The sequence below is a fragment of the Nothobranchius furzeri genome, chromosome 13, assembly GCF_043380555.1.
Source record: "Nothobranchius furzeri strain GRZ-AD chromosome 13, NfurGRZ-RIMD1, whole genome shotgun sequence".
NCBI classification, from domain to species: Eukaryota; Metazoa; Chordata; class Actinopteri; order Cyprinodontiformes; family Nothobranchiidae; genus Nothobranchius; species Nothobranchius furzeri.
In genome coordinates, this window is record NC_091753.1 from 22265476 (window position 1) to 22327209 (window position 61734).

The 61734-nt window shown below is 42.3% G+C and overlaps 4 protein-coding genes and 2 pseudogenes across 5 annotated transcripts; 3 read left to right on the top strand and 3 right to left on the bottom strand.

Moving 5' to 3' along the window:
* The first annotated feature begins 8015 nt into the window (after window positions 1–8015).
* Window positions 8016–9215, top strand: LOC129160873 (influenza virus NS1A-binding protein homolog A-like). The gene is made up of 4 exons (XM_070543401.1): window positions 8016–8417; window positions 8575–8707; window positions 8774–8943; window positions 9031–9215. Exons 2-4 carry the CDS (start codon window positions 8597–8599, stop codon window positions 9179–9181), a joined length of 432 nt encoding a protein of 143 aa, XP_070399502.1. The 5' UTR covers window positions 8016–8417; window positions 8575–8596; the 3' UTR covers window positions 9182–9215.
* Window positions 9215–10290, top strand: LOC139062476 (influenza virus NS1A-binding protein homolog A-like). Its single transcript, XM_070543402.1, has 3 exons — window positions 9215–9385; window positions 9480–9605; window positions 10100–10290. The coding sequence occupies exons 1-3, from the start codon at window positions 9284–9286 to the stop codon at window positions 10106–10108; spliced, it is 237 nt and encodes a 78-aa protein (XP_070399503.1). The 5' UTR covers window positions 9215–9283; the 3' UTR covers window positions 10109–10290.
* A 3383-nt stretch (window positions 10291–13673) lies between these two features.
* On the top strand, window positions 13674–15887 carry LOC129156331 (influenza virus NS1A-binding protein homolog A-like; annotated as a pseudogene).
* A 1692-nt stretch (window positions 15888–17579) lies between these two features.
* Window positions 17580–53317, bottom strand: LOC139062475 (transcriptional protein SWT1-like). 2 transcript variants are annotated; one of them, XM_070543399.1, is made up of 14 exons: window positions 53008–53317; window positions 42178–42307; window positions 40952–41053; window positions 40341–40532; window positions 39789–39882; window positions 39206–39420; window positions 38635–38783; window positions 37928–38066; window positions 35017–35156; window positions 34729–34883; window positions 34255–34404; window positions 30604–30670; window positions 30453–30520; window positions 17580–19605 (listed from the first exon to the last, which is right to left on the bottom strand). In XM_070543399.1, the coding sequence occupies exons 2-14, from the start codon at window positions 42218–42220 to the stop codon at window positions 19485–19487; spliced, it is 1635 nt and encodes a 544-aa protein (XP_070399500.1). In that variant the 5' UTR covers window positions 42221–42307; window positions 53008–53317; the 3' UTR covers window positions 17580–19484. The 2 variants fall into 2 exon arrangements, with proteins under 2 accessions (XP_070399500.1, XP_070399499.1); XM_070543398.1 differs by lacking the exon at window positions 53008–53317 and adding an exon at window positions 50679–51491.
* LOC139062409 (uncharacterized) lies at window positions 53078–55164 on the bottom strand (annotated as a pseudogene).
* Window positions 55165–55368: 204 nt separating this feature from the next.
* On the bottom strand, window positions 55369–57626 carry LOC139061551 (influenza virus NS1A-binding protein homolog A-like). Its single transcript, XM_070543400.1, has 7 exons — window positions 57332–57626; window positions 57140–57272; window positions 56904–57073; window positions 56741–56816; window positions 56462–56635; window positions 56242–56367; window positions 55369–55746 (listed from the first exon to the last, which is right to left on the bottom strand). Exons 2-7 carry the CDS (start codon window positions 57248–57250, stop codon window positions 55738–55740), a joined length of 666 nt encoding a protein of 221 aa, XP_070399501.1. The 5' UTR covers window positions 57251–57272; window positions 57332–57626; the 3' UTR covers window positions 55369–55737.
* Window positions 57627–61734: the final 4108 nt, after the last annotated feature.

Here is a 61734-nt window from a genome sequence, read left to right on the forward strand (position 1 = left end):
CGTCACTCAAAGTGTGGTGCTGTGCCGCGACTCGCCATTTTGCCCCCAACTTGTTGTTTACTTCCGGTGTTCTGGCGCGTACAAGACGTCTCGCTACTCAAAAGACCAAGATTCTTTGCGAACAGAGCATGCGCAGAACACACTCTTTAATGGGGATATCCCGGTATGCGTTTACACGACCAAGCATTCGGGTTAGAAAAGGGTTACCCCAGGTGTAGTAACCGGGTTTTTAAAAACCCGGTTATGAGCATAGCCAGGTTTTTGGCGGTGTTTACATGGACCTGCGGAACCGGGTTATTGTGAATATTCGGGTTTTAAAAGGGTTACTGGCTGCATGTAAACGCACTAAGTGTTTCCCTTACAGAGGCGTAGCCATGGCGGCCCGCCACGGCTGAAATCCCACCGCCAGGGGCGTCGGACTGGGGGGGATAGGGTACCGTTTACCCAGGGCCCACTGCAGGGAGGGGCCCTGAGACAGCTTTGAATAAAAATGTTTTATTGTTGTTGTTTTTTCCCCCAACTTACTTAATGTCTTAATAAATTTCCCTTTACCTGGATAAAGAGGATAAGAAACAGAATTTCACCTTAAAAATAATAACTGAATAATCTCTGAGGCATCTATCACCCCTTAAAAATGTGCAAAGTGGTTTAGTCCACACCTGCGACCAGGGGTTGCACTACACGGCTGCATGTACAGCTAATGAGACATTGCAGATGCCGACAGCCAGAGCTGGAGGCAAGAGAGTCAGTCATGTCTTTTCCCAAGAAAGGGAAATCTGGCTTCCAGAAAAGAAAAGAAAAGAAGGAGGAAAAGTTAATAGAACAGAAGCAAGTATTGACTAGGTTTTTCAAGAAGGAAGGTGAGCAGCTGCCAGCAGCAGCAGAACACAGTTTTAGCTGATATTAGCTAGCTCTCAGAAGCTGCATTCATGTTAGGTGTTCAGAGTTAAACGCCTTTAGTTTCACCATCAAGATCAAATATTAATTAATTAGTGTCATCAGTGAAAACACTAATTAATATATATATATATATATATATATATATATATATATATATATATTAATCAGAATTATTATCGCGGGCGGCCGCCGCCAATTAATTCGCGGACCTCGCAGTAAAAACAGGTTCACTCTGTGTGGATATTTCAGCTCCTTCCCAGTCATGGACTAGGACAAACTTGGTATCGATGGATTCGTGGTAATCTCAGGAATGTGAAGCCGCCACTTTTTTTCGTATAGCATGATGACACTGGTGTTAGAGGATTGTTATTGACTTGGTTAGATATTTTAAGCCTATTTTAAATTTCTTTATATTTGATCTTGAAAACGGACAATCTTATAATTTGGCTGATAATGCAGGGATTATACAATTTAGAGTACATTACATTCACAGAGAGAACCTGGTTTATTTCATGTCATATGTATTTAATATATATATATATATATATATATATATATATATATATATATACATACACATATCTATCTATCTATCTATCTATCTATCTATCTATCTATCTATCTATCTATCTATCTATCTATCATCTATCTATCTATCTATCTATTTATATATATATATATATATATATATATATATATATATATATATATATATCAGTATTAGCAACGCTTAACATCATGAACCACATGGCCCTTTAGACGCAGTAGCAGCAGCAGCAGGGCCCTCATTGTCTCCAGAAAGCACTGAGGAGATGAGACAAGGTGAGCTCACTATACAATTTAGTTATTCAATTTACAAGCAATCATTAGCAGCAGATTTATCTGAAAGGACATGTTAGGTATATTTTGGTGACCTAATTCATGATCTATTGAAAGCTGGATTGGACTTTAAAGATCTCATAAGTGATTTTGCTAACATGAAGACCCGTCAGTGGGCATTTACTGGAAAATAAATTCCAGGATTTTTGTTTGAACACATTGTTGGCAAATAAAAATAATTATATGTGAAGTCTGGGCATTTCACTTTTATTATGCTGGCATTTGTATTTGCTCAATATAGAGGTTAAACTAAGATTATATTTATTATCTTGTCTTATAGCATGACAAAAAATGTGTAAGAGAGATATTAAACAATTGAGCATGGGGGCCCACCTAGAAGACTTGTATCTAGGGCCCAGAATTTGGTGCTACGCCCCTGCCCACCGCCATGCCTACAAGATCCCAAGTTTTATAGGTTTTTTTTTCTTTCTTTATCTTTTTTTTTCGCGCCATTTCCCGAAGAAGCAGCGGGAACTACTGTGTTGTTGCTTGTGATCAAAGCCGGCAGGCAGCAAGGAGGAGGAGCCAGGGCAGGGTGGTTACATCTAGTGATGAGCGTACGGATAAAGCATTTTTGACGAATACGAACATGAAACGAGTGTAAAACTCATAAATATCTGTAATTGTGCTGAAGGAAAATCCTCATTGGGTAACTGACTGTCTTCACGCTCTGTGATTGGCCAGTCACATTGAGCGCCCGCCCCTCCCTACGCACGAAACTCTGCAGCCGGGATGGGAGCTCAGTCTGCTCAGCCCAGGCATCCACGCTCACACACAGACAGTAACAGATCTCTCTGTGCTTGCTTCACTGTAGCCCACGTTTCTTCGGTACTCCCTACGTTTTCTTCAGCTCGCCTCTTTTTCAGTTCAATATTTAAAGTTACTTTTTTTGTAACGTACGTGGTGCATTTGACAAGACAGAGCTGAAAACGGCTCATGCTGCGTCGGTCACTGCCTCCGCTCCGGTCGGGTTTTTTAAAATTATTTTAACTCTCTCTCCCTCCCTCTCTCTCTCCCTCTCTATCGCTCTCTCTCTCACACACCTTAGTCAACATTGTTTTGTTTAACTGTGTGTGGGGAAAAATGCCAACAATGTTAGGAAAAAATCAGTTTAATCAAATAAAAAAAAGTTGTGTCTGGTTCTCGTATTTCATATTTCCCAGTTCCTACTGCACGAGTTCAGATGCATTAATTCATGCACTTAAATATTAATGTTCTGATTTTACTGAAAAGCGTGTTCTGTAAGAATTCCTTTACTATTGTGATCAAAAATATTTAATCCCAGTTCTGAGGTTGCTCTGTAAATAGTTTTCAAATAAACAATAGTCTATAAATAAATAACTTCTGATCAATCCATATCAATTTCAGATTTCAAATAATGTATTGATGTAAACCACACCCACTAATTTCCAAATAATAAATAAGAGGTGCATTCATTTGTGTTTCTCCTTTGATCTGCATTAGTGATATTTTCAGCACCAGAACAATGAAGCAAAGAAACAGATTCCCGAGTTTGTTAGTAATTTTATTTATTAGGTGCATCTGACCTGTTCTATTTTTCTCTGAAATGAGATCAAATCAGTCCTTCTATGGGTTGTCTCCTCTCTGCACTATAAAAGTTTACTTTATTATAATGTTCACCGTAATGCATCTTGATGTTCTTAACAAATGAATAAAATCAAAGATATTGGTCAATAATGCCAAATATGTAAATTTGTGTTTCAGTCATTTTTATACTGGCTTAAAAACACTTCATTAGGTCTACTAAGCAGGGGTGTAGAATGTTTTTAATGGGGCCAGCCCAGTAATGATCTTGGACCAAAATACAGGGGGCAGAAAGTCAAATAAAGGGGGGCAAAAGGAGATGTTTTTCCCAGATGCCAAGAAAAATTAAATGCCAAATCCCCCATGCAAAGTGTGTCACTGAGAGTTTAAAACAGAAATTATTCTTGTGCAAATATTGATGTATTCACCTTTAATACTAGTTATTAAAATGCAGTAGTTGCTGGATTGGTGCAGTTCAAAGTGGAATGCATCAAATAAAACAATATTAACATAAAGGTGAGACGTGTCATAATTTTACACACCCCTTCATCACCACCACCACCACCACAGCTGGAAAAATTCCTAGGGGAAACACTGCAGTTACACTGGTAACTGTAATTTAAGGATTTGTTGTGCGGCTGTCATGATCTGCCCCTGCCCTTGATTAGTCCCTATTGGTTTCGCCTGCCCCTTGTTAACATGGCCATGTGTTCCTGATTTTCCCCAGTGTATTTTTTACCTCCCGTCTCGTATGTCCTGTGTCAGATCATTGTGGTTTGTTTGTCATCGTTGTCTCGTGCTGTTCGTTCCCGATCTACCATTAAATCCTTTTTTCTTTATCCATGCCTGCCTTTTTGCCTCCTGGCCAGCTCCACCACAGTAGTTGGTCCCCCTCCAACTACTCCGCAACGTGACAGCGGCGAGCCATGACCAAGCTGTCCTGCGATGTCTGCCGTGCCAGCCTGGTGATGGATGCTGCATCTGCCTGTGATGACCAGAGCTACCATTTTCTGACTCTGAAGAACAACATGGGTCTTGTGGTCCCATCTAAAGGTGCTGTGAGGGTCATCAGAGCAGCAGAGTGGGCAATTCGCCAGGCAACAGTGGGCAGACGATCACAGCCCATCAAACCACTGGAGGTCATCTACATTGTGCGCAAGAGGATGTGTTTTTGCTTGGGGAGGACATCAGTGAGACACAGCACAGAATTGAGTCTCACTCCCATACACTGTTGACATTTATTGTCTCCCTGTTCTTTAAGCTGAGGATGCACCACATTACAAGATTAGCAACTCTTAGCTTTCAGTGTGACAGCGTGAGACAGAAGCTCACAAAAGCTGTCCTTTTCAAAGGTCAGTAGGAAATCACAATGTGCTTTAGCATCTGTCAGTGGATCTGTTATTCTTATAATCAAAAACATGTATAATCTAATAAACAAGTTTTTCATAACTGTCGGTCTGTCATTCATTTACTCTTTAATTTTTGAAGTGTTTATCTAGCCCTTTAACTCACAATTATCCCAGTTTTCTCTTCTCAAACTTTCATTTTAAATAGGTTGCAGGCTGAAAGTGTAAATAAATATCAATTATTATAATAACTTGCCAAAGCCAGTATATATTAGTTTCACATTACTTGCAAATATTAAAGTCAACGTAAATAAAATATATTCTGTACATCTTCATTTGTATTTTTGTAAATATTTTCTCAGTCGTTGAGGTTCTAGAGTTGTTTTGCTTTTAGATTTTTTTGGACTGCGTGTTTTAACTTGAAATTTAGTTTGCTGCGGCTTTGCATTTTTATTTATTTTTTTGTTTTGTTTTGGTTTTACTATTTTCTGTAAATTAATTCAGGTATTTGAGTTTTTATTTATAAGTTGATGTGGTAAGTTATAAGGTATCTTAAAACTTATATTTATAAGACCTCAGTTTACAAACTACAGCTAGTTAATCAGAAGCACATCTTGTTGACATTAAAACAGTAAGTCTATGGGAAATTGGCAGGATAGGGGATAACGGCTGGAAAGTGGAATGAAATAAGGGGAGTTTCCTGCTAAAACTTAGGTATTTCATAGCCACGTCTCTACGGTTTCTAAAAAACAAACCGTATAAAAATCGGTTGAAATTTGAGAAAGTTATGAGTTGTTTAAATAGCGCATGCGCCACTAAACACCAGTGTTAGAGGGGGGCAGCTGTCCGAAGTAAAATGGCCGCCGCGTAGGACGTCAGGGTCCATTGACGAACAGCGCCGGTGAGGAAGATGAATGTACCCATAATTTTACTCCTCATTGTGCCAGCTTGTGGAATAATCGAGTAATTGTTTCAAACAGAAAGTCTTTGTTTAACCAGCAGTGGTTTGATCAAGGAATTATCTTTGTACACGATATTATGGATAAAGATGGTGAAATATACAGCTACAGAATTTTAAATACAAATTTAATAACATTCAATGTTCTCTCCAGGAATATGAGAAAGTATGTAAGACTATTCCAGTGACTTTGATACAAATGATAAAAAACACAATCCTCTTCTCTAATGTTCAAACAAAACTTCCTAATTTATTAATAGGAGAATTGAACATCACAGAAAGAAAATATGAAAATAAAATTTTAAATGGAGCCTTTAAAAAAATATCATGATTATGATATAAAGATTAAACTAAAAATATTAGGAAATCCAATAATTGAAGGAAAACAATGCTAAAATGACCTATGATGCCAAAAGTAAAAGAAACGCAATTTAAAATTCTTAACAACTACTATCCATCAGCAGAGACACTGAGGAAGAGATTTGGTTTTGAAGTTGACCCTTGTGAATTCTGTAAGGGAAGCCCTGAAGAAATAGAACACTTATTTTTCAGCTGTCCTGTCAGTAAGAAGTTTTAGGAAGAAGTCCATTGTTGTTTAAGAAATAAAATAAGAGAACTTGATCGTTTTACAAATGAAGATATTCTTAATTACAATTCTAAATTAAATGGGAATAATTCATTGTTAATATTATTATTATGGGTAAATACCACATCCACAAAAGCAAATGGGGAAAAAACAACTGCCAAACATGAACTGTTTCAAAAATGAATTCCGTATGTTCTTATTCACTTTGATTCGTACAAAAAATTCCAATGTAACTGCAAAAGCCATTTGTCATTGTTGAGCGTTGCAGCATCAATCACATTGAACTCGAGGAAAGAAAGATGGGACCAAAAGTGTTTTCTCTGCGGTGATTTCACCTCACTGACGCAGCATCGAAATGCGCTCTCCGCTTTGTGGTCAGGAGATCCCTTTGATCTGCTCAAAAGTAACTGATGAGGTGAAAAAGTAAGAATCCAGGCAGCAGTTTTTCTGGAGAGTTTAGAGGAGATGCAGGAAGATGAGAGACAGACAGGACAGGAAAATAGTTAAATAAAAACAAGAAAACAAAACAAAGTGTTGAAAAGTAAAATGTAGGTAGATTTATCTCCACGACACGTTTTTACCTGTATAAAACAATAAGTTATACACATGCAATATTTATACATCTGATACAGTACAGATCACCTTCAAAACTCTGTCACACACCCAGGGCCGTTTCAAGGCATTTTGGGGGCCAAGGCAAAATGACCCCACCCACCCCCACCCCCCCATAACTGAGCTCCCCAGAAGCCTCTGTGTAGTCCATACCCTTTCCAGTATTGTTAGTTATACAGTTTTTGTTAAAACCCTTCAGACATCACTGACATGTTCTAATATTATCAGATGAAAAACTAACTTATCAGACATGCTGTCTCATCTGCTTCTTTTCTAAATTTGTAAAAAGTAACAAAACCATTTGAAAGCCACTATTTGTGGATTCTCTGAAAGTTTCCATGGAGTGTGTGACAAATTATTTTTTCACTGATCCTATCGTCTAATCTCACAGCTGAAACAAGCATCCTTAATAATTTGTGCACAGGAAGCTTACCGATGCTGTAGTAAAACAAAAGGTATAATAACTTCTTATTAATAAAACCTTGTTGCAGCACTAAAGCAGAAAAATTAGATTTTGCAGTATATATGCTAAATATTTACATATGAATTGTTTTGGAGCCCTTTTAATGGCAGAATCTAATATTAATTTTAGTTCTTACAAAAAATGGGTCCCAACGTGGTTTGTGTGGCGTTGCCATAGTGTGACGTCATAGGCACAGATCCCCTGTCCTCTTTTTTGGAAATGGAAATATGGTCACCCTATATTAAACAAACTGTCCACCCGGGCTTTTGCGCTGCACAGAGACGCTTCGCTGCCTATGACTTTGAACGTCAGTTGAGAGTCAGTCTCACGCAGACTGACCAATGAAGAGAGGGCCTCAAGTTAAGACCCTCTCCTCATTGGTAAGTCCACACGAGGTGGGTCAAAGGTTACCCTGAGCGGGTTACGTGATGTCAGGCATTCAAGTATTGAGTATATTTACTGCATATTACAGTAAAATATTCTGTATGTGACCATATTATGGTGATCCTTGGGTCGTAATGATGGGGCTTTTGAATATTGTTGCCCAGGGTACAACAAAGTGTTAATCTGGCCCTGGTTGCATTAGGAACCAAACTTATGAATCGGGTTGTGGGATGGAGCCTGCTGTTGACTTTTGTATGCAGCGTGACAGCAGCTCTGCTGCGTGTTTGGAAAATAGCTTTTTGAAGAACCATTAGGAATGGGGGGGGGGGGGGGGGGGGGTAACTGCCATCCCGTGTTTGAGGTTGCCTCATTTACCACATGGAACTGACTCATGCTTATTCTGCTCTGTGGCCAAGCAAAGCAAACCTCAGTTCCCTGTTTTTTTGTCCCTTTTTCCTCCCCTCTAGGTAATGATGTACGACCAACACAGAATAAGTTCCACTCTATAGCCAACGGGATCTCGAGGACTTGATTACAGTCGCTTTTAGCCTGATAGTTTGTCCGTGCGGCTGCTCCCACCATCCCTTCTACGCTCGTCTGTAGTCGGCTGGCCTCTCTTCTGATAACTTCCCGTCCCTCTCTGTGGGTGAAGAAGACCTTGTCTGCTTTTCCAGTTTCCCACTTTTGGTTCCTGTTTTACTCTAAGCAGTGGTGCTTCCCTGGATTTGGATTATTCTCCATTAGGTAAGCCTATGACTAATGCATAGGACTTATGCACATTATAAGCAGCTAATTGTAATCCTCTCATTGTAGTAGATGGCTTCATTCGTTGAAGACCGGTGTTTTAATAGTTTGGTTTTATTGAACATTATTTTCTATGTGATTCTGTGGTTTTTGTCAGGAATTAAAGTAAGTTTACCAAAATGATTCCAAACGGATATTTGATCTTTGAGGATGAAAGCTTCCTGGATTCCACCGTGGCCAAAATGAACGCTCTGAGAAAGAGTGGCCAGTTCTGTGATGTTAGGCTGCAGGTAAGTCGAACCAACAAACAAACAAGTTGATTGTGACAACTTTTGACTTTGGCGCCCTCTGTCCAGGTGTGTGGTCATGAGCTGATGGCTCACCGTGCTGTCCTGGCCTGCTGCAGCCCCTACCTGTTTGAGATCTTCAACAGCGATATCGAGACTCCTGGAATCTCTCATATCACCTTTGAGGACTTGAACGCAGAGGCTGCGGAAGTTTTGCTCAACTATGCCTACACTGCCCAGTTAGCATCCAGTTTATCCATTGACTTGATCTAATTTCTGTGTGATGGTGAGATTAAAAAAATCAACTCTTTGTTGTTTTAAAACAGACTGAAAGCTGAAAAGGAGCTAGTCAAGGACGTTTACTCTGCGGCCATAAGGTTCAAGATGGAACAAGTTAAACAGGCATGTATTTCTTCATCTGCTCTTCCTCAAAAAGATCTTCTACTCCGAGTCCTCATTAGTCCTAGTTGCCCATGAAATGACTCAATTTTAACATCTTCAACTCAGATTTGTGGCGACTACCTGCTGTCGATATTGGATTCCCAGAATGCAATTTCCTTTCGGAACTTTGCCAGCTCCATGGGAGACCCCAGACGTTTGGCCAAGGTGGACGCCTACATCCAGGACCATCTGCTGGATGTGTCTGAACAGGAGGACTTCCTTAAACTTCCCAGATTAAAGGTAACATCAGCTTGTTGCTGTTCTACTTTTTGTTGGGAGTTAGCCACTGAGAGCGACTAGATCATTAGTGAAACTGGCATGTTTCTGTTTACAGTTAGAGGTGATGCTTGAAGACCACCTGACCCTTCCCAGCAACGGCAAGCTCTACTCGAAAGTGCGGAACTGGGTGCAGCGTAGCCTTTGGGAGAATGGAGACCAACTGGAGCAACTGATGGAAGAGGTCAGTATCAAAGCCCCTTCTCTCCTCTCAGACCGAATCTTCAGTCATACTCTGCCCTTCCCTTTCCTCTGATTCCTCCTGTTTGTGACCTGAAGGAGTGGGTAAAAGGACTGAAGTAGAACTGGCATGCTAACGTCATGCTTCTTTGTCAGGATTGTTCTTTTGTTTTCCTCTGATTTGAGGTTTTTGCAGTAAGAAACTCTGCATCCCTGACCAATACTTCAAATTAGAGGTGAGCCAAAAGAGCTGCTCATTGCTCTTGTTTTTCTTTTGAGTTTGTTTCTAGTGCTTTTTATTTTTTGAGTATGTGGTGGGTTCACACACAAACCCGTGTTAACGTTACAGGGCTTGTCTCATCTGAAACAAAACTCAAAAGGTTCTGAAAGGTCTGGTCCTTGATTTTTGTTTTCTCACTGCCCCTTTACTATCTGAACAGGTGCACGTTTGTTGCCCCAGCACTAACAGGCGCTCCTCCCCGTTGATTTTTCCTGTAGGTTTATTAGCAGCAGCAGGAGACCCGACCGAGGAGCCAGGGCTGAGCCACCAGGGTAAATGAGTCAGAGAAAAGAGGGAGGAGAGGACTACTGCCTCTCAGCCGCTCCTCTTTGCAGCCAAGCAACACTGTGCCCCATCTATCTCTCCTCACACAGATAAATCCATCCCCCAGTTTACTAGATCTCATTACTCACAAGCATTTAGAGTTTAGTAAACTAAGGCCCCCCCCCCCCCCCAGGGTCTCCCATGACAAATTGGTCTTAGGTGAAGGGTGAGACAAAGAACGGTTCGAAGGATCTTTCATGGCGGTTAAAACGAGGAGTCGGAGTACCCGGCCCGGAGGGTTACCGGGGTCCCACCCTGGAGCCAGGCCTGGGGTTGGGGCCCGTGAGCGAGCGCCTGGTGGCCGGGCTTTCGCCCATAGGGCCCGGCCGGGCCCAGCCCGAACCGGATACATGGGCTCGTCCAACTGTGGACCCACCACCTGCAGGAGGAACATGAAGGGTCCGGTGCAATGCGAATTGGGTGGCAGACCAAGGCGGGAGCCTTGGCGGTCCAATCCCCGGACAAGAAAACTAGTTTTTGGGACATGGAACGTCACCTCGCTGGGGGAGAAGGAGCCGGAGCTTGTGGCAGAGGTTGAGCGGTACCGGCTAGATATAGTCGGACTCACCTCGACACATTGCATTGGCTCTGGAACCCGAGACCTGGAGAGGGGTTGGACACTCTACTTTGCTGGAGTTGCTCCGGGTGAGAGGCGGAGGGCTGGGGTTGGCTTTTTGTTAGCCCCGAGACTCTCTGCCTGTGTGTTGGGGTTTACTCCGGGGGACAAGAGGGTAGCTTCCTTGCGCCTTCGGGTCGGGGAACGGGTCCTGACTGTTGTTTGTGCTTATGGGCCAAATATCAGTTCAGAGTACCCACCCTTTTTGGAGTCCCTGGGACGAGTGCTAGATAGTGCTCCATCAGGGGACTCCATTGTCCTGCTGGGGGACTTCAATGCTCACGTGGGCAATGACAGCTTGACCTGGAGGGGTGTGATTGGGAGGAACGGCCCACCTAATCAGAACTCGAGCGGTGTTTTGTTATTGGACTTCTGTGCAAGCCGCAGTTTGGCCATAACGAACACCATGTTCGAACATAAGGATGCCCACCGGTACACTTGGTACCAGGGCAGCCTAGGTCACAGGTCGATGATAGATTTTGTAGTCGTATCATCTGACCTGCGGCCGTATGTTTTGGACACCCGAGTGAAGAGAGGGGCGGAGCTGTCAACTGATCACCACCTGGTGGTGAGTTGGATCAGATGGCAAGGGAACATGCCGCGTAGACCTGGCAGACCCAAACGCATAGTGAGGGTCTGCTGGGAACGCCTGGCAGAAGAACCTGTCAAGACGGTCTTCAACTCCCACCTCCGGCAGAGCTTTGACCACGTCCCGAGAGCAGTGGGGAACATTGAGTCCGAGTGGGCCTTGTTCCACTCTGCGATTGTCGAGGCGGCTGTTGCTAGCTGTGGTCGTAAGGTGGCCGGTGCCAGTCGTGGTGGCAACCCCCGTACCCGCTGGTGGACACCAGAGGTTCGGGGAGCCGTCAGGCTGAAGAAGGAGGCCTACAGGGCGTGGATGGTCTGTGGGTCTCCGGAGGCAGCAGACAGGTACCGGATAGCCAAGCGGGGTGCAGCAGTGGCAGTTGCCGAGGCAAAATCTCGGGCGTGGGAGGAGTTTGGTGAGGCCATGGAGAAAGACTATCGATCGGCTCCAAAGAGGTTCTGGCAAACTGTCCGGCGCCTCAGGAGAGGAAGGCAGCAACTCGCTCACACTGTTTACAGTGGGGATGGGGAGCTGCTGACGTCAACTGAGGCTATAGTCGGACGGTGGAAGGAATACTTTGAGGAGCTCCTCAATCCCACCAATGCGCATTCCGAGGAGGAACCAGAGCTGGGAGGCCTGGGGATGGACTGTCCGATCTCGGGGGCTGAAGTTGCTGAGGTAGTCAAACAACTACACAGCGGCGGAGCCCCGGGGGCGGATGAGGTTCGTCCTGGGTATCTCAAGGCTATGGATGTTGTAGGGCTGTCATGGTTGACACGTCTCTACAACATTGCGTGGTCATCGGGGGCAGTTCCTAGGGAGTGGCAGACCGGGGTGGTGGTCCCCATCTTTAAGAAGGGTGACCTGAGGGTGTGTTCCAACTATAGGGGTATCACACTCCTCAGCCTCCCTGGAAAGGTCTACGCCAAGGTACTGGAGAGGAGGGTCCGATCGATAGTTGAATCTCAGATAGAGGAGGAGCAATGTGGTTTTCGTCCTGGCCGTGGAACTGTGGACCAGCTCTATACCCTTGCAAGGGTGATGGAGGGGGCATGGGAGTTTGCCCAACCAATCCACATGTGCTTTGTGGATTTGGAGAAGGCTTATGACCGTGTCCCCAGGGGCACCCTGTGGGGGACGCTCCAGGAGTATGGGGTGGGTGGCTTTCTGTTAAGGGCCATTCAGTCCCTTTACCAGAGGAGCGTGAGTTTGGTCCGCATAGCCGGTAGTAAGTCGGACCTGTTCCCAGTGAGGGTTGGACTCCGCCAGGGCTGCCCTTTGTCACCGGTTCTGTTCATCACTTTTATGGACAGAATTTCTAGACGCAGCCGTGGTGTGGAGTGCGTCGAGTTTGGTGGCAGGAGAATCTCGTCTCTGCTTTTTGCAGATGATGTGGTCCTCCTAGCTTCATCCAGCTCTGACCTTCAGCTCTTGCTGGGTAGGTTCGCGGCCGAATGTGAAGCGGCTGGGATGAGGATCAGCACCTCCAAATCTGAGACCATGGTTCTCGACCGGAAAAGGGTGGCTTGCCACCTCCGGGTCGGGGGAGAGGTCCTACCTCAAGTGGAGGAGTTTAAGTATCTCGGGGTCTTGTTCACGAGTGAGGGTAGGAGGGATCGGGAGATCGACAGGCGGATTGGTTCGGCGTCTGCAGTGATGCGGACGCTGAGCCGATCTGTCGTGGGGAAGAGGGAGCTGAGCCAGAAAGCCAGGCTCTCGATTTACCGGTCGATCTACGTCCCAATCCTCACCTATGGTCATGAGCTTTGGGTAATGACCGAAAGAACGAGATCGCAGATACAAGCGGCCGAAATGAGTTTCCTCCGTAGGGTGGCCGGGCTCAGCCTTAGAGATAGGGTGAGGAGCTCGGACATTCGGGAGGGACTCGGAGTAGAACCGCTGCTCCTCCGGATCGAAAGGAGCCAGTTGAGGTGGTTTGGGCATCTGGCCAGGATGCCTCCTGGACGCCTCCCCGGGGAGGTGTTTCGGGCATGTCCTGCCGGCAGAAGGCCCCCGGGTCGACCCAGGACACGTTGGAGAGGTTACATCTCCAATCTGGTCCGGGAACGCCTTGGGGTCCTGCCGGAGGAGCTGGTGGACAAGGCCGGGGAGAGGACGGCCTGGAGCTCCCTAGTTGGGATGCTGCCCCCGCGACCCGGACCCGGATAAGCGGAGGAAGACGACGACGACGAAGCCCCCCCCCCCCCCCCCCCCACCCTCACTCACATTATGATTATGTCCATTAGCACATTCATGAACCACCCACATGAACCACCCACATAAGCTACTGGGCAGTTTTCTCATGTACAGATTCACACTGTTTTGTCAAACCTGTGCTGAAGACGACGCTGCGTGACTTCATGTAGAATTCAGTTTGGACTCGACTGAATGAGCGTGGTTTCATTAAATCTTTTTTTTTTCTCTTGTTGGGATTTTGTGTAAGTTAAAAAGTGTGACTTCTTATTTTCTGAATTGCGGTTGTGGCAGCCGTAACAGCGACCAAACCTCCAGCTCAAGGACCAGTTTCCAAGCAGCAGGAGTGGCGAGAAGCTCCTCTGATGAAGATCTTTCCAGATGCAGCCTTTCAACTTTCCTCAATTTCCCTCTTTTTATAGATGCACCTTTAAGAAGAGCTTGTGACAAACCCAGCAGCTCCCTTCTTGAGCTCAGATTTTTAACCCACTCTGTGCAGCAGCAGCAGCCTCCTGCGTGTCTTTAGAGCGACGTTCCCCATCCCGCTGAAGATCCAGGTCTTTGTCCCTTCCCCCATTCCTCCTCACCAATCTGCCGGCCCCTCCTCTTCCTCCCTTTTTGTTGGGGTTCTCAGTGTGTTGCTATGGAGACAGCCACATGGGTGTGTTGTTCGTGTCTGTTTTTTAGGTGCAAACTCTACTACTCACCTGACCACAAGCTGGTGGATGGAGGGGCACAATGAAGTGTTTGGTGGCGAGGAGGACCACCTTCAGTTTGTGCAGGTACTCAGCAGCTTGTGCCTGGCTTCACTGTAATTAGGAAGCCTCTAGGTCTGATTGCTTTATTTAACAACTTAACCGGGCACTTTAGCGTAAATGTGCTTCAACACCTTGTCGGTGTTGAGGTTTAAAGTTAGGCTCAGCTAAGGCAGGCAATGGCGAGCTAGTTTTTGGGCTTTAGCTTGAGTTATGGGTTAAGAAACAGCAGCAGTTGTGCACATCATTCAGCATAGTGTGGTGTTGGATTGTAGTAGTCACACCAGCTGGAACAACTGGCTCAAAGGCTGGCCACCGATGAGTCTGTGGTGCAAGCTCGGCTTCTGTAGCTGCGTTGTGCTTTTGCAGAAGAAACCGGCACGCGAGAGCGCCCAGAGACAGCAGAGCTGCAGCTCTTCAGGAAGCCTCTCACCCTCCAACCAAGCAGCAAATGTCCTGAAACCTACTGCCAGGAGAGAGTGGAAGTACATCGCCTCTGAGAAGACCACAAGTACGTTCAGATCAGCAGAGCTCGTACGTTTTTGTTTTATAGAAACAAAAGTTGACTCAGAAATGTGTCCTCTTGTATCTAGACAACAACTATCTGCGTCTGGCTGTGCTGGACGGCGTGCTGTGTGTGATCTTCCTGCATGGTCGCAACAGTCCTCAGACTTCTCCCACTGCTACACCCTGCCTGATGAAGAGTCTCAGCTTTGAGGCCCAGCCTGAAGAGGGGGTGGAGGAACACCCTCTCTCCCCCATGCACTATGCTCGCTGTGGCCTGGGCACCGCAGCTATGAACGGGAAACTCATTGCAGCAGGTTTGCCTAAATCTAGTTGAACAAGGATGATTTTGCTAAATGGAAGCTGGATGAACTTTGAACACAATCTATGTGTTTAGGAGGCTACAACAGAGAGGAGTGTTTGAGGACTGTGGAGTGCTTCGACCCCAAGGAGGACTGCTGGACTTTCATCGCTCCCATGCGGACTCCAAGGGCTCGGTTCCAGATGGCCGTGCTCATGTTATTTTATCTCTGGCGTATTTACTCTGCAATAAAGCGAGTGTTTGCTCTGAGAGTGTCCACACCTGTTCAGACATGTCTGACTTCTCTCAGGTGAACATTTGTCAGCCGCCAGTGGGTCCTGGTTTTATGAATGTTTATTTTGTGAACCGCTTGTTCCCCCCCCCCCCCCCCCCCCCCAGGGTCAGCTGTACGTGATTGGAGGGTCCAACGGACATTCTGATGAGCTGAGCTGTGGGGAGACATACGATCCACATACTGATGAGTGGGTTCAAATTCCAGAGCTGAGGACAAACCGCTGCAATGCAGGTCAGTCCCGTCCGTAAAATCAGTCATTTAATATAAACTAGTTCTGAGTTCGTGTTGGTCTGTGTGAAGGTGTCTGCTCCTTGAACAACAAGCTTTATGTTGTGGGAGGATCGGACCCCTGCGGGCAGAAGGGCCTGAAGAACTGTGATGTTTTTGACCCCGTGGCCAAAACCTGGTCCACCTGTGCCTCCCTTAACATCAGTGAGTCCACGCTGGCAGTAGAAACCCCTCAGGATGTTGAGCTGTTTACAGAAGGCTGTATTAACATGTTTCAGTGTGTGTGTGTGTGTGTGTGGGGGGGGGGGGGGGGGGTAGTAAAGGTGAGGAGTCTTCAGTGAAGGCCGTCTCAATCTTGGCAGGTGGGTGTGGGGCGGGGAGGGAGGGTTGTTGCCCAGGGCAACATGACACCTTTGCATATTGCATAAATTTGTTTTGTATATATTTTGTTTCTTCCTCATTTTTGTCATGCCAACATTTAACACATGTAGTGCTTTTACAGTTTGTCATGGGGTGGGGGGGTGGGGTGTAACCATGAGGTAATTTTGTTCGATTGGCCGCTGTAGAAAGCGGCAGTATGAAGTGCTTTCACTTCAGGATTTCAGTTTTTTGAAGATAAAATTTTTGTCACATATTTAAAGTTTAGTGGTTTCGAGCCTTACTTTCAGTACAAGTCTATAAACACCTCTCACAGCTTTTTGTGTCTTTGAAATGAGCTGGATTGCTTTTAGACTCTTAAATAATTGCCTTTTTTATATTTTTATACACTGATTTACCTGTAAAAACTAGTAGCAGAAAGCTTAAGTCAGTGACTCTAACCAGTGCCAGTTTTAGCTTTTTTGTGCACACGTGATTCGCACAGCCATGCTTCTGCTAACCAAAATTTTCTTAATGAAATTTAATTAGCTGATAAAAGTAGAGGTACAATTTATTGAAAATACTTTTTTCCCCCTCTATTGTGTTTTAAATTGTCAGGCATTGACAGATTTTTCTGGAAGGTGTGATGGAGAAAATTCACATTTGTAACATTTAATTAATAAATCATTGAAATCAAACTTTTGTCTACATCTGATTATAGTTTAAACCACTGCTTTTCTGACAACAGTCAGCTGCAGGGTCTTATAGGAGATATGAGCCGGCAGGGTCTCAGAATGTGTTATGGTGGTGTGATGACGATGATTCGAGGCTGTGGAGGTGCTCAAAGGGAACCGGCTGATTGGCCTTCCTGAACACAACCTCAGACACGTGGCTGCATGCCAGATCTGGAGAAATCCCTCCTGTGCTCTTTCACAGGTTGGTCTGAAGTGTGCAGACAGTTGCATCAAGTAAAGGGATAAGAAATGGGCCACATGTTGGAGGAAGCAGACTTAATACTGGCCCATCCATACTAGAATGTATGATTTAAAATATTGGTTTAATTTATTTATAAACAAGATTATTTCTGTTCAGCTGAAAACAGGAAAAACTTGTGATTTTGTGCAGGATTTTAAGACTTCCTGTTGAGATGGATCTGCATTAATAGTCTAAATATAGCTACCTAAAAATAACCTCAGGTGGGTTTTTACTGTGGCAGTTACTGGTGCACGACAGCCAGGAACAAAAAGTGCAACAGCACGACTGATGTTTATTCTGAGCTGTGTGCCATGATTTTATAGGACAAAGTTCTGTTCGATACTGGCTCTTATCTGCTTCAGCCCCTCTCACAGTAGCAGCAGTAATCCATCTGTCAGCTGCCATCACCTGCCACTAAGCTCTACGTCACATGCGAGCCACGTTCAGTCGTGCACAGAAAAGCAGAGCACATGCACGGCGCTAGCATCTTTAAGGTCAGCAGCCCAGGTTTGGAAATTTCTGCAGATTCAAAAAAAAAAAAAAAAAAAACCCCAAGACAAAACATCCTTGACAAATGTTTAATTTATCTGTATAAAACAAAATAAACAATTTCCCATTCATTCTCATTATTGAACAATTTTAACTGGACAACAAAATTCTTGGAGAAGCTTATATTTGTGTTTATTCTACCTGCGTGTCAATAACTGGATAAATAATATTGGAGCTCTTTTCTATTTTGTTCTTTAAATACACACCCTTAATCCCTTCCTCTTTAAATAAATATTGTAATGTCAACATTTCCAAATAACCGAAAGATCTGAATAATAATCCATCTTGTGTTACATTAAATTAACTTTTGCTGAAACAAGCTAGAAAAATGTCTCAGATTTTTGTAAATCAAGCACTTTTCAAAACAATGCATCTGATCTTAGTTGTTACTCGGGTTTGGTCAGAACCGGCACACTTGGCTGGGACAGAAACATGCGCAGTCTGCAGAAATGAAAACTGAGTGATGGGTGTAATTTCACCCACACAGAAGGAGAGAAAGCAGGATTAATGGGTATGAAAGCAAATTTTTGTTCCTCATGTTTACATAGATCTGTCAGCGATGCCATAGTAGTGCCAAAGTCAGCTGGTTAGCAGCCAACTGCAGCATACGAGCCCCAGCTCTTAGCTCAAACATATTTGCATGAACATTGTATTATTTTTATAGAACACTAAAAAATATCAAAACCAGTTTATTCAAAAATATTTCCCTATTTAAGGTTTATGCCTCGTTTACACTGAATGCAGAACAAATGTGGATCAGAATCTGTGCGGTTTCTGCAAAGACTGAAAATCACTGAGCCCAATCAGGGCATTCACACCGGATCCAGATCCATCTTTCCATGTGGTTGCTATTTTTTTACAGATGCTGCAGCCAAATTGTCATGAAGTTGAAGAAATAACATAAGGCAGACAGGAAGTGAGAAGTGTGGCAGTGAGGTGCATCTGGTTGATTTCAAAATAAAACGCTTCCTTTGTTATAATTGATGACAGGGATATTGGCTACAGTGTACGATAGTATGATCTCTCTACACACGTAGCGTGTGAACTCGTGAGCAACGTTGGGGAGATGTTTCACACATGACCTGTAGTTGGTGTAAATGGCAGTCTGACCAGAAGCCTAATAGATTCTGTTCGACATCCATTCAGCACTCGATGTGAAAGGGGCTTAAAGGCTGTTTCACACCAGCTGTGGTACAGAGACAGCCCGGTTACCACACGGCCTCCAGGCAGACTGCCACTTACACCGACTACAGATGAATGTCTCCGGATAACTGTTCCCACAAGAGGAGAATATGTTTAAAAACATTGCTGTAAAAACGACTAGAACTAACACACTGAACTGATATCCCTGTCATTAAAAATTAAACAAAATGGCAAATATAATTTGGTTTTATTTTGAAGTATACAGGATGAACCTCACTGAAACATGTCTCACTTCCTGTCTGGCTCATGTAATTGTTTTAACTTCATGACAATCCGAATGAGACATCTGGAAAAATAAACTCCACGTGGAAACTAGCGGGAGTTTCACATCTGGATCCGCAGCCGGTGTGAATGCTCTGATTGGAACCAATGTTTTTTGATCTACGCAGACGCCGCACGGAAACCGGACCGCATCTGTGTTTCGTCCGGTATGAACCAGGCTTCAGTCAGAGAGCATCTTTCAGTAGAGGCTACCACTGAAGCTAATTAGAAAAAATTGTAAGGCTCAGTGGCATTTCAAAGATCCTTCCACAATCATCTGGTCCAAAAACTGAGAAAAAGCCTCAACAGACATTTCTATGCAAACTCTTTAATGGGCGAAACCTTTCAAAACAACTAAACATTAGTAGACCTTCATTAGTTTGGAGAAGAAGGTTGTTCTGATAAAGACACGAGTAAACAGACTCAGAAGAGTGTAATTGATGTTTGGTTGGATTTTCAGCATCTGTTTGATGTTTCAGCACCGTTGAAGGCGGTGTGTTGACCCAAGGTCTGAGCACAACAGTCCAAGGCCTTTTTTAGGTCCATCAGGTGACTGCTTCCAACTCGCAGCTTCAACCTGAGCACAGAGGAAAAGAGTTTAACAGACACAACACGTGAATGAATAAAGATCTGGAGAGGACAAGAGGGAGGGAGGAGCATTAGACTAATAACGGCACTTTAACGCTTCCCGTGTCATTTAGTCCACCTGTGCGGAGCGGAGAAACGACAGGAGTCTTGTGATAATTCTTCAACAACAGTCTCCAGTTTAGAATATGTAGAAGTGCTGGAGAGAAGAGGCGCTTAAAAACTTCAATCTGCTGGGAAAACTAATATTTTGACATTTTTCTGAATGTATTTTTTATCCAGCTACTGCATCAGACTCAAAGACATCTTGGTTCTGATGTCGAGTGAAAAAAAAACATGTTCAGCATCAACTCTGGAGAAGAAAAATGACGAGCGAGAAATTGAATCTTTGAATTAAATTAAATAAGTTAAAGTCACTTGTGTTGAAGTTAAAGTCCCATTAGTTGTCACACACACTGATGTGTGTGCAAAATTTGTTCTCCGCATTTGACCCATCCCCTGGGGGAGCGGTGAGCTGCAGACACAGCCGCCCTCGGGAACCATTTGGTGGTTTAACCCCCCAATCCAACCCGTTAATGCTGAGTGTCAAACAGGGAGGCATTGGGTCCCATTTTTCAAAGACTTTGTTACGACCCGACCAGGAATCGAACCCTGATCTCCCAGTCTCAGGGCAGACACTCTACCACTAGGTCACTGAGCTGGTTTTATGAACGGCCCGGTGTGTTGGTTTCTGCAACAAACCCTGAATGTTGTAGGCTCTACAGGGAAAAGCTCATTAAGTTGCAGGATGACTGCAGTAATTTCCAAAAGCACGTGTTGTTTTGGATTTTAACTACAGAGTTTTAACAGAATATTGGGGAATAACGGACGAGTAGCACGCACATGAAACCGCCTCCCCCTGAGTCAAACTTCCAAATATGTCTGCTTCATAGAGAAAGAGGCTTTGATGCTGTTATTCCTAAACTTTTCCACTACTTTGAATGTAAAACAGCTCAAACTGTAGAAGACAACCTTTAGACCATGTGTGGTATTTGACTAAAATAGGATGAACAGCTTAATACAAAATACATTCTACTGCAGCTTCCAGAAACTTCAATGGACACCATTTCTCCTGACTTAACCAAATGTTCTTCTGGTCTAGTTTTTCCTGACAGTAAAACATTCTCCAGAAGCAAACACCACCCAGCCACAGCGCTGGCAATAGCTGCTTAGCAGCAGAGTCGCTGAGGGAGTTTGTTGCGTGTTTGTTTCCTTGTCTGTTCTGTTCCCATCGGAACGTTGTGTAACAAACAGGAGGGAATGAGGAGAACATGTTTGAGTCTCAGTGAACAGCAGAAAACGTCTTGGATAGTAGAAGCTATAACTGTTAGCATTAGCAACACGGCCACAGAAAAACTCCAGGCTTGTGTTATTTGTGAAGAAAAAAACATCCACATTGAAAGTCAGTGGTAGAGGCGCGTTGCTGTTATCCATCTGAGGTGAGATGTTCAAATATGAGGAAATAAGACTTCAAATCCTGCTGTCTGCTGCCACACTGTGCAGCAGCAGCAGCGTTGACCGTGATGATTCAAGCAATTCAGAGCTTTTGTTTTCCCGAGAACACCATGCAACGCCTTCATTCCTACCAGAGACCATCGCAAATGTATTGATTAAACGAGTTTCCCACACTTTTAATGTTCACCATTCTAACCTGCTACTCAGTTGCAGAAGGCTAGTGGTGCACTTGTGCACAAATGATGCGTTATGCAACATTCATTTTGTGTGTTTAACGGGTAAACCATGAATAGAAACATGAACCACTGAAAGGATTTTTTTGGAGATTTTATTCTGGTCCCGTTTAAAACAGCTTCCCACCGTGTATCCGACCAACACGATGCTGCCTTGAACACAGGTGTCTCCATGCGTCTTCTTAATATTATCAATTTCCTCTTAATTTTTGCTGGTTAAGGCTGTTACAACAAATCTGCAATCAAGCTTTTGAACGCAAACACGGTCATGGAACACTCACGCCCTCCCTCAGGTATCTTCCCTGAGATGCTTTTGCTGGAAGCGGACACCCACATTTCCAGAGGAAACGAGATAGTGCTAAACACCAGTCGTCATTTTCTAGGTTTTCTGAACATCAAGAAAAACATCTATTCCACCTTTAATAATAATCATTTTGTCAACATTCACCCAGAATTCTTATTGAATAACCAAAGCAAAAAATAAAAAAGTATTATATCCCAGAGGTGCACTGATAACATGGGGTGCCATTTGTAAAGTCCAACAGTCATAATTTAAAGCTGCTTTCCGGAGTTTTTGCCTTTCAGAAATTATGCATGATTTGTCAGAAATCCGTAAAAGTAATTGTCTCATCATGTACTGTGATAGGATATAAGCAATACGTCTTCTTTTTTTTTTTTTTTTTGCTAGCACACCCCCTGCCCCGCAGAGCTCCGTGCAATAGGAACCTGAGCGCCGACCAGAACTAACCAATAGTGTTAGACTACCACTTGCTTCAAATTTATGGAATACCTTGGCTGATGCAAAGTTGATGAACTTTTCACAGACAAGTAAGTCTCTAAAATATAAATATATAAGAACACAACATGACATGAGAATAGTACTCGTAAAACAACGTGTTTTAGCTTTTTAGTTGAAAACATTTAGTTTGTAAACTAAATAATTTAGTTAAACTAAATTTAGGGCAACAGTGGCACAGGAGTTAAGTGCTTGCCCCAGTGGCGGTTTCACCATTAGGCATAGATCGGCGGCCGCCTGGGGCCCCCTTGTGTTGGGGGGCCCCCTAGCCCTGACCGCCGGCACCCCTCTGTTAATGCCACAATATTCTTATTACCAACCTGTCGCCGCCGACGGGATTGGACATGCACACTTCTCATTACCATAATTCCTCAACCGTTCAAGATATCTGTAAAATTCCAAAAGTACTGAAAAGAATAAAAATGTGGCGTTTGGTGCATATACAAAACATTACGGTAGCCACCGGGATTCCCTGTCTTGAGCACAACGAATCACAACACAGATTCAGAGATGTGCCGAGTTTGTCATCCACAATGCTCCATTTTATAACTAGGGACTAATAAAGTGGGAAAATAACTCATGTCAGAAGAGGGGAGAGTTTCACAAACCCAGTTAAAGGTAAGATTGTCAAAAATTTTGTGTAAGTGGCCCCATGTCTGTGTTCGCCTTGGGCCCCCAAATTGCTAAATCCGCCACTGGCTCGCCCCATAATCGGAAGGTTGCAGGTTCGAGTCCCGCTCAGTCTGTCTCTGTCGTTGCATCCTTGGGCAAGACAACTAACCCACCTTGCCTGCTGGTGGTGGTCGGAGGGACCGGTGACGCCTGTGTAAGGCAGACTTGCCTCTGTCAGTGCACCCGAGGGCAGTTGTGGCTTCAATGTAGCTCATCAACACCAGGGTGTGAATGGGTGAATGACTGGTGTTGATAAGCTACCGTCTTGGGGGGGTTCCAGAACTCTAGAAGGAACTATATCAAATACAGGCCATTTATTTACCATTTAAAACAAATATTTAGGTCAGACCTGAATATTTAGTTCGTGAACTAAAAGATGACTAAATACTTTGCTCCAAATTAAATATTTTGTTAGTAAATTAAATATTTAGGTTACAAACTAAATATTTAGTTTCTAATTATATATATAATATAATAAATATAATGGGTCTGACAAAATTATTTAGTTTGTAAAATAAATATTTAACTAAATTAAATATTTGGCTTGCTAACTGAAATTTAGTTGGGAACTTTAACATTTACAGATGTATGAATAACATTGTGAAAATATGACTGGAAAATGAACTCCCATTTTTTCTCTGACAGGCTAAGCAACTCAAAATGTTGATATTTAGTTATGACTGTTTGACTTTACAATGGCACCCCATATGATTAAAGGATGAAAGCATAGTTTCTGTGTGTCATCATGGTTCTGATTCAATCATCCATGATGAGAAACAGTGACGGCGTAGCATTTAAACACACCCAGCAGAAGATGATGCAGAATTAAGTCTTGAGCTGTGTTCTGTGGATTTGAGTAACTGAGCCGAGCAGTAGGTCCTTTAGGAGCTAAGATGATGCATATGACTAACCTGGACGCATGTAAGGAGCTGAAGAGCCTGAATGACTTAATAAAGTAAGAAATGACATAAAGCTCAATGCCGGCATGCAATTCAAACACATGCTGCCTGGAAAACGACTCATCCATCTTTATCAGCGATGTCACTCAGCAGCTAAGCTGGGCTGCATTAAAAGCCATTAGCACTGATGTTACATCCACATGTAAAAATAAGCCAAGAACAGCCGACAGATGTTCCTAAACTGCCTCAGGACAATTCCTGATGCAGAATATCCACATGGAACGTTCTTACATAAGGAAGCATATTGAGTGGTTCATTACTAGATCAAACAAATCAGCTGTGTTCACAATCTAAAACATGTAGAAAATGTGTTGGAAGCAGACTGCAGCGCTGGCATCTCAGCTTTACTTTACTAACCCCAACAGGGTCTGGACCGTCAATCTGAAGTTGCAAGAGTGATATTCTGGCCACAGAGGGCGGTGGGGGTCTGAGTGATATTTCATGAACCCTGTAAAGGGTCATTTTAGCACATACTGGCTCAAGAAAATGATTTAAAAACATGAAAAAGTTGCAAAGTATGGCTTTATACTCAACAAACTGGAGATCCTCTTACTTAAATATGCCTACAGGAGCTATTATTTTATCTATTTATTTATTTGTTTAGACGTTAATTCAGAAAAAGAGCTTTATGAATAAATTTCAGGTGAATGCAATACGCTCCCATACTTCCATTCACCTAAAAATACTAAACACACATCAGGCTTTATGTTGCGCAAAGTTGAAAATTCACAAATATAACCAAACACACAGCCGATTTAAAAACCCTCGTAACAAAACCCTTAGACAAAGGTTATCGGCTGTCATCTCTTATCAGCTGATGCCCGCACACGCACCCTTATGTAACTTGTGACATCATACAGAACGGATCAATTATTTAACAGCACAGATAATGCACTAGCAAAGGAAATGCCCGATCACTTCACAGTGAATGTGGGAGATAAAAATTTCACCAGCACGACGCCGTCGGCTCAGCCGTGTCCACTGGTGGCGACCTGGTGTAAGGAGGGCTGAATTCCTGTGACGAGGGAGAACCTGGAAAGCACCAGCTGATGTTTTCCTTTAATGCTAAATATTCACCACTCTCCTCGTGGCATCACATTACTAATCACTACAAGGAGAATCTGAAATCTTGGGTAAAATGAGGTTGTAAAATCCACCAGTGCCAAGTGTGTGACATCAATTATTTACAGGAATAAGCATCTATTATGTCTACAAGTGGATGTTCCACATGCTGTTAGAATAAAAAAGTTTCAAACTGTCACACAGCAGCTTTATGAGAGGACATATAATGAGACATAATCTGTTTAAGACAGATGCCTGTGGCTTGTTTCCATTGCAGCAGCCAGGTTTAACCTGCAGGCACAAGGATGGGTTCAGATCTACTTCGCTATGCAGACAGGCAGCTGATTCTGCTCATCTATCCAGACTAGAACGTAAATTAAACAGGAGTTTAGACTCAATAAACACACCAATCACCAGTACAGCACAAAACTTTATGCTGATTTTATTAAGACCAAAAGCTAAGTGTGTTGGTTTCGAGCAGCGTCTTCACTTTATCAGCCTTTAATCACAATTTCTAAATAATCATATTTAAATAACAAATAATATAAGAGAAGAAGCACTTTAATAAAACTTAGCATTTTGTTTCAAAGAATGCAAATAACCTGTTGTGATGTGAAAGTTTTAAATTGATACGAATAAGGATTTGTGAGGACAAACTACTGGAACCAAAAATGTTACTTTAAAGGACTCGTTCACTGAGAAACCGCGTAATACTTGTTCTCTTTTAAACACGATCAGTCCCTCCGAGTTTCACATGCATGCTGAACATGTAAATATTCTTCAAATCTCATGGCCTGCATTAACTGCAGAAAGGACATAAGACAGGAAAACGGTCGAGTCAGGAAAAAACAGCCCGTTCTACGCCTCAGGCCCCGCCCACTTTGGCTTGTGACCTCAGAGGGTTGTACTGATTTAGCAGCCAGGAGAGAGCAGAGTGCGTCTAGGTTTGTAGAATTTGATTTGAATTGTTTATTCATAAAACATGTTCCTGCTGCCAGTCGAGGAGGCTCGAGAACAAAACGCACAGAAACATAAAACAATATAAATGCAACTAAATAAAAGAGTAAATCAATAAAAAACAAAAAAGATTTTGAAAGCAATAGAGTAATTTGAAGAAACACAAAAACATTAGTAAAACCAGCTAACTGATTGGTTTTTAAAATTGGGACGATCGTGGGCTGTTATCTCTGGCGGAAGTTGGTTCCAGAGCCGAGGACCTATAACTGAAAAGACACAATCACCCCTAGTCTTGCTTTTGGACCGAGGAACCTCTAACAGTTCGCTCTCAACCGAGCATTGAGTTCTTGGAGACAAGTGAAGCTAGGTATGGTGGCGCTGATCCGGACAGAGTTCTAGACAAAAACAGGATTTGGACCAGAACAAGGTATTCCACTGGTAACCAGTCAAAGGCAGCCAGGAGGGGAGTAACACACTCCCATTTTCAGGCTCCACAGATGAACACTGCAGCAGCATTTTTTACCAGATGTAACTATGACAGTGAGGACTGGTTCAAGCTGGCATAAAAATAATTGCAGTAGTCCAATCTAGACACATTAAGAGTTTGGAACAATCTCCGGTTTCTTTTTTGTGAGAATTGGCTTAAACTTTGCTAAGCGCCTGAAAAAAAATAAAAATACAAGAACGAACAACTGCGTTCATCCGCACATTGAATTTAAAGAGCAAGTCACCCCCAAATCAACTTGTTTTTGCTAATAAACTATATAAATAAGTGTCTAATTGTGCTGTAGACCCATGCGGTCAATCATTTGGCACTTAAGCGCAATATTCTGTCAGTGTTAAGCCATCATCGGGTAAAAACTCTGCACTGCATTTGAATTTAAATTTTCCATTGCTATCCGCTAAGAGGTACACTATGACGTTACATGGTACATTATGGCATTGTGAGCCTGTGTGTGTGTGTGTGTATTTGATAGTGGCTCCGCACTCTTGGTCTGCCAGGCAACAGCATTTGTTGCATTTTTCAAACAGGAAATAGGAGTGGACTAAGACACTGGTAGGGGGTGACTTGCTCTTTAAGGGCTGAGTCAAATCTGACACCCAAATATGCGACCACAGGTTTCTCGTAGAGGAGCAACAAAAGAAGCTAACCAATAGCAACATCACAACCTGGCAGAACAGGTTTGGGCTTGTGTTATGTGTAGAGATTAAACATCAACGTTATACTTTTACCCAAAAAGAAAAGAGAGAACGAAGGCAACAGAAGAGTCACGTTGCTGTTAGCCAGTCAGAGCAAGTGGTGCTTGCTGCAGAACCACAAAGGCGGAGCTGCACCAGAAGGTGGAGCTGCACCAGAGTCAGCCCTGCCCATTCCAGAATCAGCCCCGCCCATTCCATCAGAGTCAGTCCAATTCCTTCCAGTTGTCAGACTTGATAGCATTCTGGAACCAAAGAGGGTGTTATAGCTAAAAGATGCAAGATTGAGGACGGAGTTGAGAAGTTAATTGAACAGTTTTTGTAAAGGTTCCATGTAATTAAAAATCTAACTTTTGGAACTTTTAATCATGTTATATTGTCATTTCCTCATAAGAAACACACCAAAGCCATTTTTAGCCTCATTCATGCATTTTCCTCCCATCTTAGCTTCAATTTGGTCTCCTCCCCCAAAGCGGGTCTGGTCTTGGTTCTCAAATCTGGATATTCTGTGAATTTTCTGACAAATTATTTCTGAAATGACTTCTACTGAGACACCACCAATAAACCATACAACCCATCTCAGAGACACATTGGGCAGCACAATTAGATGTAACGCCACATGATGTTGTGGTGTAGTGGTTATGGAATCAGGTTGACATGCAGTTTTGCGCAGGTTCGCCTCCCATTAGTGTAAGTTTTTGGTAGTGTACAACCTCTTTTCTTCATTTCTAGCTACACTTGCCAGTACTATGTTTACAACAATTTACTGGTATACCGTTTAACATATAATGACTAATGTGTTTTTTTATTTATTTATTCGTTTATTTAGCCAGTGTGAGTCCATTTGTGAGCAGAGTTTCAACTAAAATGCTGTTTAGGAACGACTAAATTCAAAGAATTTTAGAGACATAAATATTTTGCTGAAAATAAACATTACAACTAAAATATAAACAAATTAAATGTTTCAGCTGGCTAAATAGATTGCTGACGACCCCACCAAGAATCGAACCAGCATCAGCTGAGGGGAAAGCAAAATTTAACTCAGACGATCTCGCCACTACACTACCAAAGCCCATTCTAAAGTCTGACATGCTGTTATACACCACTTGTGTTAGACCGGCTGTGGGCAGATATTCGCTAAAAGAAACCTTATCATTTCGAGATATATTCAGTCTTTGTCATGTAGCAAGTTATATTTATCTTGTTTAATTGGAGCATAGAACATAGCATTAACGACTGTTAACTAGTAACAGCCGTAATTCATGTGGGTCAGGTCAGTTTGCGATAAAGTTGAAAACAAAAACAGAAGTCAGTGGGCTAGGCTGAGTTTGCGTGAATGGGCGGGGCTGACTCTGGTGCAGCTCCACCTTATGGTGCAGCTCCGCCTTTGTGGTTCTGCAGCGAGCACCCTCTCAATCAGAGCAGAGATTTTTGCATATCATGAATATCAATGAGTGAGTGACTCCAAACTCTGTTGTTTTCTTCTCCCCACTCTTCAGACTAACTTCTGCCCTCTAAAAAAGAAGCCCCAGAGTTTCTTTTCCACCAAAATCGACTCAAGGCATTCATTTAGACTAGACCACTGCAGATTTATTGAAGTAAATGAATGAACGAGAACTAGAAAAGTGTTCCACCTCCAGTAAAACTCATACAAATGAGTCCACGACTATCCCAGCAATCTTTCTAAAACCTCACTAACACTCATGTAAAAGTCCTTCCACATGACAGATCAGCTGTTTGATTTCCTTATCTCCTATAGGTGAACAAACAAAAACAAAATGTCCTGTTGTTATCAGCACATGTTGGTATTATCACTGCCTTCTACCAGAGACAGTCAACACCTGATACAGATTGAGCAAGTCTGAAACTCTGGACAAGCTCGATGAGTTAGAAACATATTTACTACATGAGCATTTATGAGTTATTGTGCAAGATCTGCTACACTTTAACTGTCCAGTTAAACTCAATTGTTTTTAAACGAGTATCTCGTGTTTCCTCCTTGTAAAAACGTGTTCAGGACCACAACTGAGTCTTGTCAGAATAAACCTTGCGATAAGGACATGGGTAGGGTTACTAAAAACACCAGCTTAGGGTTTCTGAAGTGTAAAAGAAGAAGTGTAACATAAAGAAATGTGTTCCAATTGTCTGGAAATGTTGGCATGGACACCGTCAAGATCTGCTGGGGATACCAACAAAGGAGGCTGTGATGATGGAGTGGCTGTTGGAATTCAGGAAGGACACACACACACAAACATGTCCAGACAAGTTGAAACAAAGTGTTAAGAATTCAGGGAACTAGTTTGAATGCAGTGTTGCCAGATGTACGATAATTATCGTATTTGGTTTATGCTATTGTGTCTATTACAAAAACTGACTCTGGATCTGTACAATAAATAGCCCAATCACATCGATAGGGCCTACTCTCACGAGAAACTGTAAGGTTATATAATGTGGCAGTGGCCCGCCAGTTTTTGCTTTTTGCCCGTGAGCGCGCCGAGTTAAGTCTAATCTAGGATGACAGAGCGACGAGACAATGGCTTCTAATCTTAAAAGAAAAACCAGAGAAGGGACGGATGAAGGTAAAGCAAAGCAACACCGCACACAAGTTTATTGTCCTGCGTGGGAGTTGGACCCTATTTTCAAAGGATGGCTTGCACCTGTTAGGGGGAACGAAACCAAGGCTTTCTGTCATTGCTGCAACATCCAGATGGTATCAGAAATCACCGTGCTCAAGAATCACGCAAAGGGAGCTAAACACAAAGAAAGGGTAAAATGCATTGTGCCAAACCAGACATCTATACCTAAATGTCTCCAGCAAACTAATGAAAAAGAGAAGTTTGAAAATGATGTGAAAAATGCTGAAATCAAGCTATGTGGCTTTTTAGCCGAGCACAACATTACAATGAGAAGCACAGACCACTTAGTACAGGTGATTAAAGGCATTCTGCTGCGACAGACATCGAATCAGATGAGGAGATCGAGATCAGCAACTAGGTGAGTAGGCTGCTTTGTCATTTATTGGGTCAATTTTTTCACTGCTGTGATGTTTTGTCGCGTGCTTTTAACCTATGTAGAAATGAAATAAATAGGACTGCGCAAATGTGCATAGTGTGTTAATGCGTGGAGGTCGGAGTGGTGCCGACACACTCTGCACGTTTATAAGCATTATATTACTGCTTTTAAAGATGTTTATTGAAACAGGGCAATATAAAACACCTTCTTTGTTATATTATATTGGAGTGAGAAGTCGTTTATAGAATGTTATTATCAAATTTATAATGTACGAAAATTTGTACTGGAAAACGATAATTTAGGCCTCTCTGTACGATATTGTGGGATTTTGGATCTGGCAATACTGTTTGAATGAGATGTCCTTTTTAAAGGAAGACTCCATAACCTCAGATGATCAAAGAGACAGTGGTGTGTGTGTGTGTGTGTGTGTGTGTGTGTATGTGTGTGTGTTTCCTACCTGTATTGTGGTTGCGTGAAGCAGTGAAGGAGATCTTCAGCAGTGAGTCTGACATTTTCATCAACAACCTGAAAGAAATCCGATATGTGAATGACCAACGTGGCCAAAGAAGCAAAGATATCTGAGAACCAGTTCTGTGTTCAACACAAACCTTGACTGAATATATTACGCTGAGCAGATTCCGGACTTCGTTAGGATTTGAGCTCAAGCAAAAGAAGCTAAGAGACAAAAACACATATCTTTGAGAAGGCTTCACTCCAGCTGTTAATGAAAACGAGCTGAAAAGGTGTTATTACCAGGATGAAAAATAAAAAGTACATTTACAAACCCAACTAAGTAAAAAAAAATCCATTAAGAAGTATGTTTTCTTCAACAATGTTTTATCTTCATACATAAAACAAATGCAGATTTGGATCTATGCTTTAGCAAATCTCCACGAGTCTCTTCATGAGTTTAATATTGAGTGGAGAATGAGGGAAACAGAATGGTTCCATTTGTACAGAATCCGGAATTTTCTACATCTAGAGTCTGCAGAAAGAGGAAAATGAGCGCTAGGGAGGCTTGCCCAAACATGTGAAATTGAATCTGGCTGTTTCCTAGGCAACGGTACTTTAGCAGCCCAACACACACGGCTATACAGAACACAGAAAAGCAAAACCACTCTCTGGACTAATGTCTTTAAAGCTAAAGCTTAATCTGAAACACTGAAGAGAGTAACAAATGCCATGATGTCTGAGCGAAGGCATTGCTGGGCTGTAGATCTTTAAAGTGAGCTTAGGTTGTTGTTGCACAGCTGAGGTTTGCTTTGAGCCTGCAACCATTTGACAAATGAAATAACTGTCTGATGTGGAATGGCTGCAACACTTTTGCTTTGAAGCTAGGAAGTTCAAGTTTGAGTGGTGCAATGGTAAAAAAAAAAAAACAACCTCACTTGTCGATTCGTTTTGAGCAGCAATTAGTTTGTCACAAATGTTCTCAGTTAAGCAGTCTTTTTTTGACATCACAAGATCATGCATGCAAATCAAGCATCACTACAAAATGAAATGTACAGGGAGCCTAAGTCTCCTCCCTTTCCGGTCGGCTCATGGGTCCCTGGAAGAACGAAAAAATGAATGAAAAAATGAATGCAAGTGAACGGGGCTAAAAGAGATTATTTTCTAATCCACTTTGCCTAATGCCATGGATCACACATATGTTGTACCGCAATTTAAATGAAAAGTAATCATGTATATTACGACCATGCCTGTCACACACTTTGAGATTTACCAGCTTGTAAAAGTTTGTAATTAGCAAGATTACAAATCTGCCTTTGGCACGTTGCATATGTGATGTCGCCACAGATTCTCCTCTCCCCTAGCGTAGTTGCTACTTACCAAATGGTGAGCTTTATGATGGTTCTTTCCTGAAGGAAGAATAAGAAGTTCACTGACATTTTCCCTCAACTTTTCTCCGTGTCTGGTTCGATGACATCAGTTTGGTGATGTGCGTTTGTATTTTAACACAAAACCTGAAATAATGTTTCTCCCCATCCGAAAATAAGCGCGTTCTTGGAACCATAATGCGTCTTTAAAATTCACGGACATCACGTGAAATCCATGGCACATAAGATTTAGAAAATAGCGTTTTTAGCCCCATTGACTTGCAATCTTTTTTTTTTTTTTTGTTCTTCAAGGGACCCATGGTCTGGAAGTAGATGGGCGGCACTTAGGCTCCCCTTAGAGAACGACCAATATGGGTGTTTCTATTGCCATCGCTGTTATGTAGAGGTCGGTGTAAGCTAAAATCTTTGGCCCGATATCTAGACGTTTTTCACCTTATTTCCCATAACATTTCCCATAAAAATAGAAGCTGGTCTCTGAGAGAAACTCTGGTAAAATTTCAGTAACATAAACCCTCCATAAAAGCATCTAAAATTTCAATTGTGTGAGTCAGCCAGGATCGAGGCAAGAGGCAGAAAAAAGAATCAGAACAAGCACAATGCTGGAAATAAAGCGGAGTGCACAAAAATACCAACAAAAGAGTGATGATCAAAAACAAAGCAGGGCAGGATGAATCTGTCGAGACTTTAAGAGCAAATCCCCCCCAAATCAACTTGTTTTTGCTGATAAACTATATAAATAAGTGTCTAATTGTGCTGTAGACCCGTGTGGTCAACCATTTGGCACTTTAGCGCACCTTAGTTAAAATTTAGATATTCTGCCTAAAACTGTCAGTGTTGCACCATCGTCGGGTAAAAACTCTGCACTGCATTTGAATTTAAAATTGCCATCGCTATTGACTAAGAGGTACACTATGACGCTAGCTGGTAAGTTATGATGTCACAAAGATGTTTTTGTGTGTGTGTGTGTGTGTGTGTGTGTGTGTGTGTGTGTGTGTGTGTGTGTGTGTGTGTGTGTGTGTGTGTGTGTGTGTGTGTGTGTGTGTGTGTGCGTGCGTGCATGCGTTTGTTAGCGGCTCCGCCTTCTCGGTCTGCCAGGCAACAGCATTTGTTGCATTTTTAAAACATGAAATGGGAGTGGAGTAAGACTCTGGTAGGGGGTGACTTGCTCTTTAAGCTGTATTGTGATTCAGAGCAGGGGGGGGGGGGGGCAGATCTTTCTTCTTCTCACCCCCTCATCACACATTTGACTTGCTCTTTAAATATGTAAATGTGGAATAAAGTAAATAAGATCTTCTTTTTTTCATTCTGTTAATTTGTTTACCAAACAAATTATTTTCTGGAAGACAGAAAAACTGATATAAAATCTCGGTCAAAGTATGATTTAATATATTTATCCTCAGAAAGACCCATAAAATAGGTCCGGTTGTTTGGGGCAAAATGCATGCAGAGATTGTTTTTAGAAGTACAGCATAAAAACCCTGTTAATACTTCAATAACAAGGGCGTAAAAGACTGTCTTGCAATTTTATTGTTTAAAAGTAAACAATGTGAGGATTTTTTTTAAAGGGGAATATATAATTAATAATCTGAGATTATCAAAATGTTAGTGTTACTGTTTTGAGTAAAACTTTGAGGGGGAAAAAAACAACAGGCTGCAAAAATCTGCATGAGAAATTAGATTCAAGCTCAAGTTGAAAGTGAAAAATGTCTGCAGTTAAAATAAAAAGTTGTTGCTAAACATTCTTTTCCACACCTGTCAAAGGCATTGTGTAAGAAGAATGTTAGTCAGGTAGGTGACAGCAAACCGATGAAACAATTTTTTTTGTTTTCAAACAGAGAGACAAAAGCAGACAAGGCAAGTCCAGATGAACAACAGCCATGGACTACATGCATTCGTGCAGGTAAAAGCGCAAATCAGCAGGAAATCATCAATCATCAGTGCCTCTGAACAAGCAAATGTCTCTACTATGAGTTCTGATATAGTTCAGATCTAATAGAGTTTTGGTGTGACGTGATTGGGTTATATCAAGCCATTAATGTGGTAACTGTTCTTTCAGGCACTGTGCTGAAGTGCAGCACTCGCTGTTACATCATGGGAAAAGAGATAAGGAAAAGTTCGAAGGTCAAGCAGATTAAAGCGTGGCACACAAACACGCATGCACACATAACGGGGGCACAGGAAGGATTGCTGGATCAGAGAAGCTCCTAGAAAGACCGGCTGCAGGGGCAAATGGCTGCTAAACCAGTGAAAGCCTGCAAGAATTGCATGTTTAAACATATTTCAGTTTACTTCAGAAAACTTAGAATAGTTGTAAGAAGCATTTCTAACATTTGGTGTAACAGGAGGGCTTTGCTGCTGAGGTGCATCTTAATAAAATGCCCATTTTAGTGTGACCGCGGTGATTCTGGCTGGATAACGTACCAGCGGAATGCTTGGAGCAGCTGTGAGACCACAGAGGACAGTTTTTGCAAACAGGCTATGGTGTCCTTTGGCGGTGGTGCGGTACCTCCCACTGGTGTCACGGCCTGCATGGTGTGAGGGTCAAATCCGAGCCCTTCGAACAAGTCCGAACTGAAACGTGACAGAAAAAGATGACCTTGAAGGTCAATGGAATGGAAAAAAAAAACAAAGTACATATCAAAATAAGCTCAAATGTGCTGCTTTTGTTGATGAAAAGTGTTTCCAGGAACTGTTTATTGTGATTTCAACCACTGGAGTTAACTCTTTCCTCCTTTCATTTCAATCAACTTTGTAAGCTCGGCCTCTCAAGGACTTAAGCAAGAACCTCTGGAGGATAAAGAACGTAAACACTGGGGTCTTAATCCTTTCGACACATCCCATAATATTTCAGCTGCTTTCATCTGCTGCTTCTTCATTGAGCATGTACTGGCTCACCTTTTCTGCAACATGTGAGAACAGATGTTCTCAAACATGGAACACACTTCCTGAGGAGCGACCCGAGCAGGGACGGGTGGTTTGCCTTCAAAATAATCATCATCCTTCACGGTGACATCACCGGGAACTGATTCTTCCTCCGAAAACACATCGTGCTGGAGCAAAAAAAAAAAAAAAAAAAAAAAAAAAAGTTAAGCTTTATTTACCTTTTTAAATAATTTGGATCTCGTCATTGATTTTTAAGTGTAAAATAAAGATTTTAACGATTTCAAATGTGTTTGAGCTGACCCGAGGCTGCAGTGTATTGTAAAGCTTTTCCAGGGTAGTGATGGCCTGAGGTACGAGCTTCGAACTTTTCCAAAACGCTCCTACGAACGTCTTTGCTTCCTGGAGAATTGCTGAGGTTGAGCAGCTGTCCACAGATTGCCCTGAAGGAACAGGCAGAAGCTTGTAGTTAGTTGTTGCTTCTGCAGGATATAGAGGTTTGTCACAACGCTGAAACACCCTGCAGCCTCAGAATGTTGTTCAGCTTCACTCCACAAGCTTAAACTCTAGTCGGGTGTTTTACAGGACTGCTTTAATGGTGCAGTAGATGTTTTCTGGAGCATTGTTTCCCATATTGCTTTAAATGATCTTCACTTTACGCTGGCAACCATTAAATTAAATGTACAATCCTGGAAAAACCTCAACCATCCTGATCCCAATCCATTCATCAAACTGCCCTTTGACCACCCCTCCCGCCTCTTCCCACCCCCGTCTATGTGCACGGATCATGTGTTCTCAGCTCAGAGCAGAGCAGGAGATGAAGCCAGAGCCAGGCTGTCTATATTAGCTTTACTATATTGTTATACACTGGAGTTTCCAGTTTAATAAGGCCAGTTCTCTCCACTAGACCTCTGATCAAGTCTGGACACACCTTTTCATTCAATGTGTTTTCTTTATCTTCATGACCATTCACATTGGGAGATTCTCACTGAAGGCAAACCAAGGAACTCTTGGCATTCTCTTGATGAGCTTCAAGAGCTTGTCCTCCAAGACTGTTGGAAAACCATTTCAGGTGACTACCTCTTGAAGCTCATCAAGAGAATGCCAAGAGTGTGCAAAGCAGTAATTGGAGCAAAAAGGTGGCTTTTTTGAAGAAAATAGAATATAAAACATGTTTTTGGGTATTTCACCTTTTTTGGTGAAGTTCATAACTCCACGTGTTCATAGTTTTGATGCCTTCAGTGAGAATCTCCCAATGTGAATGGTCATGAAGATAAAGAAAACACATTGAATGAAAAGGTGTGTCCAGACTTTTCACCTGTATTGTAGGTCTCAATGGCTTCTCTAAACTTTCAGAGCGGAAAGACTATGAGGAGTCCGTCAGAAGCCTGGAGGCTCCACAGCTGTTAGGTAGGTGTGTTTATTTTAGGAATTATAGCAGAAAAGGGGCCAACACAGGGTCAAAAACAGGGAAAGACTATTGTGGTTTTACGGTTGTTTGGCCTTTGCATCTGGTGATAAAACATTTTCTGCAGCCATCAGATTCTGACTCTAGGAAGGGCACCTGGAGAAAGGGGGTTGGACTTTAAAATAGATTTTTTAATGTAGTATCCTTAAGCAGCTTTTTTCCAGGAACTTCTACTGCACCTTTAATCTGAGCAAGATGTTGTTAACTACTGGGAAGAGATTGAGCAAATATTAAATTATTTTAACAGCAAATGTATAAAAGCAAGATTCAGACACTGAGCTTTTAAACAGGTGTTATGTCTGGAGGACCAAAATCATCCATCCATCCATTTACAGCCGCTTATCTGGAATCGGGTCACGGGAGCAGCAGTTCAAGTAGAAAGGCCCAGACTTCTCTCTCCCCAGCTACTTGGGCCAGCTCCTCCGGGGAATCCCAAGGCATTCCCTGGCCAGCTAAGAGACATAGTCCCTCCAGTGTGTCCTGCGTCTTCCCTTGGGTCCCTTCCCTTAGGCAGGCCCGGAAAACTTCACTAGGGAGGCGTCCAGGAGGCATCCTAACTAGATGCCCGAGCCACCTCAACTGGCTCCTCTCGACGTGGAGGAGCAGCAGATCTACTCCAAGCTCCTCCCAGATGACCAAACTTTTCACCTCATCTCTAAGGGAGAGCCCAGACACCCAGCGGAGAAACCTAATTTCGTCCGCTTGTATCCGCGATCTTGTTCTTTCGGTCACTACCCAAAGCTCGTGATCATAGGTGAGGGTAGGAACGTAGATGACCGGTACAACGCCCATAGCACTGCAAACGCAGCACCAATCGGCCTATTGATCTCACGCTCCAACCTTTCCTCACTCGAGAACAAGACTTAAGCTCCTTCACTTGAGGCAGGACCTTGTCCCTGACCCGGAGAAGGCACGACAAAAATCAAGATTGATAACATTTTAAAATTACAATTTGGGACTTCTATAGCCTGATTAAGGCATTATTATTATTATTATTATTATTATTATTATTATTATTATTATTATTCCCTGGCTTCGGGCCCAACTGACCTGTGAGGAGTCCCTCCTAACCGGCTGTACTTCCCTGACCCTCTCCCCTCCTCCTCACTCTACCATCAGCGACTAAAACATCCAGAATCAGGAGCGTGAGCCAGCTTAAACTAACAGCAATGACAGTACCACATTTTTGAAAAGGTTAATAATATTTTTTGGGTGTGAGCTGAATTGATTGTGCTGCTGAAGCCACCTTCCACGTGGGTGGACACAGAGACTCGAGTTGCAGATAAACGGCTCTGAGAATATCCGGCGTAACAAACAGTGCCAGCACCGATGAACAGAACTACTGCAGTGAGCTACTCAGCATCTTTCTGACACACATTTGAGTCTCCCACTTGAGCGGGTGACCTGATTCCAAATGTAGTTCTGTAGGGGGATAGCGCAGTGTGAGGCACAACCAGGTAGGAATTCCATCGGAGGGATGTCTCAGTATCCCAGCACTGAAGGAATACTCTTTGAAATTAACTTTTACTTAGATTTTAGTAAATAAAGTTCATAAAGAAATTGATTTATTTTCAATTTATGTTGGTCAAATTTATCACAATGAAAACTAAAGCAAAACTTGGCCCTTTTTACCTATGTGTGTATTACATAACCCCAACAGGGTGACACGATCTGGTGCACAAACAGACCTAAGAGAAAACAAACGTCATACAGCTTTTGCCTTTCTCCACCAATGTGCACACTTACCTGAGCGAAAGAAATGGATGAGGTGTGAGAGTGTTTTATTCATTTTCCGTGGAACAAGTCCAGAGACCGCTATCCAGTGCTTGTCAAAACATCGCAAGACACCCTGAAGCGTGGTCCAGGGCGGTTTAATCAAACTAATCTGTTAACACAACACAAAAGAAATGTGACGGATAGACACAGATTATGAATCACTGCTAAAAGGAAATCTAGTGTTTGGATCTATGTACCTACTTACTGCACTATGCACGAATTGGGTGAACAAGCAGGTATCAGATGAGCTAGAGGTGTCCAAACTTTTCAAGATGAGAGACAAAATCCTCCTCAAAAAAGTAGGTGTGTGTGTCTGTGTGTGTGTGTGCGTGCGTGTGTGTGTGTGTGTGCGTATGTGTGTGTCTGTGTGTGTGTGTTTGTGTGCGCGTGCGTGTGTGTGTGTGTGTGTGCGTATGTGTGTGTGTCTGTGTGTGTGTGTTTGTGTGTGCGTGCGTGCGTATGTGTGTGTGTGTGTGCGTGCGTGTGCATGCGTATGTGTGTGTGGGTGTGTGTGTGTGTGTGGGGGGGGGGGGGGGGGGGACACAAAATCACTCAGAGGGCCACGCCTTGGACATGGTTGATCTAACTGCTTGTTGACCTCTTGAGTTCTTATTTAGTGTACAGAATAAATGACAACTAAAATAAAATAGACTTAAACACGTGAAAAGTTACTTTACATCTTTCCAAATGTCCCCAAATGCAGCCTTCATCTCCACCTCCAGCACATCAGACAGCACCTCCCGCAGACACTCTTCTAGCTCAGACAGGCATCTGCTAAGTTCCAGTTTCATCCGCTCATCGTTTCCTTCCCTTTGCTTCTCGGTATCTGTAGGCATATGCATAGATAATAACCTAGACATTTACTAATATATCTGCATGCACGAATTCTGAAGCTTTTAATAAAACACAGCAAAACATTTCACACGGCAGGATTCATTTGGGACCTTTCTTGTCACTGTTATTCTGCTACACACGTGTTTGACCTGTTTTAACTGTTAAAGGGATGTTATTCACGTCTGAAGTGTTTATGAAGGCAGTAGTGACCCACACAGCAGCAAGAAAGGATGCAAAACGTGAGTTTTGCATAATACGTTGCCTTCAAATGAAGAAAGTAAAAGCGACGGAAAAGAACCAGGAAAGCATGGACGAGCTTAGTGCTTGGATATGGACCGTTAATAATAACACTGGAGCAAACGATTCCAAGTTTCTCCCTATTTAGCATGAAGAACATGTTAATCCTTGAATCACCTTCGTTGATAGCAGCCACAGCTTCCATCTGACCACATGGCTGGACTTTGGCATGATTTGGGCCTAATGTGACCTCAGCGGTACGAGGGAGGACTTGAGGTCGAGAGCCCTGAAGGATTAGATGTCCAGATGTCCTGACCTCTTCCTCCAAATCATTCTTACACAGAGCCTTCACCCCACTCAGGACAGCTTTAATGCACAGATTTTTATCATTGCTAGAAGAGAAAGATGCATTTACTTCATTAGGTGAAGAAAGGAAAACTCACACCACAGTTATGTGTTGCAATAAGACAGTTTGATTTCCCTCCTCTAATTAAAAATAATCAATAGCAGCAACAAATCAAAACATAATTAAAATAAATAAACCCTCTCCACAGCAAATGTTGGGCAACAATTAAAAACAATCAAATTCCTGACCTAAACCGAGAATTCCTCACTCAGCACATCTATTCTTTGTGAAAAACAGTCACACGTTTTTTGTCCCTCCCCTCTCATTCCAACTGGAACTATGTGGCACAGTCATTTGCAATATTAGCAGAGGACACATAGTTTGCAGCTGCAGCAAACTGAAGAGAGGACTCACGTGCATAAGATGACAGCGCACTCTGGGTGGTCTTTCTGGGATTGCAGGCAGAACTGCAGCACTCTGTCATCGTTGTTCTCACTCTTCAGACCGTCTGAGGAACAGAAAAGAGCAGAGGACAAGAGGACAAGTGACTCAGAGAAACCAGTCTAAAAATGACATGGTGACTTTATAATACTGAGAGTACAAAATACACACAGATGGGAACAGTGGGGCTTGTTTTCTTTTAAAAAGAATAAAGGAAAAGTTACATAATATAAAGGGAAAAAAATAAAACATGGATATTTTTCCCAATAAAACAAATAAACCTATAAACTGTGTATCCAGCAATAATACATGGATGCAACTTGCCCTTGAGTTGCACACATTGTTTACTACAATGTCAGCACCACCTAGAGCTTGTTGTGTTAAACTCCAGATGGCAGCAGAGTAAGAACTTTTAGTTAGAAATAACACATTCCTGTCCATTTGAAATCTGTTATGGTTTGAAAAGCAGCTGAGCAGACTAAAACTCTTCATTTAGAGACTTTTACTGTCTGGATCATCACTCACCACTGCTCATGGCAGCCCGCTGCATAGACTGCCCCCACAGGTGAGGGTCCCGGTGCTTCAAAGCGTTGTAAATGAACGAGATGGCGGGAATTGCAAGGTTAGCCACATTATTGAACTTGTTTCGTCCTTTTTTTAGGTAATCCAATTCCTGCAGCACCACCCAGGGGATCAGGACAACAGGGAAGCCCAGCGCTAAGAGACCAGAGACCATAGATGTGAATGTGGAACCCACAATAAAACATTTATAGATTCAAAACATGATTTTTTTTGTTGTTCCGTTTTGTACTTTTAACTGCATTACACAAGCAGATAATTGTAAATTAAGGAGCAAAACAGAAAGAATCACTACCTGAACCTCAAACAAGCTTTGATCAGTGACTCTGGACTAAGATTTCCTTTGCTTTTTCATTTTAGATATAGATTTAAATAGATTTTGAGTTTTGAACAGTCAAGACAATATTTGGTGACGTGTTAATAAATTTAATGCAACTGTCAAGAAAAGTCTATTATTGAGCCCAAGATAGATTAAATTAAAAAAGAATTATATGAAATAATAAATGTACAAAAATCCTTTGATTTCAATTTTAACAACAAATTGAAATGTTCATTACCTCCAAGGCCATGAAAATGGATCTTTTTCACGTAATCCAGGTGCTGGATGAGAATATTTGTATCCAGCACGAGGATTAGCTGCTGCTGACAAGGTGGTTGGTCTGTAAAGATAAAACACACATAATTAGGTTATCGGTTTTCTGTTAATTTTACAACTAAAGTGTTCAAACTGAGCTTCAGGAAAAAATTCCACCTTAATTTGACGTGTTACTCAAAAGCAAAGCAAAGTGGATTATGTGTCAGGTTGACGGTCAGCATCAGGGAACTTCTGCTCATTTACAAAACACTTCAGTTCAAACAGATTTTTTTCTCATGTTGAAGCTTTTTTCTATGTAAAAGTTTTAAATAATAATTATCTTATTTGTAGCTTCCTGAACGGCTTCAGCTCAGAGAAATAGAATTCACAGTTGATGATTTTTTTACTGCCTTTCTAAAACAGCTTTAATTACAAAAAAAGTGAAACGATAAATGAAATTTTTATTTTCAGGAAAAATTAAATGAATTTTCGTTCTTCCGGCTAGTGACCGAAAGAACGAGATCGCGGACACAAGCGGCCGAAATGAGTTTTCTCCACAGGGTGTCTGGGCTTTCCCTTAAGAGATGGGGTGAGAAGTTCTGTCATTTGGGAGGGGCTCGGAGTAGATCTGCTCCTCCTCCACATCAGGAGGAGCCTTTTGAGGTGGCTCAAGCATCTGCTTAGGATGCCTTCTGGACGCCCTGGTGAGGTTTTCCGGGCACGTCCAACTGGGAGGAGACCTAAAGGAAGACCCAGGACACGCTGGAGGGACTATGTCTCTTGCCTGGCCAGGGAACGCCTTGGGATCACCCCGGTAAAGCTGGTTCGAGTGGCCGCGCCACCATGCAGCCCAGAAAGGCAGAAATATTTTAAAAACCTGCCAGATTTGACCTATAGCTATCCAAGAAGTGATTCATTTTGCTGTTGGGGGTGATATGTAATGTTTTTACAAGTGCTTCATAATGAAATTTACACAGTATGATAAAGTTTAACAAAGCTGCTCTTAGCTACACTTGGACAAGCGGTTTATGTTTGAGTCCTGTCAGACGTAAAAGCAATTTCTAAGAAGAGAGGCCCTACAGGAAGCTAGCTACAATGTGTGGCTTTTATACAGAAACACGCTTTAAAATGGTCAAAATATCCCTTTAGAGCATATCTTGTTTTTTCACTCATGTACAAAAGGTTTTAGGGAAAAATGATGAAACTCACACGGCGTGTTTACCGGTCCTTCGTCTGCAGAATCCATGACCATGGAGGTGAGTTCACCATAGCTCTGTGTGGCATTTACGTCCAGTCTGTTCTCAGAGCGGGCGTTCTGAATCTCCTCCACTACTTTAGCCTAAAAATTAACATATTAAAAATAACATGTTATGACAGTCTTGGGACCACATAGGTCAATGCGCGTTTGCGAACTATGGACCTCGTACATCACCGCGTGCTCCATAAACTGAACTGTATGGCCGGCGGTGAGATGCCTTTGTGTCCCCTCGTGGAGTTAACCGCCCACCGACCTTCCTCCTTCTACACTACTACCTCTCGCATGGACGACATCATCATTGCGTACCACCTGCGTGAGTGGCTTCTTCTCGTTATGCGCGTTGGGGACTATCCCGTTTCCTATCCTCTTTTGTTTTGTGCCTGACCAGGATCCAAGACAAAGACAAAGACCAAAGGCGCCAGGATCCAAGACAAAGACCAAAGACAAAGGCGTCCAAGGAGACCAACGTCCTAAGGGACAAACCCATCTGTGCTTCCGACAATCAAGTCGACCTACGTTCATGAGGAACAAACCCATCTGTGCTTCCGACGATCGAGCTTTGGGCGCGATCCCCGAAACCAAAAGGGGGAATGTTGAGGGTCTGACCTCATGAGGAAATTACTATGCAGTGATTTTCTCCAAAATGACTGTGCTTAAATTGCTCTGAAAAGCAAATAATCACATCAGCGCCAAGGAACTTCATTTCCCATGATGCTTTGCACACGGAAGCATTGGGATGATGTCACCGCCTAATACCAGAAACACGTTCTGCGCATGTGCGGGAGGCGGGAGCTTGGAGCTTTCCCGCGACTTCAAAGACTATAAATCATGAATGAGACAAAGAAACCTCGTTCTTTTGCCCAGGATACCTGGCGGTAAGGACACGCTTGTCGAACGCTCCGACAACTTGAGCACGCGGAAGCTCTAAGTGCCCAAGTTGAGCCACGAAACCGCTACAAAGCCACTCGAACTCCATCAGGACCTGACTGGGAACGAGCGGAGCTCCATCCAGCTCTCAGAGACGCTGTAAGTTGTCAAACTCAGCACAAAAGAAACTTCGTTCTCTTTGTGTCCAGCCCGTGGAGAAACACTCGTGGAGCCAAACAACGGAGAAAGCATCAAACCGACGGATGACGCTGAAAACTGCGGAGAAAAACGGAGAACCGTCAAATCATAACAGCGGGGGACGCCTCGCTCGTCTGGTGATCAGAAAACTCATTTTTCTCTCTCCTTTTCTCCTCCCGTTTCCTCTATAGTCCAGAATAAGCAATAAAACCGCGCTATTGCTTAAAAAGTAGCTTCGTGTTTTCCTCTTTCGCTCCCAATTCGTCCTTCGGGTCATTTTGAAAGAATAAACTGCTTATTAATCATTGTTTGGTATCTTTAAATGTTTTGGCCATGGCCAGGCTGATAAACTAAAGGATATTAACTTGTGATTAATCTTTTGTGTTGTTTCATGATCCTTTGAAATGTTTTGAGTGATTTAAGGTTAAGTTACTACTGATTCTAAGTGCTTTGGAAGTTAAAGTGCAAGTTGCCACCCACACTTTAGCCAGACAAAGGGGTCAGCCATCTTGTATTCAAGACTCCATCTTGAATCCATACACACGCACACACACACTACTCCTTTGTGAGAACAAAGGACCCCATTCATACATCCTCCATCACACGCAAACACATCCATCTTCAATCATATCACATGGTTATTATTCATTTATGCCACTGTTTATTCATTTGACAAATTGTTAATTAAACGTTATAAAATTCAGATTTTCGTCTCCAGTAGCTTTGTTGTGTCGAAGAGAAGTCTCTGCTCCAAGGATTCTACGAACTTCAAGAAAGACTGATAAGAGTTTTGGATTCAATTTTTCCCCGGTTAAAGGGGAATGGTGCCCCGTATATCTAAGAATATCTTAATTAATTAATAAATCAGTAAATATTTACATATTTACAGAATTTATTGAAGAATCCAAAAGTAAGTTGAAGCTTACTAATTGTTCGCTCCTAATAACCCCAACAACAGCATGAGGATGTCCTCACACACCTGTAACCTATCAGCTCATCTGGCAGAATAGAGAGAGAAGAGAAAACACATCTATTCCTGGAAAGCCTTCAGCCATCCTTCGATGACTGAGAACCTCCATCAGCTCTGTCTCCTGTCTGCCTACAATTATTATAATAAATATTGTGTTTGACAAGTTTTTGTGCTGCCAAATATCTCATATAGATTCCAGTTTTGATATTTTAATGGATATTTATAAATTACATTGATTATCACATTGTTGCGTGTTTAACTAGCTCTTTTGTGATGAATTTAACTAGCACCTCACTGTTAAAAGCTCGTTTTAATTTCAAGCATGTTTAAGTATTTATGGACATGAACAAAAACAGGAAATATATCAATTGAGATTTATTTAATTAATATAACAAATAAGGGGGAAAGAGTCATTGAAAGGCACATTCTTCCAGAAGCTCCTGATCCTGACGACACCAGCAGGAGACCAGCTGCAGACACCAGAGGACCTAGAACCAAGAGAGCAGCTGTTATCAGTAAATAAATAATGAAATCAGGGCCGTTTTAGTGGGCTGAACACATTACAGAATAATTTTCTCATGGGGTATTTTCATAACTTTCTATGCAGCAGATTGTAACTTGAGCCCAGAGCTGCTATCCAGCACGTTTCAGTGGTTTTCCTGCTGTAACAGGTTGGATTAGCTGTTAAGCAGCACAGCTATTTGTTGCCGATTAAAATCAGGTGTGTTGAAGCAGATAAATCTCTAAAACATGCTGAATACTAGCTCTAGGGCCGTGGAGACAAACCCTGCAGCTAATATGATGCTATGGCTAACGGCTACTTACCTTTCTGAGCTGGTTCTGTTGGGTCGGTTCCGCTAGTTTCAGGCAACTCACAAGCTCAAAACAATAAGGCTCAAGTCTGCTTGTCTCCTCCAAATAGACTTGGTCCCTTTCTTCTCGAGTGTCTGGGAAAGGAGGGGGAGAAACGTCCTCCACTTCTAATAACTGCTCAGAGTGAAGGGAGCTAGCATCGTCTAGTTAGCCGTCGTCTTCGTCACTGCTGCGGCTCTGCCGCCCTCTCTCGGTCCTCCAGGCAACGCCTACTAATGTTGCAGTTTTTAAAATTGATACGTGGGTGGAGTAACGCCGGGGACACACCGGCCGCGGAAGCGCCGCGAAGCGCCGCGAAAATGGGACCGCCTTCATTCGGCGCCCTTGTTAAGCTATTCTATAGACCACATGGGCCGCCGAAGCGCCGCGAATCGCCTCGCGCCGGCGCTCCAGCCCGCGCCGTGCAGCGATCATTTCGGCGTCGGCTCTATTTTTTTCGCGAGCCGCGGGTGAATCGCGTCAATTCTGGCAGGAAGTCAAACCTAGACATAAGAGGCAGGCCGGTAAAGTTACCAAAATAAAGCATTTCAAAATAAAAATTCCGCAAAAGTCAAATGTGTTCGTAATCAGACACTGCAGAAAAACCACACGAACACACATCGAACTTGTGTGAGTGTGTGACCACGTGAAGGAGTGTGTGGTTTTGGGTGTCTTTTCACCGGAGCAAACAGGACAGAGAGGCAGAAAGTCTGAGGCAAGCAGTTAGGATGGATGACTTTAAATTAATTATGGAAGTTGAGAAACACAAGGAGCTGTACGACCCCCGAAAAACGTGGTTATTTACGTACCCATGTCGGAAGAAACTGCTAGGATACAGCCGCAGAATTGGAGCGGGTTCCAAGAGATTCAACTAAACAACTCATAAAAGTTAAAGTCCCATTAGTTGTCACACACACAGGTGTGTGTGCGAAATTTATTCTCCGCATTTGACCCATCCTCTGGGGGAGCGCCGCGGTGAGCTGCAGACAAGCCGCGCTCATACTATAGGTTCACACACACACACACACACACACGCGCGCGCGCGCGCACACACACGTACAAACACTCAAACGTAGAGGAAAAGAGCTGAGAAAAGGCAGAGAGGAAATGGAGGACACCAAGTGTTTAAAAGAAAAACTACAGCTGAGCCGAGGCGCGCCTTTTCAAAGTGGCTGCTATTAGACATAGTTAGCTGTTTACCACTCCAGACATCATGGTTGCAAAGCCAATCATATCTCTGCTCTTTTTATTTATTTTTTTTTATAAAAAAATGTTTTGCAAGAACTAATTTGTGATTATTTAGACATTTTAGCTAATGTGGGGTGCATAGGCTTGGGCGGTATCCAAATTTTAATACCGTCTAGGTTCCTCCACATTTCACCAAAGTGTTCGGTAATACCGGGACTAGTTTAAAAATGATGACCTAAGCCTCGAGTGGAATTACCAAGCTGTTTGTTTGGACATTCACCGTTATGAAACTGAATAACAAACACTAACTAAAACAATAACAACATAACACACGTAACATTAACACTTTTTTTAAGCTTATAAAATGATTTTGCATCTGGAAAAATCAGCATGTTTCACTTTTAATAAGAATACCATTATTAGTCCCTCATTGGGGAAATTGGCTTCAGCCTCCGACTGTTGAAAACCTGCTTCGATGAGCACCGACACACGGGTACTTTGGTGCTAGTCGCGACATCTGGGGAAGGCTGACCGCTTATTCTTCACCAGAAACGTGCATTGTTGTCTTTTAATAACAGGCTCCTAACAGAAAGGTGCTATTTCAGCTACGATTCACTCCTCTGCGGTTCTGACGGAGCGTTCATCTTTCGTGGTCATCTTTTGTTTGCACAAATTACCTAATCAGTGTTTACCTGCTCTCTTTAAGTTTGATTCAAACCAGCAGAATACTCCTAAACTGCAGAAGTTGTGCTGTTTTTAGACACCAGTCAGCTGATGCGCAAGCTGCCATTTTCCTCTCGGCTCGCTGTTCTCCGTGCTGTCACATGGTGACATCACATTCATAAACTTTATGGAAAGTCTCCAAAAGTTGGGCAAAACATTTTTAACTATTTAATTAAAACAGAAAATTCAACCACACTTCTGTTTTTACATTAAATTACTTGTATTTATTTATTTTTGCTTTAATATTTTTTAATCCTCCTCTCCTACATGCACTGTATTGGTTTTTTATTTTATTTATTTATTTTTTTAAACTGACATCGTTGTTTTTTTTTATTCTGGCTGTACACGGTAATACCGCCCAAGCCTAGTAGTGTAACATTACAAGTTACTTTTTATGTTGCTTTTGATCTCTTAAAATTCACATATTTTGCCTTGTCTTGCTGGCAGGAACCACCATTCTGCATAAACTCTGAGGAGACATAAGGGACCTAATCACTGATGATCTTCATCAACAATTTAAAGAGCTCATCTCATCAGTATATCATCATTGCAAGGAATGACCTTGTGACCCTTCTGGCAAATGATGGAAAGACATGCGCCTTGGACAAGTTATTCAAGCGCTACCAGGTTAGCAACTTGACCTATCCACCCCAGCTCATCCCAGCGTTCACCTTTTTCAAATATATCTACAAGGTAACTATCTCAACCAACAGGAGGCCCACCGTACTAGAACTGATCTCAAAGCTTCAAGCTACGTAGTAAAAATCTATGTACAAATGTCCAAAGTATCGGGACCACCAACCCATGACATTTATAGACAGTGTGCTTTTTCAGGTTCACGACCACAGATCATCTGCTACATGAAATGGACAATAAAGAAGAGCCAGAGACTGATCCTGGGTCAGTTATGTTTGTGAGAATCATAACAGCAAGGAACTTTGAGCATTTTTATCCCTATGCTGTACAAAAATCTAAAGACTGAAGTTATCAGCTTTACTGATTAAGGTGATTTCAAGCCTTTTCACAAAAGTTTGGGGTTTATTACAGATGAAATAGATTTAATTCCAAGGTACAAAGTTCATTTCAACTGGACTAACAGTTTTGAACATGTTTCCAAAGGACCATTCATACATTTTAAGACACCAAAAAATATTTTGCATATGGAAAAGTGGTCTGTTTATGCAAATGAAATATGTACATCTGACATTTCAAAAAAGAAAAGCAGTTGTGATTGATAACATGTTAAAAATGTCCATTGTTCCCAGCATGCAAATACAACAGAATCAAAAAATGAATATAAATGTAATACTGTCTAAAAAAATCTGTTTGGTTGAACTGTTTAGAGTAATTACTTCATTATTCAACTAGTCTGTAGATAACTGGTATTATTGAAGTGTTAAACTGAGCTAAAACTATACTATGAGGTTCCGAATGTGCCAAAAATGTGTCTATGTATTTCTGTGCGTCTCTATGTATTTGTACGCACACTGCACTGCGTTGCTGTAATGTGTGTCTATGTATTTATATGTGTCTATGTCTATGTATTTAAATGTGTCTATGTCTATGTATTTATAGGTGTCTATGTCTATGTATTTATAGGTGTCTATGTCTATGTATTTATAGGTGTCTATGTCTATGTATTTATATGTGTCTATGTCTATGTATTTATATGTGTCTATGTATTTATATGTGTCTAAGTAACGACAGACTGAGACAACAGCACGTGACAACAGCACCAGACAACAGCACCAGACAACAGCACGTGACAACAGCACCAGACAACAGCACGTGACAACAGCACGTGACAACAGCACCAGACAACAGCACGTGACAACAGCACCAGACAACAGCACCAGACAACAGCACGTGACAACAGCACCTGACAACAGCACGTGTCGACAGCACGTGACAACAGCACCTGACAACAGCACCAGACAACAGCACGTGTCGACAGCACGTGACAACAGCACCTGACAACAGCACCAGACAACAGCACGTGTCGACAGCACGTGACAACAGCACCTGACAACAGCACCAGACAACAGCACGTGTCGACAGAGAGTAACGACAGACTGAGACAACAGCACGTGACAACAGCACGTGACAACAGCACGTGACAACAGCACGTGACAACAGCACGAGACAACAGCACGTGACAACAGCACCAGACAACAGCACGTGTCGACAGCACGTGACAACAGCACCTGACAACAGCACCAGACAACAGCACGTGTCGACAGAGAGTAACGACAGACTGAGACAACAGCACATGACAACAGCACGTGACAACAGCACGTGACAACAGCACGAGACAACAGCACGAGACAACAGCACGTGACAACAGCACGTGACAACAGCACGAGACAACAGCACGAGACAAAAGCACGAGACAACAGCACGTGACAACAGCACCTGACAACAGCACGTGTCGACAGCACGAGACAACAGCACCAGACAACAGCACGTGACAACAGCACGTGACAACAGCACGTGTCGACAGAGAGTAACGACAGACTGAGACAACACTCGGAACCTCATAAAATACGACACACATTACAGCAACGCAGTGCAATACATAGACACACATTACAGCAACGCAGTGCAGTGAGTGTACAAATACATAGACACGCACAGAAATACATAGACACACATTACAGCAACGCAGTGCAATACATAGACACACATTACAGCAACGCAGTGCAGTGAGTGTACAAATACATAGACACGCACAGAAATACATAGACACACATTACAGCAACGCAGTGCAGTGAGTGTACAAATACATAGACACGCACAGAAATACATAGACACATTTTTGGCACATTCGGAACCTCATACTATGAAACACTTAATGGTTTCACTTAAAAAACACACGTTTTTCAAATCACATTCAGAAACCTTTTGTTTTACATGTTGGACAGAAAAATGGAATTGTGTTCATTTGCCATGCTATTGTTGGCAGGCATTTGAGATTTGATTGTGTTACAGCTTAATTATCTAAGCTGATTAAATAACAAAATGGATTATCTGCGGTCATGTTATGCTTTTATATGTTCTGTGAGCATTTAAAAATAAACATATTTAAAGCTGCCCTTTTCTCTTTAAGTTTCAGCACTTATTTTAACTACATTAAAAGCTACAATTCATGTGTTGCAATGACACATTTTAGCGTTAAAAAAGTTGACACAATTAATGTGTAAAAATGGGTTACACATTTAACGTGTTGAAATTAACACAACATGTGTTGTCCCTGATCACACTCCGCACATGTGTTAAAAAATAACACAACATGTGTCATTTTTGACACATGTGTTTTTGCTGTGTGGGGCGCGTCTGATCTGAACTGAGGAGCGGCGATCAGCGGCCGAATTTCGTGAGCGATTCGCTTCTCGGCGCTTCGCGGCGCTTCCGCGGCCGGTGTGTCCCCCCCTAAGACTCTGAGGGGGGAATTACCACTTCTTTAAATATTATATAATATTTCTATGGGAAGCTTTGTAAGTGCATTTTTTTGTGCTTGAATGACTTTAACGTTAGAAAATTTAAACGTTGGGAAAGGGTTAACAGAAAAACACTTAAAAAACACAATACGTTTACACTTACACTTTCTCTTGCTGCGCTGGCTTAAAACAACAAAACTAATAGCTTTCTCCTTACCTTGTCCATTTAGTTGGGCAAAAGTGAATGTGAAAGAAATTCTACGCCGCTAAACCACCCGTTTCCAAAACAAAAGGATCTGGCTGCGACCGCTGTCAACTCCCAACTACCGCTGACTGCATCCCGGAGATCGGGGCGGGGCTAAATGTGGGCGGAGTCAAACGTTTAGAGGTGGGTGGAGACAACTATTTGACTCCTGCGTCCTGCCCCTCTCTCAATGGAACCAGGAAACCGCTGTGTGTGTGCAATGCTGTAGCCGGGACAGAGGGAAGTAGCTGCCAAAATCAAGGTAAGCCAGGATTTTTCTTTCTCTGTTTTAACAATATCGAGGACCAATGTTGGGCGAACGTTTTATGAACTTGGAAATTAAAGGTTTTTTCCCCATTATATGAGTTTTAGATGATACATATAGCCTATTTTACACATGCGGCGTGACTTACTTTTGAGGAGAAATGTTTACAGGGTTCCCGCGGAGTCTTAAAAGCATTGAATTTATGAATTTGAAAGTAATACCTTTAAAAGACTAGAGAAACCCTTCAATTTTGGCATCTGGGTCTTAAAATTTGTGTTGGATGTAAGTTTTCTGTACTGCATTTTTCTTCTGAAGTTCATCAAAATATTCCAAACAAGTGATGACATGAAGAGAAGCACTAGTATTAATAAAGGCTATTTTTAGACATTTATTTCAATTTTGTGTCTTTACTGTTTGCACTGTTGCTTTTATACAATAGAAATACTGCAAGAAATTAGGGTAATAAAATTAACAATAATAATAAAAAAAACTCTTAAAATTAAACTAAAATATAGGCAACAAAAATTATTGTTAAGGTTCTAATGTAAAACCAGAGATCCGGTTATATTTTTAACCATTTGTTTAAAAATATCACCGATCTTCTACCAAGTGCCCACCCAGTGTTTTGTCAAAATATATTGGTAAAGTTGTATAGATAAATAAATGAAAACTAGTTCAAGAATTTTATTTTATTTATTTACTTTTTTGCTGATAGTGCTGTGAAATAGGTATTAATTTTCTATATGGCTTTAGAAAGATCTTAAACAGACTTAATTTTAAGTTGAAAGAAACCTGTAGGAACACTTTTATAGCTTTGGGGAGATATGTTGTGTGGTCATGATTACTTTTTGGTGGAAAATATATTTTACAGGGGGAAATGTTAGTTTTTTAAGCTTTTTATGTTTGTATCTGAGTTCTACACCTGATGGGCTTTATTATTATGGTTAGAGTGCTAATCTGATACGTGTAATTATATAAACGTTTTGCTCAGTCAAGTGTCAACAGAATAACATGAATGTTTTCATAGTGAATGAATGTTGTCTTTGTATCACCAAGGTCTGAGGAAGACAGGGTGCAGGCACGAAAAAGACGGAGAGAGGAAAGAGTAAAACAGGTGAGAGACAATTTGACTGTTGCTTGCAGACTAAAGCATAATTCCTTCACTTATTTCAGGGCCTGGAAGTGGAAGTGGTCCCTCCTAAGAAGTCCTGCCATACTGAATTAGTCTGTGCAGCATCAGGTATTGTTCAAACAAGTATTATTGTACACAACCCCCTAGGTTGTCGAAATGGCATGTGGGAAGAATCAAGATTCAACTTTTTGTCATATGTACAGCTAGAAAAACACGCTTTCTGCACAATGAAATTCTTACTTTGCCAAGATTAGAAAATTAAGACCGTTCCAGACGAGCACTTTTTTTTTCAAAGCAAGTTTTTCAGTCATTTCTCTATTTTCATTAAACCAGAATACTAAGCAACTGATCTTTTTTACAACTTGCACTGTTAATATGCTTTTTATGAACCACAATCTTTTTCCTTTCTAGCAGAGGCTGAGAACTTGCTGGAACTGGACACAGGGAACAGAGTATGTTTTATATTGTTGGCTTTTCTTGTGTCATTGTTTCTTCTCCAACCTCTATTTTAATTAGAGGTGTCAAATAATAACCAACCAACTCCTCCTTCTCTCTTTCATCCTGCTTATCAGCTCCCTCGTGACTTTCATCCTCTCTCTGCGTACGCTGTTCTTTAGTAACAGCGGCAAAAAAGGACAAAATGTCCCTTTTTCTTTTTATGGCCGCTGATGCTTCCAGTCAGTGCTGCGAGAGAGTCATAGATAAATGAATACTGTGATCTAATCTCAACGTGTCTAAGGCTTAAAATGCAGCAACTTCATTTTTATTTTACAGTTAATGTTACAAAGGAAAAACAAATCAGTGTTAACTGTAGATAGACTCAGTTAGGAACTTAAAAGTAAATGACAGAAACGTGCGACTACGATCAAAACACTGATGTCAGGAAAATAAACTGTGTTGCTTACCTTTGTCTTTTCCTTTAGTCGTGCTCAAGAATTTCTTCGGGTCCCATTTAAACTATTTTTAATCTTTTATTCAAAAATCCAGTTCTGTCCACAGAGTGTGCAGCGCTCTAAAGGCTCCGTGTGAAACGCTGCAGCGCATTAGTTCCCGTCCCCGAGGCAGCGTGGGGAAAAAAAATCCGATCTCTTCAGCACAGGGGCCATAACAGGGGCCAGGGCTGGTTCTACAGGGGCCCAGGCCCCTGTGGGCCCCTGTTTAAAACCGCCAATGTGTATAAAGCCCATTAAGTTATTTATGGATAAATAAACCCAGAGGTTTGTTTACTGGTATTTTATGCATAAACAAAGTAACACATTTTTTGCCTCTAATCTGATGGTTTTATGATCATTATGGGTAAAAACAACTTTAGCAGTCTGAAGGACACAGACGTGATATGGTGTTCCACTGAAGATTGTGATTTCTCATTAAGTGTCAGCATTAAAGGGCACACACACAACGCAGAGAGAGAGAGAGAGAGAGAGAGAGAGAGAGAGAGAGAGAGAGAGAGAGAGAGAGAGAGAGAGAGAGAGAGAGAGAGAGAGAGAGAGAGAGAGAGAGAGAGAGAGAGAGAGAGAGAGAGAGAGAGAGAGAGAGAGAGAGAGAGAGAGAGAGAGAGAGAGAGAGAGAGAGAGAGAGAGAGAGAGAGAGAGAGAGAGAGAGAGAGAGAGAGAGAGAGAGAGAGAGAGAGAGAGAGAGAGAGAGAGAGAGAGAGAGAGAGAGAGAGAGAGAGAGAGAGAGAGAGAGAGAGAGAGAGAACTCCGCATGGGAGCGATGAAAGTCCAGCAGTCCTCCTTGGGGTCGAAGCACTCCACAGTCCTCAAACACTCCTCTCTGTTGTAGCCTCCTAAACACATAGATTGTGTTCAGAGTTCATCCAGCTTCCATTTAGCAAAATCATCCTTGTTCAACTAGATTTAGGCAAACCTGCTGCAATGAGTTTCCCGTTCATAGCTGCGGTGCCCAGGCCACAGCGAGCATAGTGCATGGGGGAGAGAGGGTGTTCCTCCACCCCCTCTTCAGGCTGGGCCTCAAAGCTGAGACTCTTCATCAGGCAGGGTGTAGCAGTGGGAGAAGTCTGAGGACTGTTGCGACCATGCAGGAAGATCACACACAGCACGCCGTCCAGCACAGCCAGACGCAGATAGTTGTTGTCTAGATACAAGAGGACACATTTCTGAGTCAACTTTTGTTTCTATAAAACAAAAACGTACGAGCTCTGCTGATCTGAACGTACTTGTGGTCTTCTCAGAGGCGATGTACTTCCACTCTCTCCTGGCAGTAGGTTTCAGGACATTTGCTGCTTGGTTGGAGGGTGAGAGGCTTCCTGAAGAGCTGCAGCTCTGCTGTCTCTGGGCGCTCTCGCGTGCTGGTTTCTTCTGCAAAAGCACAACGCAGCTACAGAAGCCGAGCTTGCACCACAGACTCATCGGTGGCCAGCCTTTGAGCCAGTTGTTCCAGCTGGTGTGACTACTACAATCCAACACCACACTATGCTGAATGATGTGCACAACTGCTGCTGTTTCTTAACCCATAACTCAAGCTAAAGCCCAAAAACTAGCTCGCCATTGCCTGCCTTAGCTGAGCCTAACTTAAAACCTCAACACCGACAAGGTGTTAAAGCACATTTACGCTAAAGTGCCCGGTTAAGTTGTTAAATAAAGCAATCAGACCTAGAGGCTTCCTAATTACAGTGAAGCCAGGCACAAGCTGCTGAGTACCTGCACAAACTGAAGGTGGTCCTCCTCGCCACCAAACACTTCATTGTGCCCCTCCATCCACCAGCTTGTGGTCAGGTGAGTAGTAGAGTTTGCACCTAAAAAACAGACACGAACAACACACCCATGTGGCTGTCTCCATGGCAACACACTGAGAACCCCAACAAAAAGGGAGGAAGAGGAGGGGGTGGCAGATTGGTGAGGAGGAATAGGGGGAAGGGACAAAGACCTGGATCTTCAGCGGGATGGGGAACGTCGCTCTAAAGACACGCAGGAGGCTGCTGCTGCTGCACAGAGTGGGTTAAAAATCTGAGCTCAAGAAGGGAGCTGCTGGGTTTGTCACAAGCTCTTCTTAAAGGTGCATCTATAAAAAGAGGGAACTTGAGGAAAGTTGATAGGCTGCATCTGGAAAGATCTTCGTCAGAGGAGCTTCTCGCCACTCCTGCTGCTTGGAAACTGGTCCTTGAGCTGGAGGTTTGGTCGCTGTTACGGCTGCCACAACCGCAATTCAGAAAGAATTCACAGAAGTCACACTTTTTAACTTACACAAAATCCCAACAAGAGAAAAAAAAAGATTTAACGAAACCACGCTCATTCAGTCGAGTCCAAACTGAATTCTACATGAAGTCACGCAGCGTCGTCTTCAGCACAGGTTTGACAAAACAGTGTGAATCTGTACATGAGAAAACTGCCCAGTAGCTTATGTGGGTGGTTCATGAATGTGCTAATGGACATAATCATAATGTGAGTGGATGAAGGGGGGGGGCTTAGTTTACTAAACTCTAAATGCTTGTGAGTAATGAGATCTAGTAAACTGGGGGATGGATTTATCTGTGTGAGGAGAGATAGATGGGGCACAGTGTTGCTTGGCTGCAAAGAGGAGCGGCTGAGAGGCAGTAGTCCTCTCCTCCCTCTTTTCTCTGACTCATTTACCCTGGTGGCTCAGTCCTGGCTCCTCGGTCGGGTCTCCTGCTGCTGCTAATAAACCTACAGGAAAAATCAACGGGGAGGAGCGCCTGTTAGTGCTGGGGCAACAAACGTGCACCTGTTCAGATAGTAAAGGGGCAGTGAGAAAACAAAAATCAAGGACCAGACCTTTCGGAACCTTTTGAGTTTTTGTTTCAGATGAGACAAGCCCTGTAACGTTAACACGGGTTTGTGTGTGAACCCGCCACATACTCAAAAAATAAAAAGCACTAGAAACAAACTCAAAAGAAAAACAAGAGCAATGAGCAGCTCTTTTGGCTCACCTCTAATTTGAAGTATGGATCAGGGATGCAGAGTTTCTTACTGCAAAAACCTCAAATCAGAGGAAAACAAAAGAACAATCCTGACAAAGAAGCATGACGTTAGCATGCCAGTTCTACTTCAGTCCTTTTACCCACTCCTTCAGGTCACAAACAGGAGGAATCAGAGGAAAGGGAAGGGCAGAGTATGACTGAAGATTCGGTCTGAGAGGAGAGAAGGGGCTTTGATACTGACCTCTTCCATCAGTTGCTCCAGTTGGTCTCCATTCTCCCAAAGGCTACGCTGCACCCAGTTCCGCACTTTCGAGTAGAGCTTGCCGTTGCTGGGAAGGGTCAGGTGGTCTTCAAGCATCACCTCTAACTGTAAACAGAAACATGCCAGTTTCACTAATGATCTAGTCGCTCTCAGTGGCTAACTCCCAACAAAAAGTAGAACAGCAACAAGCTGATGTTACCTTTAATCTGGGAAGTTTAAGGAAGTCCTCCTGTTCAGACACATCCAGCAGATGGTCCTGGATGTAGGCGTCCACCTTGGCCAAATGTCTGGGGTCTCCCATGGAGCTGGCAAAGTTCCGAAAGGAAATTGCATTCTGGGAATCCATTTTCGACAGCAGGTAGTCGCCACAAATCTGAGTTGAAGATGTTAAAATGGAGTCATTTCATGGGCAACTAGGACTAATGAGGACTCGGAGTAGAAGATCTTTTTGAGGAAGAGCAGATGAAGAAATACATGCCTGTTTAACTCGTTCCATCTTGAACCTTCTGGCCGCAGAGTAAACGTCCTTGACTAGCTCCTTTTCAGCTTTCAGTCTGTTTTAAAACAACAAAGAGTTGATTTTTTTAATCTCACCATCACACAGAAATTAAATCAAGTCAATGGATAAACTGGATGCTAACTGGGCAGTGTAGGCATAGTTGAGCAAAACTTCCGCAGCCTCTGCGTTCAAGTCCTCAAAGGTGATATGAGAGATTCCAGGAGTCTCGATATCGCTGTTGAAGATCTCAAACAGGTAGGGGCTGCAGCAGGCCAGGACAGCACGGTGAGCCATCAGCTCATGACCACACACCTGGACAGAGGGCGCCAAAGTCAAAAGTTGTCACAATCAACTTGTTTGTTTGTTGGTTCGACTTACCTGCAGCCTAACATCACAGAACTGGCCACTCTTTCTCAGAGCGTTCATTTTGGCCACGATGGAATCCAGGAAGCTTTCATCCTCAAAGATCAAATATCTGTTTGGAATCATTTTGGTAAACTTACTTTAATTCCTGACAAAAACCACAGAATCACATAGAAAATAATGTTCAATAAAAAGTCATAGGCTTACCTAATGGAGAATAATCCAAATCCGGGGAAGCACCACTGCTTAGAGTAAAACAGGAACCAAAAGTGGGAAACGGGAAAAGCAGACAAGGTCTTCTTCACCCACAGAGAGGGACGGGAAGTTATCAGAAGAGAGGCCAGCCGACTACAGACGAGCGTAGAAGGGATGGTGGGAGCAGCCGCACGGACAAACTATCAGGCTAAAAGCGACTGTAATCAAGTCCTCGAGATCCCGTTGGCTATAGAGTGGAACTTATTCTGTGTTGGTCGTACATCATTACCTAGAGGGGAGGAAAAAGGGACAAAAAACAGGGAACTGAGGTTTGCTTTGCTTGGCCACAGAGCAGAATAAGCATGAGTCAGTTCCATGTGGTAAATGAGGCAACCTCAAACACGGGATGGCAGTTACCCCCCCCCCCCCATTCCTAATGGTTCTTCAAAAAGCTATTTTCCAAACACGCAGCAGAGCTGCTGTCACGCTGCATACAAAAGTCAACAGCAGGCTCCATCTCACAACCCGATTCATAAGTTTGGTTCCTAATTCAACCAGGGCCAGATTAACACTTTGTTGTACCCTGGGCAACAATATTCAAGGGCCCCATCATTACGACCCAAGGATCACCATAATATGGTCACATACAGAATATTTTACTGTAATATGCAGTAAATATACTCAATACTTGAATGCCTGACATCACGTAACCCGCTCAGGGTAACCTTTGACCCACCTCGTGTGGACTGACCAATGAGGAGAGGGTCTTAACTTGAGGCCCTCTCTTCATTGGTCAGTCTGCATGAGACTGACTCAACTGACGTTCAAAGTCATAGGCAGCGAAGCGTCTCTGTGCAGCGCAAAAGCCCGGGTGGACAGTTTGTTTAATATAGGGTGACCATATTTCCAAACAAGAGGACAGGGGGTCTGTGCCTATGACGTCACACTATGGCAACGCCACACAAACCACGTTGGGACCCATTTTTTGTAAGAACTAAAATTAATATTAGATTCTGCCATTAAAAGGGCTCCAAAACAATTCATATGTAAATATTTAGCATATATACTGCAAAATCTAATTTTTCTGCTTTAGTGCTGCAACAAGGTTTTATTAATAAGAAGTTATTATACCTTTTGTTTTACTACAGCATCGGTAAGCTTCCTGTGCACAGATTATTAAGGATGCTTGTTTCAGCTGTGAGATTAGACGATAGGATCAGTGAAAAAATAAGTTGTCACACACTCCATGGAAACTTTCAGAGAATCCACAAATAGTGGCTTTCAAATGGTTTTGTTACTTTTTACAAATTTAGAAAAGAAGCAGATGAGACAGCATGTCTGATAAGTTAGTTTTTCATCTGATAATATTAGAACATGTCAGTGATGTCTGAAGGGTTTTAACAAAAACTGTATAACTAACAATACTGGAAAGGGTATGGATTACACAGAGGCTTCTGGGGCGCCCAGTTATGGGGGGGTGGGGGTGGGTGGGGTCATTTTGCCTTGGCCCCCAAAATGTCTTGAAACGGCCCTGGGTGTGTGACAGAGTTTTGAAGGTGATCTGAATTGTATCAGATGTATAAATATTGCATGTGTATAACTTATTGTTTTATACAGGTAAAAACGTGTAGTGGAGATAAATCTACCTACATTTTGCTTTTCAACACTTTGTTTTGTTTTCTTGTTTTTATTTAACTATTTTCCTGTCCTGTCTGTCTCTCATCTTCCTGCATCTCCTCTAAACTCTCCAGAAGAACTCCTGCCTGGATTCTTACTTTTTCACCTCATCAGTTACTTTTGAGCAGATCAAAGGGATCTCCTGACCGCAAAGCGGGGAGGCGTTTCGATGCTGCGTCAGTGAGGTGAAATCACCGCAGAGAAAACACTTTTGGTCCCATCTTTCTTTCCTCGAGTTCAATGTGATTGATGCTGCAACGCTCAACAATGACAAATGGCTTTTGCAGTTACATTGGAATTTTTTGTACGAATCAAAGTGAATAAGAACATACGGAATTCATTTTTGAAACAGTTCATGTTTGGCAGTTGTTTTTTCCCCATTTGCTTTTGTGGATGTGGTATTTACCCATAATAATAATATTAACAATGAATTATTCCCATTTAATTTAGAATTGTAATTAAGAATATCTTCATTTGTAAAACGATCAAGTTCTCTTATTTTATTTCTTAACCAACAATGGACTTCTTCCTAAAACTTCTTACTGACAGGACAGCTGAAAAATAAGTGTTCTATTTCTTCAGGGCTTCCCTTACAGAATTCACAAGGGTCAACTTCAAAACCAAATCTCTTCCTCATTGTCTCTGCTGATGGATAGTAGTTGTTAAGAATTTTAAATTGCGTTTCTTTTACTTTTGGCATCATAGGCCATTTTAGAAATTTTAATTGTTTTCCTTCAATTATTGGGTTTCCTAATATTTTTAGTTTAATCTTTATATTATTATTATTATTATTATTATTATTATTATTATTATTATTATTATTATCTTTATTTCATTCAATAAAAAATAACACAACAGATACTAAACAATATTCATAAAAACACAATGTATATTTGAATGAAAGGGAGCAGATAGAAGAACAATCTTATTATTTCTGCCCCCTTTTTAAACTTAAATATCAATTTATATTTGTGCAGTCCCTCATCAATTCTTTCAGTCCCGTAACTGTTCACATTTGTTAATTATTATGTCCACATCAATTGTCCGTTGTCATATCCATATATCATAATCATGATATTTTTTAAAGGCTCCATTTAAAAATTTATTTTCACATTTTCTTTCTGTGATGTTCAATTCTCCTATTAATAAATTAGGAAGTTTTGTTTGAACATTAGAGAAGAGGATTGTGTTTTTTATCATTTGTATCAAAGTCACTGGAATAGCCTTTCATACTTTCTCATATTCCTGGAGAGAACACTGAATGTTATTAAATTTGTATTTAAAATTCTGTAGCTGTATATTTCACCATCTTTATCCATAATATCGTGTACAAAGATAATTCCTTGATCAAACCACTGCTGGTTAAACAAAGACTTTCTGTTTGAAACAATTACTCGATTATTCCACAAGGTGGCACAATGAGGAGTAAAATTATGGGTACATTCATCTTCCTCACCGGCGCTGTTCGTCAATGGACCCTGACGTCCTACGCGGCGGCCATCTTACTTCGGACAGCTGCCCCCTCTAACACTGGTGTTTAGTGGCGCATGCGCTATTTAAACAACTCATAACTTTCTCAAATTTCAACCGATTTTTATACGGTTTGTTTTTTAGAAACCGTAGAGACGTGGCTATGAAATACATAAGTTTTAGCAGGAAACTCCCCTTATTTCATTCCACTTTCCAGCCGTTATCCCCTATCCTGCCAATTTTCCATAGACTTACTGTTTTAATGTCAACAAGATGTGCTTCTGATTAACTAGCTGTAGTTTGTAAACTGAGGTCTTATAAATATAAGTTTTAAGATACCTTATAACTTACCATATCAACTTATAAATAAAAACTCAAATACCTGAATTAATTTACAGAAAATAGTAAAACCAAAACAAAACAAATAAATAAATAAATAAAAATGCAAAGCCGCAGCAAACAAAATTTCAAGTTAAAACACGCAGTCCAAAAAAATCAAAAAGCAAAACAACTCTAGAACCTCAACGACTGAGAAAATATTTACAAAAAGACAAATGAAGATGCACAGAATATATTTTATTTACGTTGACTTTAATATTTGCAAGTAATGTGAAACTAATATATACTGGCTTTGGCAAGTTATAATAATTGATATTTATTTACACTTTCAGCCTGCAACCTATTTAAAATGAAAGTTTGAGAAGAGAAAACTGGGATAATTGTGAGTTAAAGGGCTAGATAAACACTTCAAAAATTAAAGAGTAAATGAATGACAGACCGACAGTTATGAAAAACTTGTTTATTAGATTATACATGTTTTTGATTATAAGAATAACAGATCCACTGACAGATGCTAAAGCACATTGTGATTTCCTACTGACCTTTGAAAAGGACAGCTTTTGTGAGCTTCTGTCTCACGCTGTCACACTGAAAGCTAAGAGTTGCTAATCTTGTAATGTGGTGCATCCTCAGCTTAAAGAACAGGGAGACAATAAATGTCAACAGTGTATGGGAGTGAGACTCAATTCTGTGCTGTGTCTCACTGATGTCCTCCCCAAGCAAAAACACATCCTCTTGCGCACAATGTAGATGACCTCCAGTGGTTTGATGGGCTGTAATCGTCTGCCCACTGTTGCCTGGCGAATTGCCCACTCTGCTGCTCTGATGACCCTCACAGCACCTTTAGATGGGACCACAAGACCCATGTTGTTCTTCAGAGTCAGAAAATGGTAGCTCTGGTCATCACAGGCAGATGCAGCATCCATCAC

Bases quoted from the DNA above. Each gene is read 5' to 3' on its own strand.
- LOC139062475 (XM_070543398.1), bottom strand. The intron at 41,054-42,177 runs GTGAGTTTCATC...TTATCTTTACAG, and splicing joins AGGACCGGTAAACACGCCGT to ACCAACCACCTTGTCAGCAG. The intron at 40,533-40,951 runs GTAATGAACATT...CTGGTCTCTTAG, and splicing joins CCATTTTCATGGCCTTGGAG to CGCTGGGCTTCCCTGTTGTC.
- LOC129160873 (XM_070543401.1), top strand. From the start codon at position 8,597: ATGATTCCAAACGGATATTTGATCTTTGAGGATGAAAGCTTCCTGGAT. The intron at 8,708-8,773 runs GTAAGTCGAACC...CCCTCTGTCCAG, and splicing joins TCTGTGATGTTAGGCTGCAG to GTGTGTGGTCATGAGCTGAT. The intron at 8,944-9,030 runs GTTAGCATCCAG...GTTTTAAAACAG, and splicing joins AACTATGCCTACACTGCCCA to ACTGAAAGCTGAAAAGGAGC.
- LOC139062476 (XM_070543402.1), top strand. From the start codon at position 9,284: ATGGGAGACCCCAGACGTTTGGCCAAGGTGGACGCCTACATCCAGGAC. The intron at 9,386-9,479 runs GTAACATCAGCT...TTCTGTTTACAG, and splicing joins TTAAACTTCCCAGATTAAAG to TTAGAGGTGATGCTTGAAGA.
- LOC139061551 (XM_070543400.1), bottom strand. From the start codon at position 57,250: ATGATTCCAAACAGATATTTGATCTTTGAGGATGAAAGCTTCCTGGAT. The intron at 57,074-57,139 runs GTAAGTCGAACC...CCCTCTGTCCAG, and splicing joins TCTGTGATGTTAGGCTGCAG to GTGTGTGGTCATGAGCTGAT. The intron at 56,368-56,461 runs GTAACATCAGCT...TTCTGTTTACAG, and splicing joins TTAAACTTCCCAGATTAAAG to TTAGAGGTGATGCTTGAAGA.